A 53,980-nucleotide genomic window follows, 5' to 3' on the forward strand; every position below is an offset into this window, starting at 1 on the left:
CCAATACTTTGGCCATGTCATTATAGGTTAAAATAATTTTCCCAAAATGTTACAAAATAGTGTATGCAACGCATTGTAAGCTTGTAGATCGGTTACTTTTGCGCTACACTGTCATACGATGAAGCCTAGGACATTAAAAAAAATATATAATATATTTAAATATAAAGATACAATGTTTCTGCCAGACAGCGACTTTACTGTTTAAACTAGTCTAAGTTGAACTATGTTGAACACTAAAACTTGACATGTTTTGAACAATATAAAATCAAACCATACAGTCCACTTACACCAGGGTTATTAGTTTTTTACACAAATGTGAAGTTTCCAGTTAAAACCAAGCAAAGTTGTGAATTGTTGAAATACTGTATTTATTGTGGTGTCATGATCAGCACACTGCATTTACTTTTCTCAAGTTCTTGGTCTATAGCAAGATAATGACACTAAGCTCTAGTATCTAAACTTGTGATTTGTGGGTTTAACTTTTTCAATCTCTGTGTAAAGTTATTGCATGATACAACTTAACAGTCAAAAGTTTTTTCGCTTCCTTCTTTTTTGTATAATTATAAATGAGGTCCCAGGTTCATACCAATGAACCATCTGGGTTCAATATCAAAGAGTGGTCATATTATTATTTAAGTGATCAATTTAACTATCAGGATCACACAATGACGACCAGAGATTAACCTAATTTAACAGCAGATAAACGTCCCCAACACAATCAACTACAAAAGCCTTCTGTAAAAAACAAAAACAAAACATGTATAAAATCCTATATTGTAATTATTGTTTTGCAATTCCATTTCCATGTCCATATTAGAGTCTGCCATAGGTCTATGTCCATGCCCTTATTTGGAAAAGAGTTGCAGAGAACAGTCTGTGGTCCCAACCGTCACGATCATTATGGGATGTCTGAACACGGTGACATCATCTGGAGGCTTTGCCATTTTCATGGACATCCATGCTGCAAAGAATAGATAAAATAAATAAATACAAATAATTTGTTCTATATTCTTCTATATTTCGGCTTCTATCGTTTTATGTGTGCAAATAATCTAAACCATGAGCTGATGTTAATCATGAAGAAAATTAAGCAAAGACAGATCTATTGTTGGCATCCAGTGTTTGTGTGAACAGACATACTGTCAAACTTTCATTTAGATTTGTGTCTGACTCTTCATCCATCCAAGTCAATCTCCTCGTCAAAAATACCCCCCCCCCCACACATACACACACAACCCTCATAACCTTTCCACCTGCTCTACACTGACCTAACCATCCTTATCTTACACCTTTATTGTTTCCTGCCACCTCTAGCCACCTGCATGCATCTATGCCATGCCTACATAGAGCATTACATACATTCCATCCAGCAAAGTACACTGAAGTTTGACATAACCACTTAAACCCTTTATACTTGGTTAACAAGGGAGTAAAGGCTGAATAAATAGTATTCAGATATTCACAGCTACTGCCAGTGGTTCACTGTAGTAGGAGGAAGTTAAGGCCCCTATACATGCTCCAAATTAAGCCATCCACTGACCCACGGCGGTGGGTGGATTACTACAAAATGACGTCATGGAGCAGCTGTGAAAATGGTGAGACGGTCACCTCCGCACACCTAGATGTTTTACTCATGCAACTCTCCCAGGTTGGTCGCTAAAGACATTCCTTCATTCAGACCAGAGCGATAGGGAGCAGACTTGGGCTGAGGAATTTCTAGAAATAATTTGGCCCCATCTAGTGACCATGCATAAACACAAACTGTCAAATAATACCAACACATCCTACATCCGTGACAAAATATCAAAATGTCCAATATCCAGGTATTAAAATATCCGCGCTAAATGTAAACAAACTTTCTCCACTCAGCAAGCTACGCAAGCTAATCCCATCAGATGACTGAGTGGATGGGAATTTATGGAAGTCAGTTACCTAAGTTATAGGTCCAAAAAATTAAAAATAAATACCACAATGAAATAAATAAAGCCTTTTTTATTTGTATCATTGTGGTATTTATTATTACATTTTTGGACCAATGGACTTCCATAGGAATCACTGTTTGGTTGGCAGCAATCTGGGATCCCAGGTAAAAAAAAATGCTTTTAGCGCAGCTCTGAATCGGTTCTTGAGAGATTATAGGTAAAATTAGTATTATGGTGTCTTATCAAGGAACTTTAAGTGTATAAGTGATGGGAATAAAGGGTGGGTGGGTGGAGGGGGCCTTTAGAGTAAGAGCTTTTTTTTACTTCAGTAAAAACTGTACTTTAAGTGAAAGGCAAAGCCCCACCCACCCGTTCTCCTCTTTCAAATGCTGGTACAGGTCAGCCTGGTTGTTGACAGAGTTGATTCTCCCAAAGAACTCCTTCCTGGAGTTGGCAGCTGTGATCCTATTGGTCCACAAGCTGAGCAGAGACACTGGCCCTGGAATACAGGGACACACACACATGGATATTACACGTTAGTAGGGTTGCAAATATCAATTATTTTCTTAGCAACTATTAGATTAAATACTTTTTCCAATTAATCGAATAATTGAGAAGCATTTTTGTATACATAAACCATATATCAATGTGAATAAATTCATATATATATATTTTAATCGACCTGTCCGATTACCCACTTAAACCCTATTTTGTTACACAATGGTGTCACGTAAAGAAGAGCTGAGCTACAAGCTCACTGCTCGCAATGTGTTTTGAGCTTGTACATCTACAATTTTTGTTCAATGAACTGTTGCACCGCTACATGTTAGCTTCCTGATCTGAATAAGAGCCAAGCAGTTGAGTGAGTTCTTGTACCTTTAGCTTTCTCTGGGGGCTGGACTTCCTCTGTGATGAGACGAGGCCTCTTGATCTGTGGCTCTGGAGAGTCCGGAGAGTCCTTTATGATCACCTCTGACTCCTCCTCTTTGTCTAGCGCCCCCTTCAGCCTGGACGGGGTGAATACAACAAGGGGTGGATATGACGTTTTACGATCAGGGGTCAGACTACAGTTCAAACTCGTACAGTCTAAGTGCGTTGGATAATGATTTGCTTTTGCAACATGAGTACAAGCGTATTGAGTGCGCGTACTTGTGTAAATGGGAAGAAGGCAGAAAAAAGTACAATCAAAAGCAAAGATTTAAGGGCCAAAACTTTTTCATAATCTGTGTAGGGTCAATCCACATTAAGACAGTTTTTCAGCTGATGAAGTTAGCACAATTCTGTTTAGTGTGTTGTGTACATTTGTTTGTGTAAACCTTAAAATACACACATCACTCTTCTAGACCAGTGGTTCTCAAACATTTTGTCAAGACCCCCAAATGTGAAATATATTTGGCCACGGACTCCCATCTGAAAATATTTTGTGCCAGGGAACCCCATAAGAGAATATTTGTGTGGTTTAAGATTGGATTCCACATTTTTAACAATTTTGCTGGGGACCCCCTGAGAGTCTCAGGGGGGTCTGGGGGTCCTCGGGCCCCAATTTGAGAACCACTGCCATCTCACAATCTTTCTCCTGACCTGTCGGCATCCTGCCAGCTCTTGTCGTCGCCGGTGTCTTTGCTGCCGTTCTTCTCGGCTCTGTCCTCCTTGTCCTCTCTCTTCCTGCCTCTCTTCTTGCGGTCGTCCTCTTCGGGGGGCTTGCTGCGGCACGCCACGATGCACTCCAGCACCCTGTGGTGACGCTCGCTGGCGGCTGAGTGCGTCTTCACCAGCGTCTCCAGCTCATTCCACATTATGCGATACTGCTCGTCTCTGTAGTCACACAAACACACGCTTCCATGTCAGCTCGCACATTTATCGTTGCTGTCGGGCAGAAACCTCTTATCTCTATATCTTTTACTTTTTAAATTTTATTTTGTCATACTAGCGTCACACAAAAGTAGCAAAAATAGCCCTCTGGTAAAGCAATGTACACACACACACACACACACACACACACACACACACACACACACACACACACACACACACACACACACACACACACACACACACACACACACACACACACACACACACACACACACACACACACACACACAAAATAATGTAGTAGTACTAGTGTACCTCTTGGGTCCCTTTCCTCTAGAGCCCACAGTGGAGATGGGCAGAGGGTCATTCTTCCTCTCCATGTCCACCAGGTTGTAGACGGTCTTTTGACAGGTCAGTACGTCCTCCTCTGACAGCGTCTCCTTCACTATTAGGTTAGCAAGAGGTACAACCTGGAGGGAGGACAGACAGACATAGAGGGTTACACATAAGGTGCAAATTGGTAACGCATGGGGAGATCCACATAGCACCAGCCAGGTATAGCGAAAGGTGGGAGCACAACAGCAGTAATTGCCCAGCCCAAAGATAAAGTTTAAGTCCTTACAGCTTGCATGTTGAAGATGGTGGTCTGGGAGATGATCATGGGCCAGTAGCGTGTGTATCGCTCCAGCTGGGCTTTGGCTCTCTCCGCAGGCAGCTTCCCACTGGGGTCGTGGATCAACTCTGACACCGGGGTCAGACGGTTCTCTCTCATGAACTCCCCGAAGTCCTGAGGATGGCAACATGAACACGCAAACACACATGAAGTTGATTCTCTTGAACGTAACTACTGTACATTAACCCTGGTGTCCCTATTTTGGGCAAAATGGAATAACATTTTAAAAAACACAACACATTGTGAGCTTGCAGATCAGTTATTTTCACTATTCACCATATGACTTAAGTGTAAAGGGCTTAACCACTTGAACCCCAGCATCTATATTCTGGAGAGAACATTAGCCAAATATAGCCGATCTACAAGCTCGGAGCTTGTACATCATCGTGTATTACTTTCACACATTCACACACAGGAGGCAGAGGAAACCATGCAAGGCACCAACCTGCTCATCAGGAGCAATTAAGGGTTCAGTGTCTTGCTCAAGGACACTTCGATACGAAGCCAGGAGGAGCCGGGGATCGAACAGAGAACCTTCCGGTTCCTAACTGACCACCCTACCTCCTGAGCAGACTGCTACCCCCTGGACTTATGTGAAAGATTTATATATTAACTGTTTACATCGCAGGTCTTCGAAGTGGGGTCCGGGGGTCTTTGAGGGGGTTCCAGGGGGAATTCCCAGCACCATGAACACTATTTTATTTTTCTTCTATTTTCTAAAAATGTTGACAAATCTTCTCTTTGTGCCTTCCCCGGCACACAATCTTTTCAAATCGGGGTTCGCGGTCAAATACAATTCAACTTGGGGGTCCTCAACATGAAAAGGTTTGAAAAACACTGGTTTAGATGACTATGTATAGCTGTTCAAAGTTATAACTCACAGTGATCCGGTAGTCAGTGACGCGGCCCCCGCAGCCCTCGCTGATAGAGGGCGGGTCCTCCAGGGTGGAGCGGGTCATATTGAGCACGTGCAGGAAGATCTCACCGCCGTGGCTGCTCAGCATGTGGCTGATGACCTTTGAACCCGACTTCCTGGGCTGCTCTAGGAGCACTGACCTTCCTGTCAATCATTTATAAAAGATATATTAAAAACAATATAACGTATTGTAGTGGATGGGAATTTCTGGTAATATCAAAGGGTACTGGAACTAAATCATAGTAGATAATGCTGTAAAAGCACAAACAACACAGTGACATTAAAGAGTCTAATCTCTAATTCATGACAATAATAATACCAACAAGTAGCAACAGTAGAAGGGATGTCCGCACAAAGAATGATAGAACTATAAAGATAACTATGACGATCATGATGTGAAAATCCAAAATGATGAGCGATAAAGTTCTGTAACATGTTGAATGTGAGTGACGTGATGAAACGTGTCATCCTGCAAATTCGGATGAATTTCCATCCAGTGTTTCCATCGTTCATCAAATGACTCTGAATGTGATCTAAATTATATTGTTTGCCGTTGTCGTTGCAGTTGTGGGGTGGACTCCACCGTCCACCTAAGTTAGAATGGATGTAAATGGATTCTTATTTATCGTTCTTGGTGTTGACAGCCCTTACATTTATTATTCATGAAGTGTTCCTTTGCGATAAGACCACTTGAGCTTACCGTTGAGGAGGAAGTTGGTCAAACAGGAAGACGGACGACTGTTCACGTCTGTCGGTGAGATTCTATAAGCTCCTGTACAGTAATGGAGCTCTGGAGGAAATCAACACAGTGGGGGCGGGCACACATACACACACAAAATGGCATTTAGTACTCTTAACTAGGAATGGAATGCTAATTTAGGTAGCTGTATGTTCTTTTTTTGTATTTGTTAAGTTTGTATTGTATTGTTCTTATATGTAGGACTGTGGCTGGAAATGAGCTGCTAACTAAATCCAGTATGTATACATGAGATTATGTTCAGCTGATTGAATTCATGTTCAAGTATGGAATGTCCATTAATGTGCATTGTCCAGTCTAAATAAACAAAGAAGTAACACAGGTAGAACACCTACAGGTTGACAATGTCAATAACTTTTTGAAACATTTGAAACAGGTGGTGCACCGGACTGGCCACTAGATGCGATACCACTATGTTGTAGTTCGGTCATAGTTGCAAATTACCTTAGTCCATTTTAATTGTAGAGATAGCTACAAGGTGCCTACCTATGCTGTTGGTTCTGGGAGTGATACAAGGTGCCTACCTATGCTGTTGGTTCTGGGAGTGATACAAGGTGCCTACCTATGCTGTTGATTCTGGGAGTGATACAAGGTGCCTACCTATACTGTTGGTTCTAGGAGTGCACCACTTCAGTGTAACCGTCTCCTTCAGTCCACTGTCTCTGCTAGTGCTACCTGCCATGTGCAGGTCACCTATGGCAGAGACGAAGAGGGAAAATCAATTAGTAAGACTTTAAGAATCAAGGTCATTTGTGTCACCACTCAGACAGGTACAAGAAGCCAAATGCAACTTTGTGAGGTCCACAAAGTACTGTGTTAATGACGACAATAGTAATAAAAAGAAAAACTAAGATAAGAATAAAATAAAAAAAATAAGCATTCAACAGTATCCACTTCTTCATAACATAACAAAAGTAGGTATATAACTGTGCAATGAGGCATGAGGCACATACATGTGCATTAAGGCATATTGGCATCAAGGCAAACTTGACTAGCACAACTGTCATTGAATATAAGGCAATACTTATTTTGCCTTCTGTGGCAATGTGTTATTTTGAACACATTGACATCAAATGCAATGGCCACAGTTTGAGAACCACCGACTTAAACCCTATACTTAGTTGACCAGGGTCCCCCAGGGCTCTATACTAGGGCCTTGCAGTTCTCTCTCTGTTTTTCCCTAAATATCTCGCCAAAATAGCCAATGTACAAGCTCACAAAGAGTTGCGACGCGTTGCGAGTTTGTAGATTGGCTATTTTTGCAGAATGTTTGCCCCAGAATAGGGACGCTGTTTTTAAGACATACATTTGCGTGCACCCTGTGATTGAACTACCAGGGTTGCTGTTTATATGTACCTCAGGCCGTTACACAGATCTCATGTCACCTCATCTCTCTGCTCTTTCCTTCCTCTATGTCATTCCCGTTGAGGTGCATTGGCGATTTTAGCACTTAGGATGCTCGCCAATATGTATGAGCAGAATGCAAATGATTCTATGGGGAGCACAATACAAAACGCCTAACTTAATCTCTAAATATAAAACCATAGCACAAAACCAGACATAATTCCGGTAGGGGGTGATAAGAGAGAATTGAACTGAATGATGAGTCAACGTATGAGCTGTCAGTTTAAAATAACCACAGCATTGACTTCTTGGTGAATCAGAGAGTCGACTGAGCCAATAATATAAGCCAATTAGCAGGTCTGACATGTGCGCGACTTTAGTACTCTGCCTGAATTAAAGTGGTGGTTAATTTCACAATTTTATAATAATCCTCCAGGGGGTGCCTGGTGGCTCAGCCAGTCAGTGCACAGACCGCATGCTCATTGAGTGGCCATGGCTGACATGTCTCTCCTCTCTGCCCTGAGTTTCATGTCTCTCAAAATTGTATCTAAATCAGTGGTTCTCAAACTGTTACATGTCCCCCAAAAGTATTTGGTCGCAGACCCCCATTTGAAAATATTTTGCAGTTGCACCAGGAATTTGTCAACTTTTTTGAACATAGCAAATGTACAAGTTCCCAACGCGTCACAACAGCTTCTAGTTCTAGATCAGCCATTTTCGAATAGCTGTCAAATTGTCAAATAAAATAGGGCTCAGGTGTTTAAACTGTTCCTCATTTCATCACTGGCTCTCAAAGTGTGGTCTGGGGACCCCCAGTTCCTTGGAGGGGGTTCCAGGGGGTCCCAAGACCACACTTTGAGAGCCAGTGATCTACATAAAGCTTAGAAAAATAAAAAAAAATGCAAAGATGACTCCTCCAAATCCCAGACAGTGAACACACCGCTTTTGAAGAACTCCAGGTGAGCGTCTCTATGATGGAGGAGTTCCACATCATAATTGGCTGACGTGTTGGCGTGCTGTTCCTCCTGTACATCCACACAGTAATAATACATGAATAACACACACACAAACAGAGGTTAGGATGAATTCAACATGCCATACACAATGTATACAGAAATACATGTGCTAAACCACGCACACACAAACGTTATATGTACACACTCTCACACACGCACTGCTGCTTTCATGGCCCAGAAGGGTAAAAAGTGATGGAGAACAGGATGACAGAAAAGTTTGCTGCTGAATGTCACACATGGTTTTCACTAAGGTTTCTAGCTCTGCTGTTAGTGTGTAGAAAACACACTCAAGACATAATCCAATGACCATAATGTCTTTCTTGCCATTAGAGGGCTGTGTCCACCAAGATATATCTTTCCAGCTGAACTCTAGTTCAACTCTGGAAGCCCAGATAAAAAGGACAAACGTGAACGTGCAGTACAGAATAGACGCTCAGTGCCTCGTCATGCTGCTGCCGTTTCCAGCATAGCATAAAAAATACGTGGCACTCCCATTGAAAACTTTTGAAAACATAGAAAGGAAAATAACTAAATACTTTGGTGGACACAGGCCCTTAGAGGCCTGATTTAATGTATGTCTAGGCCTGTCACAATTATTGCATAATCAAAATGATTCAAGATAATCACAATTATTTTTGCATTATCGGCATAATAAACGTTCATACATTTTCAAACATTTAAAGCAAAAGTGGAAATAGCAGATCTACAAACGTATAAAATGTGTAATACGAATCAATTCTTTGTATAATTAAGTTCTTTGTCCCTGTGCAACTTTTGTTTACGAAGCCTAAAAGACTATTTTTGTTTATATTCCAATGTTCAATGACAAAACCACAATTAAAGCATTGTTAATCTTTGTCAAATATTTGTATGACAATTAATTGTCAAGTAAAATGTCATGATCGTGACAGACCTATGTGTGTCAGCCTATGGTATATTAAAACTGTGATATACTGTAGCTTCTACTGTTACTTGGATGTTCGAGTGTGTCTATGGTTTCAAATGTCTGAAGTGGTATCTAGGGATTTCAGCTGCAGAGAGAGAGAGTTAACAAGGACGCTGAAAGTGGCTGGGTGGGGTGGGGGGTCAGATTGTCAGATAGAAGACTATTAATGAAGACAGCACAGAACACCACATCAAGAATATACAGCGGAACAGGAGGAGGGGAGGCTGACTGGGCTACAGAGGCCAGAGAGGAAAGTCTATCCACATCTTATGAAGATGGATGTCGTCACAAACCAAGGAGAGGCAACACTGGTCCAACCAAGTTCACGTCACTGCTGTGAATGGCGTGAAATTAACCCTAACCCTGTTCACTAGTACTAGATGTATCTGCATGTTGTCCTGCTGAATTTGATCTAAAAGTACTGATTTATTAATAGACTCTACAAATGGTTGTTAATAACTGCCAATGTGCCTTGTTAGACAACAAAATGAAATACTAATACACGATTACAGCCTCAAAATCTACAGTTGTACAGATCATATTATTTGTATCAGTATGCTATAATATATAATAGCTTACTGTACACAATTGTTGATAGATGCCATTTCTTTTTTTGCTATTTCACTTTATTCTTCTATTCCTTATTCACTTTTGAATCTTATCGTTTATGTATTTTTTACCTATTTTATCCACAATGTTGAAAAAGCTCAGAGTACAAGCATTTCACTCCTTGCAATGTTGCGACAGTTGTACTGTAAGCAGGATTTCACAATAAATGCCTTGAACAACAAAAATGCAAAATGTGACATAATGCAGATTCTTCGAGGCAGGGACATGCATGCAGAGCTCAAACTAGTTTCAACTCGTCCAGACCACAGTTGCCTGTCCTGTACTGTAACAACACCACCAAGTTGGCTCAAGTCTGGCTGTCCTAATAAAAAATGGCCTGCTGTACAACGGCTGTGCTCCCTCACTTGGGTGTGTGTGTGAGAGAGAACTACTGACCTGGTCGCAAACATTTAATGTGGGCTAGCAAAACAGAAAATACAGCATGAAAACAGCAGCAGCAGCAGCAGCTCCAAAGAGACGTATCAACATGCAGATGAAATCAAATAAAAACATAAGTCTGAATATTATGAGACATTGATGAGTGGTGAACATGGTGCACATGTGGCAGGGAAGAAAGAACAGAGGAAAGAAGGGACAAATTATCAAATAAAAAGTAGTATTAAAGAAACAGAAAGGAAAGAAGGAAGCAAAAACTAAGGAGAACAAAAACAAAGAAAGAATGTCATGAGAGGAGAAAGCTGAGGTGACCAGAAGGCATTTATTTTTAAATGAATAAATCATTGTTCATGCATTAGATAATGTCCATCTACAATACCAAGAGAATGTGTGTGTGGGTTATAAGAAGATGATTTGTTGTGGTTTGTGTTGTCAGGCTGCAGGCAGAACCTGCCTCACCTTCATTGGGATGTTGGTGATGGTAGTAGAAGCCAGGTCAAAGTGCTGCTGGACCAGAACGTTGAGTTTTGTAGCCAGGTGCCTCCCTGCCCGCACGCTATGCACCTCGCTGGTCAGCAGAGGAGAAATCTGGAGGAGGAGAGGGCTTTAAGAACTCAACACTGGAACGCTCTTGAGAGAAGCAGCAATGTTGAAAATTATTGAAAACTTTCATTCTTTCCGTCTTCAATACACCTCCATTTATTTATTTTGTTCAGCACTTGGGAGTTGCATCTGATGTATGACATGCTATATAAATAAACTTTGATAGATTGACATAACGAGGAGGGCATTTTGAAATTAGAAATATCAATATGTTGTCCCCTCTCTCTAACATTAGTGATGGCGTGGGTCCATCTTTTTACACGATTACCAATGTCTCAGTACATGTACCAGGTGTTTGAGCCGGTTAAGGTTGCTCTCCTACCTCCTTCTTTGGTCGGTCAGAGACCAGTGTGTCCTCTCCCTGTGGGTAGATGTGGACCAGCACCAACTCACACTGCTGCAGGGCCATCAGCCTGGAACACACACACATACCTTTCAGCTCCACAATAAGATAAAGTATAACAAACTCACAGTCCTAAATATACTCACTGTGTACACCTCATATTGCACACTGACCTGTCCGATCCCGCTGCCAGTTTGTTCTGGTCTTGAATGGTTTCTTGGATGCAGTCTTCCAACATTCGCACGTGGGTGTCGCTGTGCAACAGATGAACGACAAGATACTCCCGTTAATCTCCTGGCCTCATATCGACGTGTCTTTGAGCAAGACAATGCTCCCCTAACTGTTCCCTGGCACCCATAGCTGGCAGCCTACTGCTCCTAATAGTTAGGATGGGTGGTCAAATGCAGGGAACGAATTTCCCCAGTCCCCACAGGGATCACCGATTCAGGTTACCAAAAGAAAAGAGGTGAAAACTCCCCAAAATCCAGTGGGAGAAGACATCCATTCTATCCTGATGCCACTGCTCACCTTTTAGCGTTGGTCAGGCAGATGATGCGCCCCCTGTTGGCGACCTTCTCCGCCGTGTCCATCAGCGCCGTGCGTTTCTCGTGCTGCAGCTCTGTTATCTTACACAGCTGCTCCACGGCCACAGCCAGGCCATGCAGGATGCTGCAGCACTCTGGGTCCTCGCAGGGGTTAGGTGGCCCCACAGCTGCCAGCGCGGCCATGAGCTAGCATCCAGGAGGAAGAAAAAAGGAGAAGATATAGGCTAATGATGCCATAACGAGATAATAAATCATAATGAGACTTTCTTTTATTAAGCAAAGGTAGGTGTGCAAAACATAGGCGTTGTTTCCAAAATAATGAATATAAATGCATGAATAAAATGTCATGTAAAATACTACGAGAAATAATTGTCATCTGGGCTTAATTCAGAGCAGGTTGGAAAATGATAGAACTAATGTCTAAAATTGTTCCACAAACATCATGATACGACTAAGATCTTCAACCAGCGCCATTTGTTACTTTTAAAAACCTTGAAGTAGTCTACATGGGTTGTGAACAACAGGAAGTGTGGTTTACCTCATGGGTGCTCTGGTCTTCCTGTCTCCAGCTGTTCAGGATGTGGAACTCTGAGTCACTCACTATGTAATTGACCTGAAACATAACAAGATGTTCATCAGTATATACTCTATCACAACGGTGGATCACTCGAACCCTATCGCCCCTATACTGGGGCGAACATTCACCAAAAACGGCAGATATACAAGCTCACAACGCTTTGACGGAACATGACACTAGTCACCATGCCGAAGTGGGGCAAATATACACAAATATACACAACATTTTACCTGCTGTGTACAAAGAGTCCAAAGTGTTGCCCTAGTGCAAACACATACTTTTTACACACACACACACACACACACACACACACACACACACACACACACACACACACACACACACACACACACACACACACACACACCTTCTCCTTCCTGTCTCTCTCTATGCAGTATAGCAGAATGTCCTCAGTTGTTATTGTTTTTTATAACCAAAACAAAGTTACAGGTAATGTGTACAATTCTTTCCTTCCCAATACCTGAACTTGCGTGATTATTTTTTACTACTAAACCTGTATGGATGTGATATGATTGCTACTATTGTAGCTTGCCTTGCATGGCCTTGTGGCTCAGGTTAAACCATTTGTAAAACATATACAACAAATACATACAGAGAATAAATGCCATTTTCTAGCTCGAAATAATTCAGTTTCCACTGGCACAGTAAATGGTTGTTTGCCTGTGTAATGCAAATGAGCTATTGTCACATACATAATATCGGATGGGCTCGCGTAGTCAGAGGCACCTATGATAGGTATCGGAACAACTCTAGTAAGGTGAGGCTAACCAGTTTGTCGGTTGGGTAGACATCGTAGAGGATTCGGCAGTATTCCATGGAGCACTCGACAGCGCAGGTCCACAAGGACTTGGACACGGGGGCGAGGGGGATGACTCCCTGACCGCGGCTCTTGGTCAACACGTCGCACTCCACCTGCTGCCGGCTGGACTCAGCCATGTAGGGACAGTGATCGACCACGAAGGCCGTCTTGTGGGAGACGGCAAACATCTTCATTTTGGGTCAGAGGCGGTCCGCGTGTGCTGGAGAAAGAAAAAAGGAACGGTTTCGTTTCTCTATGTCAGTGGTTCTCAAACCTTTTCGTTTCAAGGACTCCCAGTTTTGTATGCCTTAGGTTACAGATCACCATAACTCTTGAATGTGTATAAATGGAGCCATTTGAGGGTCCATTTGTACACTCTCAGAGTAACAGAACTTTAAGGGTCCATTTCATTCCTACCACAAACAGACAGGATAGTTAGTTTGCTGCCTGTACCTGTAATAGCCGGACATTTTCAACTGCAAATTCTTATTCTGTGACCTAGTTTGATAAGAAATGAGCGCATAAAGGAAGCAATTGCTAGTTAGGGCGGGAGTAGGATCTAGTCCAGTTAGTTTGGTGTCTGAACAGTATCTCAATATTCTATAATCCAGGGGTCTTCAAAAGCGGGTCCGGGACCCCTAGGGGCTCCTCAGATTTACTACAGGGGGCCGCCAAATCTTTGTGTGACAGGATACTTTTTTTTGCATTAACCACTTGAACCTTAGCTTCCCTATCCTGAGGAAAACTACAGCCAAAATTAACAGATCTAAAGGCTCACAACGCCTCACGTTTGCGAGCGGTTGTGAGCTTGTAGATCGGCTATTTACGGCCAAGAGTTGTAAAGACCCCTCCGTATAATCCATAATTGTATAAACTGTAATTATACGTGGTTATGCACATTTATGGAAGTTTTGACAACAACATTCAACATATATACATAATACACAAAAATATTAGTGACCCTTGCAATTAATTGGCTACATTATGATTGGCTGACACACATCATGCTTTGTGTTCATTGGCTGACTGTCTATTTGTCTGTCTGTTTGTTAAACACAATGCTGTTTGTTCAGTAAAATGAGTCTGCCATGTCTCTCCAGCTCTTAATTAAACAGAAAATGTATTTTCAGTCCTCTCTCCTGATTGGCTTAAAATGTGTCACCTACATGAAAACGTACTATATTATGTCTAAATAAGAGCTGGAGAGACCCCTGTGACCAAACAATAGCAATGATTACTATCAGATTATAGTACTTTAACCTTTTTAACAAACCAAAAAAAAATAACCAAAAGATATCACTTACCCTACCTTTAAGTAAAAAAGTAGAGTACTTTTCCCACCACTGTTACTTATATAAATATCAGTTTATGACTTTACCTGATGAAGAAATATCAAACTTTCTCAGACGAATGGAAGCCGGCCTGGGGTTTATAAATATCTATAGGCTGAAGCTGATATGTTTGGTTATATGGCGTCAGTCAGACTCAGTCAGTTTGACAACATGTCAGTCAAACATGTCAATCAAACATCAAATAATGAGCTTCTAAACCACAGACAGGAGCATGACATGCACAGCTAGCCCGTTAGCTAACCACCGCTAGCACCATCGTTTCTTTCCGTTTTCTCACCCAGCTATACAGATACACAAACATAATGGTTCGCATATATATCTATGCTGATAGACGTAGACTGAATAAACATTTGTGTTTCACTTTCTGAATGTTTCGTAACTATCTCCCTAAATGAAAAGAACGGACACCGATTATCACAACAATGGTAAGCTAGTCACTTCCGGTGGGTCCGTCAAATTTGGGGGTCCGGTCGGATCCTCGGGCTACAGTTCACTGGTTCCTAGCAGTGGTGGAGTAACCTCGCATCACGTGGTGGAGAAAGTACCACATTTTTTTTTATCAATACTGAAATGTAGTCCGGAATTCAAAATTGACTTAAGTATAAGTGCAAAAGTATTGAAATCAAAATTTACTTAAAGTACCAAAAGTAGAAAGCACTCATTATGCACAATGTCCCATTTCACAAGTTTTCAAATGTATAAAATGTTTAAAGATGTACAAGCCCACAACACATAGCCGAAGCCGAAGTGTTGAACATGTGAATGTATGTTTTGTAATAATATTTAAAATCTACAAAGTAACAAGTAACTAAAGTTGTCCAATAATTGTAGTGGCGTAAAAGTACTATATTTGCCTCTGAGATGTAATGGACTAAATGGAGTAAAAGTATTGAAAATTGGAAATACTCTAATAAAGTAAAAAAAAAAATACCTCAAAATTGTACCTAAGTACAGTACTTGAGTAAATGTACTTAGTTACTTTACACCACTGCAATTGACAACAAGTTTCATTTACTGTTCTGTTGCAACTCGAATCGGTGTAATATTTTGTACAAGTGTGTCTCACCCTTTCATAACAAGGAGTACTGTCAAAAACTTGTTTTGTAAAAATCGGCCTCCTGGTGGCGCTATAACATGCCCATGTGAAACATTTGGGGCAGAGATTCTGCTGACATCCAGACACACACGCACGCACGCACACACAAACACACACACACACACACACGCACACGCACACACACACACGCGGATGGAAATGGCAATTTTCGCCTCACTTTAAATGTATTTTACCCTACCTCCCGAACACAAAAGGTGCGCAGACTTAGCCAGCGGCAGGCACACTTAAAATTTCTAAGAAATGTTGTTTATAGTTCTTCTTCCCTTCTTCTTTTCCTGAAAAGTAACTTTTTGGGACATATGAGGTCCGTTTCCACCCGACACGACACTGTACAGTATGCCACCACAATTGTGCGTAACGTAACCTGTCCTGAACTAGCCTTAACTCCGCCAAAATTCCCACATACATTACATTATACTGTACATTAATATTATAATGTTGGCTGTATGCCAGTGTAGTTTAAAAAGTATTTATTCTTGACAAGAAATAATAATCAGATTGTATAGCCTATTATTTGTGTCTAGATTCTTCGTTGTACGCGGCTGCCAGACAGTGGGCGTAACAATCTGTCAAAAAATCAGGCTTGCCAACAACGTCTAAAATCCCTCCTCCAGTCCGACCCCACCCGATTCTCTTTGCTTTTCTTTTCAAGTTACAACTTGATCTGGGGTTGGAGTGGATCTAGCCACCGCGAATCCCACCGGATCAGGGAGAGAGGGTTGAGAAATAAAGTTGGAATATGCATAGGACGTAGGCGGGGAGGGAGGGCAGCTCAATCCATTCACTGTACCCTTTTTATTGTCGTGTATTTTGGGGGGATTTTGTCCCATATGGTTAAACATAGGTTTGTCCTCAAATGATGTGAATTAGACCCTTCTCGGACGGCATAATAACAAAAGTACAGAAGATGAGTGACAACGACATCCTAGAAATGGACGGTTTGTCCGACACGGAGGAGCTGGATCTGGATGGAGACACAGAGCTGGGGATCATAGAAGAAGACCTCGGTGAGCCAAGATCACTGATCATGTCGCAAGATACATTTCTTCATGTCGGTTGGTGGTGGTGTGTGTGTGTGTGTGTGTGTGTGTGTGTGTGTGTGTGTGTGTGTGTGTGTGTGTGTGTGTGTGTGTAATAAGTGTATTAACAATTGAACAACAAGTTCCATTTACTTTTGCAACTCAACCTCTGTGCAGTGGTGGAAAAAAAGTGCTGACATTTTTTACTTAAGTAAAAGTATCAATACTGCAATGTAGAAATACTAATACAAGTAAAAGTCCGGAATTCAAAATGTACTTACAGTACAAAAAGTATTGGTATCAAAATGTACTTAAAGTACCAAAAGTAGAAAGTACCCATTAAGCAGAATGGCCCATTTCACAAGTTTTCAAATATATAAAATGTATTAGAATCTTTTGAAAATAGCAGACCTACAAGCTCCATGCCATGCATTGTGAGCTTGTAGATCGGCTATTTTCAAATGGCTGGAATGTATGTAGGTCTGAAGTGGGTAATGTATGTTTTGTTATACTAGTCTAAATATACAAAGTAGTAACTAAAGTTTTCAAATAATTGTAGTGGTGTAAAAGCACAATATTTGCCTCTGAGATGTAGTGGAGTAGTTAAGTAAAAGTACTGAAAACTGGAACTACTCTATTAAAGTAAAAATACCTCAAAATTGTACTGTACTTGAGTAAATGTACATAGTTACTTTACATCACTGCAATTGAATAACAAGTTCCATTTACTGTTGCAACTCAAACACTGTGTAATATTTTGTATAAGTGTGTCTCAAGCTTTCATAACAACATCAAAGGACCTGGGGTAGCATGTGCTTACCATCTAGGTATGCGAGCTGACAGCTGTTATTTCTGTGTGTCCACAATCCAGACTGAGTTTAATACAGACGAGACCTGTAAGGGTCCATTGGGTCCTCACTATCAATCATTTAGCTGGGGACCCCCTGGAACCCCTATACCCCACTTTGAGAACCACTGTACATTTCACGTCCATGGCATCCATGACACACATATAAACATCTTATTTGTTATTACTTACAAAACACAATCATTATGATTTGAAAGTCTAGCTACACCACATTAAATGACTAATTATTAGTTATTATGGTTTGCATGATACATTGATACTAGCACTGGCATTTGGGAAACAAAGTTATTCCAAATAGTTCTTCTTCTTTAACATGAGGAGGGTCATGGGAGAGCAGACAGCTGTGCTTTCTGTGTAGACACAGTTATGGAATAAGAATAGTTTTCCATTCATTCACCCTACACTGAAAGTGGAAAGACATTCCGCTGTCTCTGACTCTGAGTCATTGGCCGCAAGCTTTGTTCCCCAAATTCCATTGCTATCATGCATTATCAACAATAATATCTCATGTTCAGTTGTTGGATCATGCGGTGGGGCTAGACTTTCACAACATAAATGATGGAGTTTTTCATAACAAACAAGCTGTTTATGAATATGGATCTTTGTGTCATTGATTTGAGATGTGTGTTACCACAAACTCCCAAGCAGAGGACAGAGAGTGACTTTACAAAAGCGCATATACTTGTAGGCTATACACCAATGCGCCTTTATTCCATTCATTCCATTCCACAATGACCACAATGGAAATAATATCTCAAGCTTTATTGTGTTTTATCCTTTTGACAGATATAAATATGTTTATGCCTATACGTTTTATTCAATAAAGATGTCAGTCAGTCAGTCAGTCAGTCAGTCAGTCAGTCAGTCAGTCAGTCAGTCAGTCAGTCAATCAATCAATCAATCAATCAATCAATCAATCAATCAATCAATCAATCAATCAATCAATCGACAGACAAGACCCGTTCCTTACAGCTGAAACAGCAATTTAACCTCTTTTACTTTGGATATACTTATTTTGGTCTTATTTTGGACATGTCATTATAGGCAAAACATTTAAAGAAAAAAAAGAAGTAAAGAAAAACACCAAAAATAGCAACGTTGTGAGCTTGTAGACCGTCTATTTCGCTATCTGCCGTGTGACAAAATACTTAAGTGGTTAAGCAACGGTTGGAGACCAGACATACTGTAGCTGTAGTGTCTCATCTTTGAATGAAATGACAACATGACATGACATGAAAATCACCTGTGTTCTAAACCTGTTGTTATTGCAACTCTGCGGTAGCCTGACCATACTTGCCCTTTTCAAGCACTGCATCATACATGCATCAACTTCAACTCAACCTCAGCTTTATTGTCACATCACAGGTTTACAGGTGTAAAGAAGTGGGTGAAATAATTTTTCGTACAAGCTCCCATCATTTGTAGTTTTCAGGAAAGGGAAGAACAAGGAAAACAGGTCAGATATTCAAATATTCCTGATATGAATGGTGAATTTATATAGCGCTTTTATCCAAAGCGCTTTACATAGATTGTGCATTACATTCACCAATTCACACACACATTCATATATATAGCCTGGCATTGGCCAGACTGATAACGTGGATTCACTCACAAGTTCCTCGTCCACGGTAGAGTGAATCCACGTTATCAGTCTGGCCCCATGCATGATGACGCTTACTTTACTTACTCTCTGTTCAATTCTATCCAGGATTTATTATAGTTGGCAGAATCACTTCTGGGTCTGTACTCTTGTGTAATGGAATTGACCGGTGCTTTATTGGTTTGTTCATCATCACAGAGTGGAAGTCTTATGGCTATGAGTTTCCTTGTACTGAATCATTTATGCTCAAAGCCAGTGGTTGCAGCTTGTAGCGCTGCAGTAGCTGAAGAGATGTGTTTACTGGGACAAACCATGGAGGATAAAGTGTTTGCAAATAGTTGTCAGAAAATTATGTTGAATTTTGCTTAATGTTACATGGCTGATAACTTATCAGACAATAACTTATCAGACAGTATCTTTTGTGGTCCTGATGTGGTCCTGATGCTGTAAAAACCTGGTCCTCCAAATGGGTACAAACAAGCATTAAAAGGATAGTTCACCCCAAAACATCAAATGATTGGCTTAGGAATGCGACAAAAACAAAAAAATATCCATGAATTCAGGTCTCCATGGTATGACTAATCGATAGAAAAAAAGTATTTTTTTGGGGTGAACTATCCCTTTAAGTATTACATGGGCCAAATGTACGGCATATAAGTATCATCATTGTTGATATATCTGGTCACACAGTGAGCCCCTTGCCTGTTTTTTTTACTTAGAAATTGACTTAACGGTGAAAATACATTATGTTGGAGTGTGTCACTGTTTCTCAACAGTGGTGGTCCAAATGCCTGAACACTTTTGGGTGTGTAACAGGTCCATTTCGTTCCAGTTGTACACACTCAGGGTTATATAAACACTGAGGATTTTCCTGTGTAAATTGGGGATCCGTTCCTGTCCCCCCTATGCCCTAACTTATTTAACTGTATAGTCGCCTAAACCAGTGGTTCTCAACCTTTTCTGGATCGGGGCCCACTTAAAAATTCGCAAAAGTGTTCGCTGGATGGGCCGAATGCATTTTCAGAGCATGTAATGATCAATCAATCTATTGTGTTCCGGCTTGGATCAATGGAACTACCATTGCATACTAGTTATTTTTATCGGTATCACAATCCTATATTAAAATTGGCTACTGGGAGGGCCGGTGGGCCGGCCAGCGGACCACGTCTTCTTTGGACTTCTAAAAGTGAGAGGGCGCAGGTGGCTCAGCCAGTTTGTGTGCATGCCATGTCGTCACTCGTCGGCATGGAATGTCATGGCATCGTAAATATCTTTACACAAAGGGTGTGAGCACGACTCCAACTCGTTTCAATAGCACGGAGCTTTCTTGCCGGGTGCACAGTCTAGAAGAGTTACTTTACAATGATTATTCTCTATAAGAGAATACCAGCACTCACGGGACTGTCCTTTAACCCATTCAATCCGGGAATGCATCTGTGTTATTTTAGATTTCTTTGACTATTCAAAAATAGCAGATATACAAGCTTTTTTCTTCTTTTTTTTTTGAAAAATCGTGAAAATGTGTGCAATTCTTTTAATATATATATATGTTTTAAAGCGAACATTTTAACTAAAATCTTTGCTTCTGGGGATTCTACAAATATCTTCTAAATCCTAACAGTTTTCTGAAAAAAAAAACATATGTTGCTTGCTATAATATCAGTGGTTCTCAAACGTTTTCATGTCAAAGACCACCCGAAATGATGTATTTGGCCGTGGACCCCCATCTGAAAATATGTAGTTCCAGGGACCCCCCCCCAGAAGTAAAGATTTGATAAATAGATTTGAAAAATAGCAGATCTACAAGCTCATAGCGCGGCACTGAGTGCCGCGCTATGAGCTTGTAGTGGCACTCAGTGGCACTCAGAGCTTGTATATCTGCTATTTTTGAATAGCCCAAAGAAATCTTAAAATGACACAGATGCGTTCCTGGTCTTAATGGGTTAAGGCACTTTTATTTATAATAAGTTGGCATGGTACACTGCAGAGCAGACAACGTACGCGTTTTGGCGTCAAGCCTTAACGCTGATGAAGGCTTGGCACGTTGCTCTGTCCGCTCTGCAGTGTACCATGCCAACTTATCATTAATATCTGTTGATCTGTCTCTCACATCATCTCCTCTCCTTCCTCTGTCTCTCCATTTTGCTACTGTAGCCCATAATAAAGCAGACATGCTTTAACCACTTAGGCCCTATACAGTATGTTTGACCGGAGTTCCTCAGGGCTCTATACTGGTGTCTTTTAGTGTCCTTATTGTGGGAAAAGCTTTCGCCCGAAAATAGCCGATCAATAAGCTCAACTGACTTGTCGATGGGACTGGACTCCCCCCAGGGGTCTTTACTAGGTCCTCTCCTTCTTCCTTCTACACACCAAATATCTAATAATAGCGGATTTACAAGCCCACAACGTGTCGAATTGCTATGTGTTGTGAGCTTGTAGATCGGCTATTTGCTGAACGTTCACCCCAGAATAGGGATGCTAGGGATCATGTAGTTAAAATTAATCATTTGTTTCCCTTACTGATACTGTACAGTGCGGATACTGTATATAGTGTTGCATAATTTGATACAGTATTGTTTTTCTTTCTTCACTTTTTGCATTGGTCTTCATTATTCTTACTTATCTTGTTGCTTCCCTTAGCTGGATGTACTTTTTGGATGGATTTGTTCCACAAAATGTAACAATGACTTTTCAACAAGATTTGTTATAGCCCACATACTTTTCCCTCATTGTACTGTAGGTGAGCATTAATTATTTTCATAAGGGAAGCAGTGGACAGAGAAGGTTTAGTTCAGTTTACCCATTACCCATGATTCCCCACTGCTGCTATGAATTCCAGAGGAAACACACACACACACACACACACACACACACACACACACACACACACACACACACACACACACACACACACACACACACACACACACACACACACACACACACACACACACACACACACACACACACACACACACACACACATCATTGGCACATCATTTACTATCAAAAGCACAGGAAGACATTTGATTTTGGCTGGCACTGAAGAACAGGAAAGCTGTCTAAATGTAACGTCTGATTTTCAACAATGAACTGAAGCAGCTGTGCAGTGTGCATGATACAACAGCTTATGTATACAACAGCTATAGGCTTTTGTACAGAATACAGATATGTAATTTGTCAAACAGGTGTTCCTATCCTACTGATATTTTCCATGGTTATGCCACTGTAATATGGACCTTGTCTATAATCTTTTGTGTCACTGCATGGTTTTCAAAACATTTAATTTCAAGGGCCCCCAGGTATGCAAATAGACCCCCTACTGCAAGCGTCTCTTTGTTTCCTAGCTATCAATAATTTAGCTCTGGACCCCCTGGAACCTCCTCATGGACCCCTGGGGGGGTCCCCAGACCCCACTTTGAGAACCACTGTCCTATGTAACGAATGCCAGTTTAGATAAATTGTAATGGTTATCTAGTGTCTAAATGCCGGTTTAATGTTTGATGCCTAATCACAAGCTTCAATGTGTCATACCGGCTGGAGTAAGCGACAAAGAAGGTACCATATTAATATCAATTAAATGACAAAACAGTAATTTATTTGAAATTGAAATACTTAAAAGTAAACAAAAATGAACAACAACAAAGATGTGTGAATAGGTATCAGTAGTGTCTGTAGTGTATGGATGAGTGGTGTGTACTGTGCAATGCATGTACTGTATGTGAATGTATGAATACAAATAAAGGCAGGAACCCAAACAACACTGCTGCTCACTGAAGGAGAAGAGGAAGAGTGTTAATTTCCTCAGTGCTATATAAGGTTCCCCCAATTCCCCCCAGGTGAGGCCCAGTGGCTGACAACCTGCCCCACGTTGCCAATCACTTCTTCCTCATGGGAAAGTGGCAGCCTCAGACCGGCAGAGTGGGGAGGCCGTCACAAATGTTGTCCGTTTGTGAGTAATGTTCTGCTTCAGTGAACTAAAACAGAAAGAGTCAAACAAACAACTGTTTAATAATGATTACCCTTTTGCAAGCCTTCAGTGACATAGTTTAGTGTCTTTGCTGTTTTCTCTGCTGAGAAGAATGATGCTGCATTCATTGCCTTCTCTTCAGTGTGTTTGAACTTAATTTGTTTTTCTTACAGTTAAAAAAAAGCCTGTTGTTAAGGAAATTCTAGAGGGAGGAAGTGACTGGGTGGGTGGGCGGGTACAGTGGGAAAAGAATGTACAGTAGAGTGTTCCTCCAGGCTGCATACATAAGGATATGTGAATGGATTTAAAGATTTCAGATATATAGCTCTATATGTAAAGTTTCCTATTCTGATTTGGCACTATAAAGCTACAAGTATAGGCCTACAGCCTAGGACAAAATGAACAATTATTCCACAGCTGCCTTTCCAGAGTTGCGTCTCTATGGGCAGTGTTTTCAAAACAACATCTGACTCCAGTTAGGTTTCCCATGATGCACTGCTTGACCGTGGAAACATGGGAACTCTCCGTGTGGAATGATGTGTCTGCTCGTTGCTGTTTGTGTAAAGATTTGATGCAGCGCTCGTAATACAATTATGTCTAAGCCACAGCAGTGTTAAGACTTTACTGTAACGTGTTAACAATAAGCATGTGGGGTTCTTGGTGAGGCGACTTCACCACTGCAAAATGAATATTGAGCAGAATAAGAGGGAGTGATAGCTAGTTGTTATGGCCAAAGAATGTTGACGAAACTGCAACAGCTGGTGAATGATTTGTTCTTTCCTGAAGAACACATGAAAGGAGGGTGGACAACTTTGTCTCTTTGTGGTTGATGTTTAATGAAAGAATTCTGTATAAGGTTGGTGATAGTTGGCTGGGTTGCGCCTGGAAAATCGCCAGTTTGAATCCCCTGGTCCAGCAGGGAAAATCTTGGCAGAGAAAATAAATGAGTAACGCCCCACCACCCCTCAGTAAATGCTAGTGGGGTGCTTTTTAGCAAGGCACTTAAGCCTGAGTTTTCCAGGAACTGTAGCTGCTAGCTGTGAATCAGTGTAGCCTTAGCTTACCTGTGTTTCGTAACCTCATTAACCTGAATGAGGGTGGAGCAGAAAAGGAGCATGTATGCTCAGCTCAGCATAACCCTGTACTGAATAAATAAAGATAAACACAGAATTAATCTGTCAAGAGTTATGCTTGAATATACAGTGTTACTGTTGTCGGTAACACAAAGTCACCTTTTCTTGTTAGAGGAAAAGATCTATGGGGTTACTCATCTGAATTCTGAATTGTACAAAGAATAATTCAGCAAATTAAATCAAAAGGTTCAGATACTACATCTCACTATCCATATTTGAAAACAGAGCAGGTGTTATGGAGAATTCGTAGGTGAGACCTGAAATAATGAGACTTGAAAACCGACTGCAGTTCAAATCTTTTATTCTGTGCAGTGTGCACAGAAGTCCAGTAGTCAGACAGGTTGTCATAGCCAGTCTGCCGGGTAAAGGCAAGATAACATGTAAATGGTGCATTTATATAGCGTTTTTATCCAAAGTGCTTTACATAGATTGTGCATTACATTCACCCATTCACACACACATTCATACACTGATGGCGGAGGAATCCATTCAAGGCACCAATCTGCTCATCGGGAGCAATTAGGGGTTCAGCGTCTTGCTCAAGGACACTTCAACACTATCTCTGGGGGAGCTCAGGATTGAACTGGGAACCTTGCGGCTCCCATCCGGCCGCTCTACCGGCCACTCTGCCCCTGAGCCACTGCCGCACTTCATGCTGCACTTAAATACATTTCAGTAGGGTGTGTCTCTACAGCGTTCACATGGCTAGTGCCAGGCAGGCACAGGCCCTGGCAGGGCATAATTTATGTCAAGTCATTGATCGCATCTTCTGGAAGGTTCTTCAGCTCTTCAGCACAGTTATCACTAAGTCACATCAACACATTTGTTCTCACTTCATCAAACTTCAAGCTTAAACTATGGTCATTCTTTAATTTTCCATTATACAGGAAATTAACAACAGCCACTAGTCAAGCCGTGCTAGATTTTGGCACAACTGACAGAAACGACTCTGCCACCCACGTAACCTGCCATCATTTGGATCTCCTATTCTGTTCCATTCTACCGTATGGCTATGTGATTAAGTCTTTGGTTGTGAATGGTGCATTTGTCTGCTCTGAAGGCCACTTGGCAGGTCACCAAACATCATCTGGCAGTTTTTCCTTTGAAACAAAAGCCGGATTTCCACAGGCATGGCACCACCACACCACACCACACCACACCACACCACACCACACCACAGTAATGTACTGGAAACGGCGTACCGCCGTTTCCATTACAAGGAGTTGTAATACATTATAATAATTTATATTGGATTATAATCACAGTTATGATCCATTATAGTGTATTATAATTGTCATGGTTGTAATACATTATAATAATTTATATTGTATTATAATCACAGTTATAAGGGTCCATTTTGTTCTTACCGATAGCAAGAGAACTCCTGCACAGGTGATTTGCATTTGTACACAGGACAGTTGGCCACTCATCTACATTACATTGTTTGGCAAGAAGCAATGACCTCCACATTTGTCCTTATATTTCAAAAGGAGTGTCAATGACTTGACAATGAGTTTACTAAGCATACCTGTGGATTTGAGAGGGGGTAGCCTTTTGTGTACTGGAAATGGCGGACATTTTGATGCTGTGAGGTGTGGTGTAGTGTGGTGTGGTGCTAAACTTGCTAAAGCATCTAAATCCAGCTTTAAGAGTATAAAAGCCCTGCTAGCGGCCACTAGAGGTTGTGCTGCTCCTTACGCCCACCCAGACCACGGAGATTTGGCTAAAATGTGAAAAACATTCAAACAAACAATGTTTAAATGATAGTAGCAGAATTGACTGGCATACGCACATATTATTCACTGAAGGAGGTAGTACAGAAAAGGCTATGGTCACCAAAATCAGTTGAACTCAAACTGTAATCTGCATTACATTATAATATACAGTATGTTGTGCAAAGTTGTGACATCGTAGCCTAGGGGTGGCGCTAGTGGAAAGGCCATGTGGTCACGCCATAATCATTCGAATTCATCCTCCTTGAAGCATGAATTAAAGCATGAATTAACGTAGCAAGTTTCTCTGCAATCCAGTTAGCAGGCCTAAAATATATATAATTGGCTGGTGAAATTGAAAAAGTGGCTTGTGAATGTTGTACGAGCCACTGTGATGTAGGAAGGTTGTTTCCAGCCCTGCCTGTAACAATGCTTGCACCCTCATTCTCGTTTATAAGATGCATGTCTTTTTTCTGTTTGTCTTATAGTTTACACCCAGGAGTTTTTACCAACATATCATTCTATAAAGGAGGGAGCGGCAGTAGCCAAGGTTCCACAGGTGAGTCAACAGTGTTCATGCACCATATTCATTTCATATTTACTTATTTACATACTGTTGAGGTGGCGTGCGCCTTTAAGTATGACACGCCAACCATTTTCAACCTTACCTTCATATAATTGCTCCTGACTAATGCTCATTACATTACTGTAAGATGGTACCATTTCTGTCTGCTCGCTCTGTGTCTCAGAGGTGGGCTGTGGGCAGTTATGAAACCTGCCTACCCATGACATCAATAGCCTTTCTCTTCCTGGAAAGTTAACATGCTGAAATAGAAGCCATTGTTCTTGCATAAAAAACTCATGACTCAAAATATAATCATCATCATCATCATAATGGAAATAGAATAATGCATTAGAAAGCTTACACACAAAAATCTAGCCGTAAGAACTTGAGTCAATGATTACAAAGCTTACCCCGTGAACAATACTATCATATTGAAAGTTTTGGATATCTATCAGTTGTACTGTGATCTATATGTTATTTTTAAATATACTGTATATAGATTTTCTCCATTTCACATATTATGTATACAAGTATTTTGAATTTTTCAAAATTAACACATGGCATTATGTGTTTAAACATTTAGGAATCCCCCCCTCCAGGATTTACAAATTAAATACATAACATTAGAATTACAAGTGAAGATAAATCATCCAATAAAATAGTAACAAGCCTTTTTCTCAGCCTTGATGTCATTGTTGCAAAGAGCAACACCCACTAAGATGTGTTTTGGTTTACCTACTCCACTGTGGGCTGTATGTCAGCCAACAGTTAATATCCTTGGAGAGCAAGTAGAAGAAGGGCGGGTGACACAGTGTTTGTTGATCCTGCCCTCTTCTCTTCTCTCTGGTGACTTCAATCACGAATGAAACACCCAAGGTCACAATATAACAAACAGCATTACACAGCACAGAGCTTGTCTTTTCTCCGCACACTGAGGGATGTACAACACCATGGACGAAGAGGAATACGAGTTTGAGACCATACCAGACTTACCGGACGAGCTCACTTTCTGTTCCCAGGCCGAGTTCAACGACAAACCCGACTCGCTGTTCTTCAACGACGGCCTGAGGAGGATCGACTTTGTCCTGGTCTACGAGGATGAGGACAAGAAAGACTTTGACAAGCGACACACGTTCCAAAGGAAGAAGGTAAGAGCTTGGGGTAGCACTTTATCTGCCAATGCCACCTAAACTATAAATAAACATTGTTCCAGGTGTTTTTAGGGTGTTCTCTACGGAGGTAGGCAAAGACGGATAATGATTCATGAGTGACCGGAAAACAAAGCCTCAACTTAGCATAACTGCTTTTCAATATTTGTGAAGGGAAGGGAGTTCTTGTTTGCCTCTGTGTCTCAGAGTTGGTATTAAGATTAAATTAATTAAATAAATACTCTAATGTAGTTTTCACAGCTATTTGTAATAGAATTCTTTCAACCAGGACTTACCCAGAAAAAGGGTTTTCTGAACACATACAGGTTTTCAACACACAGTGAAATACACACGCAGGAGCTGGCAACTCAGCTAATGTCTTGTACTCTTTGCTGCAAAGCAGTGCAACTGGGTGTCAAGTGTCTTGCTCAAGGGCAGTAGTACAGTAGTTGCTATGGAATATGAAAGCGATATCGACATCCCCAGTGGGGATTTCCCAGCTGGTCCAGGGATTTCAAACAAGATTTAAAGATATGATAAGAAACGAGTGGAAGAGAAAGAGAGAAGGAGTGAGGGAGAAGGGGAGAGAAGGAACGAACAAAAGAAAGCAGTAGTAGAGAGATGAGAGAGGGTTACAGAGGGAGAGTGTGCGTTTTTCTGAGAGAGAGACAGAGAAGAATTGCTTCAAAAAGGCTTTCAGGACACTTAATATAATAAGCTACTGCACAGAGTATGAAAGATGTGTTGTCAGAGCTCAGCAGTATTTCACTACTCCTTCAACATCTTACAACATAGACCTCAATACAGTCCTCCAGCTCTCCTACTATAGTGCCATTATGATATATGGTTTATATTCATAGAAATACATTTAATGTACTGTATACGCGGCCTTACATTTCTTGTAAGTGGATAAAATGGGTACAGGCTGAGATTCAGACCTGTGTTGTAGCCGTTTTGACAGACTTCGCTCCTAAACGTCACTCATGTGCTCCTGGGTTTTTCAATTTAAGAGTACATGAGAATGATAGAAAATGCTATAGTGAAGACAGCCAGGCTTGAAGCTACAACACTTGAACCAATCTGTACATGGTAAAGTATATTAACACAATATAAGTAGCACATCTGCAGTGGTTGGAGGTGGTCTCCTACTCTTCCATTGAGAAATGTATTTTAAACTTATTTGAAGCACACCAGAATGGACACTTGCAGATGCTCTGCAATCTTTATCGTAGTTCTTAGGACATCAATGCACTTGCCTTTCTGCACCAGAAGTGACTTAAAACGTATGGATTGGAGCTTTAATGTGAATCCTATAAATGTCCTGTTGTAAGGAGGACACACATTTTCATTTGACTTGGCTGGCCTGGAGAAGATTTTCGAACACATGCAGAGCTCCTCACACACAGAACACATTAGGGAGTGTTTCATTATGTCAGACTTTTGGCTGGACCAGCAGGACCAGCCCTTCTCAACATGTGGGCCAGGGCTAGGGTATTGCAAGCAGGCCCTCAAATAATTGGCAAAACACTAAGAGAAGGACAAAATAACATTAATATTAAAAAAAACAATAATGTAAAGAAATGACATGGTATTTTTAATTTTTAATTGGGGTTAAAACCTTGAAAAAATAGTTTTCATTGTGATACCGGTAAATAGGAATACTGTGTTAGTTCCATTGATCCATGCGGAACACAATCGATTGATTGATCATTAAAATAAACATGCTCTGAAAAAGCTTTTGAGATTTTCAAGTGGGCCCTGATCGAGGAAAGGTTGAGAACCACTGCTTTAGACACATTTATCTTTGACTGACTGTGTCACTGAGTGATGAAGTTTACTGAGTATCCAACAGCATAGCAATCACAGAGCAATCGTCCCTCCAGGCTATGTATTCTATCCTCAATCGTCTCTCCAGGCAATGGGATGTAGTGAGAAAGCCTAGTACTTGCTCTGGCTTGTGAACATGCACGTTACTTGCCTTTTCTGGAGTGCAGCTGTGTTTACGTTAGCCATGGTTAGCACTTGCGCGCTGCTGCTCACAACAGAACTTATTGCTAAATCGTTATCGCTAAAACATAAAAGTATGTTAGTCATGTAATTACATTGTAGAGACACATTGCTTGTTAGTAGCTCAGGTTCTCACCAGACAAATGGTTTTGTGTAAAATACAGGCATGGATCGCCACTCAGCAAAGCACTTCAATAATAATACAAAACTAGATATGGTCAGGGAGGAATATTAGTATTTTGATCTGTAATGCAGGCTATAAGCCAATCTTTTGTATAAGTTACCCCATTGCATCTCATCTCTGATATACACAACATATCCACAACTTGCGACAACGGGGCAAAAATATGTTTTTGGTTTAGCAGTGGCTAAATATTGATCAGGACCTCATTACTACGATATCAAATGTTACAGCTTAGATTGCACCACAATTAATACAATACAGCACTGCCTTGAAATCGCAGACCGATGGAAAGTTACTGAACAAGTGTGTTAGACTTGAAAATAACATGTTTTGGCTTTGGGTGATCTGATCGGAGGACATCCCTACTTATTCAACATGTTATGCCCTCCCCTAAAGAGTACTGTCAACACATAGTCTACATAAAAGGTGCCTTGAGATAAGTTCTATTGTTATTTGCCACTTTGACTATACTAAATAATTAATTACCGTTTTACCATAAACCATTTACTATTACTGCATGTCATTTGCTTCATCATAATTACCTGTATGTTTCAAATCAGACATCTGGTTAAGCACGGTAAGAATTCACAAGAGAGCAGAGTAGGAGAGAAAACAGTTCTCCATGTGCTGAGAGGCATGAGGGAGTGATTGTTCTTTGTGTGTCCCAAATAAACCTCAAACCAATCACTGACAGAACACTCAATATAGACTCAAGAAAATCTTAGAAAAACAACAAAGCAAAGAACCAGCCATTATGTGCACATGCATGTGAGTGTGTTTTGTAGTTGTACACATGCATGTCTCTCTCTGCCTCTCTTTTGTTTTGTGTGTGCACAATACTGCACACGCATACACATACTGCACGTACATGCTTGTGTGCTTGCATGCTGCATGTATGTATGTGTCTGTAGGGAATACAATGCTCAGAATGAGGAAACTCCAGACATGAACGCTAGCCGTACACAGATATCCAGGTGTGTCAGTGTGTTGCAAACACTATCTGTCACAACAAACATACGGTACACAGAGAGATATGCAGGGTGATGGTACCTGCAGATTCATGCAGCCAGGATGCATCAATCCTTAGAGATTTACACTAAACTCTTCTACGTGGGTTTTGTAATGTTTACTTCATGCTGTACCAAAAGCAGCTGCCCATCAGCCCCGGTCATGTGGCAATAGAGATCCAATCTAATCTAATGTAATCAAATGAACGAGGCCATGAAGCAGTGATGTGACGCAGCACTGCAGAAAAGGCACATCTCAGTAAGGAATAGTTTTAAGACATGAGAATAATGCTTATTCTAACATTGGTGCCTGTGTACAGTATTTCTAACAGGTTTAATCACATGAACCCTAGTGCCTCTATTCTGGGCATGTCATAATATTTATTTATTTTGAAATGTAACTAGAGGATAAGCCCCTTGAGATGCAGCATCTCGTTTTCAAGGGGGCCCTCAAAATAGTACAAACATTAGCAACAAAAATAGCCGATGTACAAGCTCACAGTGTGCTGCGTTGTGACGCTTTGTGAGCTTTTAGATTTTTGGTGTACAGGGGGGAAAAAGGAGTGGCCCAAGTACAGACCCCTGGGAGACCCTGATCAATAAAGTATATAGGGTTTAAGTGGTTAAAATACAGTACCCAATAGCCATTAGTACTATGTTGTTTTTGAAGACAGCCACAACCTGAAGCATTATGGGTCAAACAAACTATGTTTCTTAGCTAATTCCCAGCTAAGAATCTGGTCAGAGGTCAGTTATGCAACTCCGCCTCTGAGAGCCTTGTGGACAAGGCTGATTGCTAGCCGGCACGCGAGAGCAGCACTACAGCAGAACCTGTTGGAATCCTTCAATCCCACATCTTAATCCCAGATGCAACACCGTCTGCCAGGACACTCCCTGAGTTTGTTTTCCTACACACAGACTTGGGTCAGATGTTAGCTGCAAATGATTTGTAGTGTTTGTTTTAAGTTGCTCAAAGTACCAGTTGGGTGGAGAGCATCAGCCATCATCCTGACAGTTACCAAATTAATTTTAAAATACTCAAATACGAATTCAGTTTCCAGGGTGTTTCAGTTCAGTACATGTATGTCTCTAGTCGCCTGGCATAAAGCGAGAATAAACAAACCATGAAATGTATTTGTAGACAATGTTTGGTACAGATGCTCTTGGCGTTTAAGTGGACTCTGTGACATTGCCATTGTCACATACAGTGCATTTGTTTGGGACTGTTCCAAATATATAGGAAACATTTTAATTATTCAGAATAATTGAAATGTCTTCTTGGGTGATAATGAATCCAACAGGTAGAACCATTATTCTAATAACATATAGATGTATTTGCGGGTCGATATTTGGCTTTGACAACAGCTTTTACATTAACAAAACGTATATGATGTGTTTTCATACATCATGTTACTCGTGTGTTGTGCCAAACCAGACACAGATATGTGTCCCATAACGTCCCATTATTTGTTAGACTGTACATAAAATAGATTCCACAAAGATAACCCAAATTACTTTGCATCACTTTGTATCTTTGACACATTGTTTGTTTACACTGTAAAATCTGTTTGGTTACATTCGTACACTGTTAAATGAAGTCTCACAGACTTTTACTGTGTAGAAAGCAGGTGTTCCGAAACCTTTCCTCCAGCTGCGGCCCCTCTGTTGCATTATAGCTTTAAAAAGAAAAGAAAAGAATATATATAAGATTTTCTTTAAATATATGTTTATCTTTTTTTAATTTCCTCTCCTTTCCAATTGGTTTCTGGCCCCCACTTTGCAAACATGTGTACTAGGGAAGCAAAGAACTGATCCATAGCAGCTCTGCTACAGACAGTAAAACCTGATATACAGTATGAGATTATGATGTCCCAGGAACCTTCCCCATTACAAGCAGGGTGTTCCTCCATTTACAGTGTAAATAGTCTGTGTGATGAGAAATATATTGATCCTTTTTGTTTAGTTTTTTGCTCTCACTATATTTTGCTGTTTTTATTTTTGTCCAAATGTGCAAATAAAGCAGGAGGAGTTTACTTGTTAATTTAGCTTACAGTATGTTTCAAGTTTTTAAGTTGGACAAAGTGCTCATAGCTTCTTCTCACATGATTTCTAACAACTTTCAGAGAGACTTACCTTCCTCATACATAAACATGTTTGGTACAAGAACGTATAAAAACAAAGAAAGATTATTGAATGACGATTGATACAATCATGCAACCTCATGTTTGTCCTATACAGGCCCGTAACTCTGAGAGTGTACAACGGGTCCATTTGGTTCCATTTGTACACTCTCAGGGTTATGGGGGTCCTTGAAATAAAAAAAGGTTTGAAAAGCACTGTCCTATACTGTACATTTAAACAGACAGATGAGAACCTGAAACCATCATATATAAGTACTGACCCCTTGGGGACCCATTGATGATTTTCCATCTATTTATCATACTGTGCATGCTGTATAACCCCAGCACAGCAGTGGCGGTAATTGAATCACAATCACTGGTAGACAAAGTACTCAACTCCAGTACTTGAGTCAAAGTACAGATGCACTTAAGTTGAAGTACTGGAACACTTGCTTCAAAAGAATACTTAAGTATTCAAAAGTACAAATTACAATGTATGTTTTATTTTAATATCAATGCATTGCTGTATTAAAATGTTGACATTTTGTTGACAAAATTCTAACATTTTCAAAACATTAAAAAGAAAAAAGTGAACATAGCGGTTAATTGAGTTAATTCATTCATAATGTGGAAATGTAGTGGAGTCAAAAGTACAATATACAATAAGTATTAAAAAACATAATGCTCAAGTACAGATACTAAAAAAAGAAAGAAGAAAAAAGTACAGCACTCAAAGTAAATGTACTTTGTTACTGTCCACCACTGTTCATAATTATTCAGAGACAACGGCTCATTCAGACCACTTCCTGTGTGCTCTCTCCTCTCCCTCCACAGAGACGGAGAGAATACTTTGAAGCCAGTCTGATGAAGATGGGAATGGAGCTGGAGGCCACCAGATCGGTAAGTTCAAGGCGGCCTGCACAATGCGACTATTTTTCAAGACGGGGGATAAAGATTGTCGAAAGAAGATTACTCTCCTCAAATGTCTGAATCAAAAACCTCCTGTTGTATTCTGGTATACAGTAGTCTTTTTGAGAAACACGTTGAACCACATGAACCCTAGCGTCCCTTTTCTGGGCATGTCATAATAGGCAAACATTCTGGGAAAATATCAGAACAATGCAATGCATTGTGAGAGATTGTTAGATCGGCTGTTTATGGCAAAGAGATTTGGTTTAGAGGGGGGGAAAGTAGGGGAACTGTAGAAAGTAGAGGGAAGTGTAGTCCCCTGCGGGACCCAGTGTAGTCCCCTGGGGGACCCAGTGTAGTCCCCAGTGTAGTCCCCTAGCTGGGGACCCCGGTCAACTAGGGTTTAGGTGGTTAACCCTTCAGGCATTAAAGGGTCTACACCATGAATTTTAACTTTTTCTTCTTTTTTGTGTGTTTTTGGTCTCCCCTACCTCTCTTCTATCCTCAAAAATACCTCAGTTTGAACACTCAGGCTTTCACAGCAAATCTGGGGTTTTCTGTAAATTGGTCTAAAACAGGCCAAACTGATTTGGTCCCCCTGCCTACGTTAGTGGGGTGCCAGGACACTCAGTCATTTCAAATTCATGTGAAAGTTAATTTTTCACTTCTAATGTGTAGATAATGGTCTATAGAACAATTTGGCTCGAAGATATATGAACCAGATTGAAAAAAATATATTGTTTTTGCCCCATTTCCAAAATGGCCAAAATCGGAATTATGATGTTTTGATCAATTTCTTAATTATCCCACAATTGCTGTGTAATGTTTTTTTGTATTGCTATATCACATCAATACTGTGTGTGGAATCAACTGGAGTTAAAATATTGATGTTTTGAATATTCTGGTATGGAAAAAAAATTAAGATGGCTGACATTTACATCAAATTAATTCAAATTACACCTAACTTCTATTAGGCCAGTCAGTCATTTCAAGTTGTTGTGAAAGTTCATTTCTAATTTGAAGATAAGGGTCTATAGAACAATTTTAGTTTGAGTGTCAAGAAACCAGATTGAAATGTTTTTGTTTTTTTTACCCATTTTCCAAAATGGCAACAATCGAAATTAGTCTACATGTAGGTCAGATTCCCAAAAATCTTAACCATGAAGGCAAATTGTGTTAATTTATGGCATACATGGTTGTAGGGGTAATAAGGGGTGCTGGGTCCAAATCTTCTGTATGCCAAGCTCAGAAATCGTTCAGAAATGGCTGACAATGGCTCAAAATGTACCATTTAAAGATGGCGGCAACCACTATGCTGAAATATATTTAAAACAACATATACTTTTGACTAAACCAGGTATAAACTGGATTGCATTTAGCTTTATTGGGTTTTCATATGGGGAATACAATGGCATATTCTGATTAGAGATCAAATATGAATTGTAATTATTGGTGAATAGGTTATCCAACCAACTTTATCCCATGACATATGCTGTGCAATAAGTAGCCTACTTACAATATATGGATTTGAAAAGCTCCCGACCTGGGGATTGAGCTGGGCCATCAGGTGTATAGGGAAGATGGGCTACTCAGTGGGGATACCGTGAAGAGACATGGCCTATTATGGGCCAGGGTGTGAAGGTTGGTGCAAAGCTATCAGAATCCACTGTCTGGATGAGTGTAACAGGGCTATGGAACCCCTCAGGTGGGTAGAGGGGGGTATGGAGTGGGTGGTGGGTTTGGAGGTAATAGGGGGTCTGGTTCATGAGTTTAGTGAGCCTAGGATGCCCCTCAGGTGGGTAAAGGGGAGTATGGGGGTCACTGGATAGATCCCTGGGCACTTGGAGCATGGAAGATCAAAGTTATGGGGACCAAGAAAGCACTCCATCGGCTGATTCCCTTTCCCATCTCATAACAGCTGCCAAAGAAATAATGCTGTAGACTGGGGCACTTGTGAGCCCAGGAGGAGTGCTCAGAGCCGGTTAGAGAGAGTGTTGATATGCGAGTCGGTTGCTGGTGATGGTGGTTCTAAGAACTCCATGTAGTGCATGGCTATGCGTACGGCCGACAGGGGTGTTCCTATGTCGGTCTGTATCACTGGATACGTTCATCCCAAGTGGACCTCCATGAGGATCTGCTGGCTCTTCCTATGCCCAAGATAGGTGCTCGTGGGCAGACATAGGTAGCGATGCAGGTCAGTCCCCAGTGGTGTCAGGCAGACAAGGATATCCCTATGTCAGACTGGCTCACAGGAGAGTCTGGTTGTTTCTAAGTAATATTACCAATGGTCATCAGTGACTTATCATTATGACATGGGCTGTAACAGGTGAATACAGAAAGCAATGCTTGTCTGTCCGATAGCAGCAGGGACATGGCCCCTTGTGGGCCTGGAGGTTGGTTACACTAGGATCATATGGAGGAGAATGGAGCACAGGGCATCATGGACTGTTCACCTTTCCCCTATAGCTGTTAAAAAGCTCCAGATAAAAAGCAACGGTAAACCCTATCCCTGCTACACTCCGTCTCTACCCGTTCGTAGACACCCAGTAGACACTGTATGTTCTGACAGTTGGTTCTGCACTGATCTCCACACCCTCTCCATGCCTCTTCACTGTATCCCCACTGATGAGCCCATCTAACTTATACCCTTAATGGCCCTGCTCAGCCCTCGAATCTGGAGCTTATCAAAACTGTACAGGGGAGAAGGGGGACAACCCAGGACTTCCAGCTGTCACGGGTCCCCTTAGGCCTGATTTGTTCCAATTGTTTGTAATATCCCCTATAAATGACAATTTTCCCAATATATGTTTTAAAGACGTTCCTCACATTTGATCTCAAATCAGAATATGGGATTGGATTCCCCATATATGAAAACCTAAAAAGCTAAATTCAATCAAGTTTCTGCCTTGTGTAGTCAAAAATATGTTTTACGTAATATATTTCAGCCTAGTGGTGGCTGCCATCTTTAAATGATGAATTTTGAGCTGGGCATACAGCAGATTTGGATTCAGTACCACTTAATACCCCCAAAAAACATGTATGCCACAAATTAATAGAAATCCTGCCTATATTGAAAGACATTTAACATGCTGTTCTGGAATGATTTATCTTAAAATGGAAAGTAATACTATTAATTGTAATGTTAGTTATTCAAGTAGATATATGGGTAGTGGAGACAAAAATGGAAATTAATGCTATTCCGACACATAAGTTAGCGCATAGACCTCTTCTGACTATTCTTGTGGAAATGTGCAGATAGCAGAAGAAATATTGCTTCTTTGGGAAATATGTGTTAAGTACCAGTTGCTACTCCTGATCCTGAATCCATAGATACCTCATTATGTTCATATTGGATAATCCAATCAAAAGTTATAACAGTTCCCATATTTTTCTACGGCTGGTGTGGGGTTGGGAACCGCTGACACCCCCTAGAGGCCATTTTCTTTATCTGAGTGCTTGACACTCGAACCAGAAATGTTCTATAGACCCTTAACTTCAATTTAGTATTGAAAACGAAACTTTCACATCAATTTCCCCTACTATATCTATTTTTGTCGATATGCGGCAATACTGGAAAATTAAATTGATTCTATGGGTAATATGCTTGAATTACCAAATGCTACTCCTGATCCTGCATCCATACATATCTCATATGTTCAGATCGGATAATCCAATCAAAAGTTACAACAGTTAACATATTTTGCTAGGGCTGGCAACTGCCGGCGCCCCCTAGAGGCCAATTTTTTATCTGGGTGAAAATATCTTCGACCAGAATTGTTTTATAGACCCTTACCTTCAAATTAGTAGTGAAGACGAAACTTTCACAAGAATCGGAAATGAAAATTAAAAATTGCATTGACACGGAACCCCACTACGTAGGCAGGGGGAACAATTCCTCACGTTTTTCAGTTCCAACCAACTTTTTTTTTTTTTTTTTTTTTTTTACTTTTTCCACACAGAACCAGGAGATAACATGCATACAAACTGGCTCAATAGCGCCCCGTGCCAAACAGGACAATGTGGTATTGCAGGTGAAAGTGCTTTATAAGCCAGAGAGAAGTTAGTTGGAATGAGTATATCTGAGGCTTGATTTAGGCTCAAACCTTTTGAAAAACGTTTGAGGGACATAAAAAATATGATATTAAATATTATTATTATTTTTTAAATTCATGGTGTAGACCCTTTAAGGTTTTTATGTGCTCTCAGCTATCCTGTACAAGTCACTATAGACTGTACACTGCATGTTATGTTGAGATCAATAAGTGGTCTGCTCTCGGCACGAAATGTCTTTTGGTGGTTGGAGACAAATTAGTTGATATTGGGGGAAATACTCTCTGTATTCTCTGTTAAAATGTGAACAGTGGTTATTGCTTAAATAAATCAACATGCATGCATGCATTTCTGATTTTCAGAATAGTATGATTACACCACAAATCAACATAATTTAACGTTAGTCTAAGTCATTTGGACCCTGGTTCTGTCAGATGTTGTGTTAGAAAATTATGTTGTGTTAGAAAATGTGCTATAAACATAACTTGAACAACATCCAAGATTCCACATGCCAATGTGGACAGGGAATGGGGGAGTTGTTCAAAAACAGTAACTGTGCTGCTTGCTGCTAGCCCTGTCATTATACAGCCATTATGTAATCGTTAAAGGTTGCTGTTTTCCGCTCTGTGTTGGTTTCTTTACACATGGATAGATTGTAGTGTCTTATCAGCCAGGTATTCTACCATACTAAAGCAACCACGTTTGGTGGTCATTCAAGTTTCTTCCATGTTTGACATGGTTTGTTTCTTAAGCAGAGATGTTGCTTGCAGCAGAGATAGGGACTCGAGTTTGAGATTCAGACTCAAGTTCAAAGACTTCAGACTCGACTCAGACTCGAGCTCAAAGACTTCAGACTCGACTCAGACTCAAGCTCAAAGACTTCAGACTCGACTCAGACTCAAGCTCAAAGACTTCAGACTCGACTCAGACTCAAGCTCAAAGACTTCAGACTCGACTCAGACTCAAGCTCAAAGACTTCAGACTCGACTCAGACTCAAGCTCAAAGACTTCAGACTCGACTCAGACTCAAGCTCAAAGACTTCAGACTCGACTCGGGAGACTCGACTCGCAGTGCCAGTTCAGACCACCATGCCACTCTAGCTGTGCTGATTCAACAGCTGCCTTATAATCCCTAAGAAAGATGCAACTTTAGCTTGCAGTGATTGGTCAGCTGCTGTGTTATAGCCCTAGAGTAGGTGCTATATAATAAAGGCTGAATATGTGATAAATATACAGTATATAATATTCATGTGTCACACAAAAGTAGCAACAATAGCAGGTCTACAACCTCACAAAGTGACGCGTTGTGAGCTTGTAGACCTGCTATTGTTGCTACTTTGTGACAAAGTGTCACAATGTGACGCGTTGTGAGCTCGTAGATCTGCTATTTTTGCTCTCTTTTTTTCAAGTGAATGTGGTTAAGTGTAACAGTTTTTGACATACAAGGTTTCCACCCGACAGCGACGATATATAATCGTCGCTCGCTTATTAGACATCACTAATAATCATTATCATCCGTTTTCAGGTGATCGACGAGAAGCTGCTGTTTGTGAAGGTCCACATGCCCTGGGAGGTGCTGTGCACCTACGCCGAGGTGCTGCACATCAAGCTGCCTATCCAGCCCAACGACCTGTCCTCCCGGCCCTCCCCGTGGAACTACGTCTCCTGCTTCACCAAGTACTTCTACCCCAGCGAGGACCTCATCCACAAGGAGGCCGACTTCTTCACCGCTCCCTTCGAGAAGGACCGCCTGGAGCACTTCTACATCAAGGACCACGACGCCTTCTTCACACCGTCTATGAGGAGCAGGATGGTGAAGTCCCGTTAATGATCATTTTAGTGGAAAATATCTCAGAATATAGCAAGTATAATGAGAAACAAATATGTACAGTATCTACATTTGCATTGAATCTTTTCAGAATTTGCTGAAACTGGTGCTACTGTATACTTCTTGCTAACAAAAGTTAGCAACATTAGAAAATGGTTCATAATAAACATGAACAGTTTAATTATATAAACATTGCCCAAGTTCAAGTTCATGTTTGCAGTGTCATGTTACAGTATGTTGCTCGGGGGTAGTGCGAGACTACAATACAATGAATTATAATGCAGGGTCATTTAAGCATAAACAACACTGAACAAATGATTAACATGCTAATCTGAATTTGTTTTTGATGTATTGCAGGCTTACTACATCCTCAGCCGTGCCCCTTATGAAATACGAGCTAACATTAAAAAGTTTGGCATCACAAAACTACTGGATGGTGGAGTGTACAAGGCTGCCTATCCTCTTCATGATGTGAGTTAATCTGTGAATCTTACGCTTCAGTCAGTTAGACACGCCACTTCATTGTTATTCATTGTTATAGGGTCCTTGAAGGGTTTCCAGGGGGGTTCCCAGCCGAATGATTTACTATAGCATCAAGATCAGTTTAACCACTTTAACCCTGTATACATCAGCTTTTTGAAAATAGCTGATCTACAAGCTCACAACGCGTCATGACTCGTGATGTGACATGTTGTGAGCTTGTAGATCTGCTATTTTCAAACAAATCTTTAATTATTATATTTTTTTATTTTGAATATTTATGAAACATTTTAACAACACAAATATTGTATAGGCTATAGGGCTTCCTGGCACAAAGTATTTTCAGATGGGGGTCCACAGCCAAATACATATCCATATCCTTGAGAACCACTGAATTACAGTGTTGTTGTTTGTGTCTGTCAAGCGAGTTACCAACCCCGCCACTGGACCGAGCTGCTCTAACTGACCTGAGATCAAACCCCTTGTGATCCTCAGCTACTGTGTATATTGCTGCGTCTCTGAATTTTCGATAGATCGCCTCCATCTTTTTGTCTTTCTTTTTTTTTTAAATATATAAAAATTATAATGTAAAAATAAAACCTTCATGGTATGTTTTCTTTAAAACCTTGAAAGTACCTTGATCCAAGCCGGAACACACAATCGATTGATTAATCATTAAAATAAACATGCTCTGCAAATGCACGCGGCCCTCCATCTGACCACTTAATCACGGCAGCTAATGCACTAGATCACCTACATCTTTAAAAAGAAGCGTTGTTTAATTTTCTTTTTCTTTTGCTTACATGTGGAATATCAATGTGCTGTTTCCCTACTCAGTGTAGCTTCAACGTCAAGTCAAAAGAAGATGGCCAACTCAATGAAAGGTTCCTTCTCTACCAAGAATGGGCTCACCCCAAAAGCTTCTACAAGATGCAACCGCTAGATCTCATAAGGTAGTGGGTCTCTTTTTCCCCATTCTACACACACTGTGGCTCAAACGCTCCCAGTCAAAGCTTTATTTCTTAACTTTTCGACTAAACCAGTCTCCTCCAGAATGTTCTCTTTTTCCGCATTCTCAGAAACTCCATTCACACCAGACACTACCAATGGCATTATGCCAAGCAACTTAATTGGTCAAAGCTGTGGTTGCTATGGCAGCTCTTTCTTGTAGCCAGAAAGCTAGTTTGTGAGCTTTCTAAAGCTTCAACAGACCGCCCCCACTACTTGTTTTGTTGTACAGACGTACTGTATACAAGCCTCATGAATGTACCCCCAGTTAAGCTTTATGGTGAACCTATTCAGTCAGTACACATACTGCTAACATTGGTAACTGTTATATAAAGTCCTCACTGTTTGTACCAACAATAAACAGTGTCTCAGGTATAACAGAGTGTAATGACTGGGCAGATAGGATATACTCTGTACACACATTAGAATAGAACAAAATAGAATAGAAACACTAAAAACAGCTGAATTGTTTACCATGGCAGATTTTAATTAAAAGCAGAAAGACAGCACACATGTTAACAATACACAACTGATAACGCTACAACATACAAACATAACTTGACAGCTTTGAGTGCACATTTGTGTTCATACAGTAGTTATAGTATCTATTTGCCTAACTCCATATTAGCTGACATCTCTGTAAGAGAAATAACTGAATTACCTTCATCTTTCACCCAGTTCCAGCTGCATTAACCCAGCAACATGCTGTTTATTTGCTTTTCTGTGCAGAAATTGGTTCAATTTCTTATTCATGGATTTTTATTTTCAGCGTTATTGCATTGCATGGAGCAAGATGCCATATCCTCAAACCACAAACATGACTTCACAAAAAAATGTTTCAACTGATTCATTTAATGCTGTTCACAGGAAGTACTACGGGGAGAAGATCGGCATATATTTTGCCTGGTTGGGATTCTACACAGCCATGCTGGCCTTTGCTGCCATTGTGGGACTGGGCTGTTTCATTTATGGCTACAAGACTCAGGAAACAAGCACTTGGAGGTACAAAATGGAATCTGTTCATGTGCATATTGCAGTATCTCACATAACCATTTTAGAATTGTGTAAATATAATCCATTACTCTAAAAGGGCGCTCTGTCCTCAGAGCGCAGGTCTTTGCCAGGCTGGGTGGCCTACCCAGGACTGGCCAATTACAGGCAGTATGGAATGTCATACTGATGATCATTGTCACATGACTCACACATTTACCTAATTTTGTTAATGTTGTGGTTCCCCATACTAGTGTAATTGAAATCGCTTTTGGCTCTGTGTTGTTTAGAGGCGGCAGGCAGGCCCCTCAATTTAAATTAAAGGGGACCCTTGTGATGTACACAGATGGACACACAATCACATACATGGACATGGGCGAAAACATAGTCTTTGCGTCCTGGCCTGGGGAAGACTTGACTTCTGGTCTCACTACCACTGACTGCTTTATTTAATTCTGTTCATTGGTTAACCTCTCTCTTGTTACTGGACAGCATGTAACCCTTCTCCTCTCTCATTGGACAGTAAAGAGGTGTGCGATCCAGAGATAGGCGGGACTATAGTGATGTGCCCACAGTGTGACAGGGAGTGTGACTACTGGAGGTTAAACAGCACGTGTGAAGCCTCTAAAGTGAGTGGAGCACTCCTTACCACTATCTTTTTCCCCCCCTTTTTCCCCCTTTTTCTCCCCAATTTAGTTGTTATGCCAATTAATTCCTCCCCACATAAACATTTGTGTGTTGTCAGTATCTTACTGACCTCACCTGCCAGTGAGGAGCCCCCATCGGGAGGATGTGTAGCCTCCGTCCTACTCCTCGCGGTACATTTGGTGGTACATTTCAAGATGTTTGCTTAAAAAAAGTTATTTAGAAAATCACTTGGCCAAATTACACTTACACTTTGTATCATAATATTGTAACACTGTTACTATGCATACTATACTATGCATCCAGTGTGATCATTTTGTTAATTAAGGACTTCACTTTGCTTCCAATGAAATACCTTTAAAATGTATGTAGTGACTAGTGACTGTATCATTTAGGTCTAAAACCATGCAGTTGGAGTTCTTTTTTGCATGGTTATGGTTTCCAACACTGCTGCTTTGAATGGAGTTGTTTTGAAGTGCATTGCATTTAGGGACAGCTGAATTATAAAGATGTATGTAAATACTGTTGTTTTGGTCTTTTTCTTCCAGAAACTATGTATATTTGATAACTACGGGACCCTGGTGTTTGCTGTTTTCATGTCAATCTGGGGTGAGATGCTCAATAACAAAAAATGTCCAAGCTTTCATAATTTCAAAAGGTTTCCATGTCTATATGATGACACAGATCTGCTGATCCATTATAACCGCTGAATCAGCAAATTGGAAAAATCTGCATAAAGAAATGCTCTCAAGTCTTATGACAGCATAACAGCTATGACTCATGGTTTCAGCAGCATGGTTTACGATTTTCCTTCCTTTGCTGACTGTGGATGTATACATTTATGCCTATATCTGACACACAATTAGAACTAACTTATTGGCCTCACAAAACACAGTAACAGTACAACTCACCACTCTTGATACAACCCCACATACTAATAGTCACTGAAGTATACAGATTTGATTTATTTCTTCCTTCCAGGTCGCTCTTCCCAAAATGGCTTTGTCTCATAGACCTCTCATTAACCTCGTCTTTCTTTTTCCTTGCTACAGTGACGTTGTTCCTGGAGTTCTGGAAGCGTTACCAGGCGGAGATAGAATATGAGTGGGACACAGTTGAGTTCCTGGCTCAGGAAGAACAACCTCGTCCAGAATATGAGGCCAAGTGTCTCCACGAGAGGGTCAACCCCACCACACGGGTAGGTCACATGATCAAAATAAATGACACATGATAACAGCGTTAAGGTGTTTGCCGCAGTGTGGTTGCAGCAAGGCGCAAAAATAAATAAAACACAATACAGTACATATATACAAAATATTCAACATACTTTAAGTGACACAAAACGTCAGCCGAAAATGACGATTTTGATGATGATTTGCGGCCCATGGGAACAATTGTGAAAATGTCTGTGTATCAGGTTAGCCTGGCCCTGCAACTTGAAGGGAGTGGGTTTAAACTCTCCTCTCTTCCAGGGCATTCTGTGATTAATTTACTTGATGTCCTGCCAGAATTCTGTATCTCTGTTTGTTCCTGTTTCCTCATTGTAATTAATGGCTAAAATCATATTCTATTGTGTGAAGGATGTTTTAGACTATAAGAAACAATAGATAATAGATTGATCTTCATGTCAAGGGTTAAGTAAAATTTTCTGCTTCTGGACCCTTACACTGCCAGTGTGTTGATACAAAAATATGAATTTAAGGCAATGTTATCAAAGCAGAGAACTTTAATGTATTTCTATTGTGATGTTTCAGGTTAGAGAAAAAGTGCCTTATACAGCCTGTGGAAAATGCATTCGGGTTTCCCTAGGAATATCGACCGTCCTGTTCTGGGTAAGATGTTGATATGCTACTCCTTTTCTATTATATTTATGTTCACATCGCTTGGAAGCGAGCACACACACGCACGCACGCACGCACGCACGCACGCACGCACGCACGCACACACACACACACACACACACACACACACACACACACACATCTTTTTTACATCATCTTTTTTATTATTCTTTTTTAATTTTTTATTATGCCCATGTTTTGTGTATCCGTCTAATTCTACATACTTTGAACTTGAAACTCCCTTCCAACTTTAAATGTTTAGGGTAAGTGATATTTTTTGGTTGTAACGTTTTTGTTAAAAGGCTAAAGCACTATATTCTGATAGTAATCATTGCTATAGAGTGTTGTTCAGTAACAGAGATCTCTCCAAAATGAATTTTCAGGTAGGTGACAAAATTTCAGCCAACCGGGAGAGAGTACCCATTTATCAGCCTAATTTTTCTAGTGTTCCAGTTTCAATTTTGTCTGCTCATTTCTTTGTGTCATCACTTCCAGTTTCACTTGTTTAATCTGTATCCTGACTGAGTTCTCTGTCCGAATTGGATAAAATGCATTTTCAAAGAGCTGGAGAGACCTCATGTTACTGAAGAAAATCACTTACCCCACCTTTAACATGTGCAGCTTTTAACTGTCTACGGTGGATTTATTCAACTTTTTATATTTTATATATGATATTATACTTAAAAAAAATATTTAATATATTATTCATTAGCTATACGTATAATTCTATCTATATTTTGGTCCTGAAACCCAAAACCTAATGTCTCCCCTGGCCAAGTGAGGATTCCCTCTTGGCTTTTTTGGTTTCCCAGGTGGGATACTTGGTGTTCTCTCTGGTGTTACAACAGCCCCACATCACTTCCTCTTCTCTCTTGCCCCCCCCCCACCCCAGGTGCTGTTGATCCTGGCGTCCGTAGTGGCCATCATCGTGTACCGCCTGGCCGTGTTCTTCGCCTTCTCGGCGAGACTTAGGCGCCAGGACCTGAAGGAGTTGGAGCCGTTGAAGGAATACGTGACGCCTCAGATGGCCACCTCCGTCACTGCCTCCATCATCAGCTTCGTGGTCATCATGACCCTCAACATCCTGTACGAGAAGGTGGCCATCTGGATCACTGACTTTGGTGAGGCAGCGCTTTTCCTAGCTCCCCTCCTGAAAAATAAGTAAATAAGTAATAAAACTGGACCTTGATTAATTTTGCACATTTCCCCAAAACTATAAGTTACATCTCTTGCATAATTTCAGCTGTCTTGAGAGGTTGGATGTGAATGGGAGGATGTAGATTTCAAACAGTTACTTCTACAGTAAATGAAAAGAATTATAATAATTTAAGTTTGGGACAAACTGCAGTTGAATTATACTGTGACAGTGATATCTAAGTATGTGGATATACTGTAAGTTACCAGAAAGTATATTTAAGCTACAAAACTGTAGATTGAAGGATTCAAGTTCAAAGCATCGTTGAGGAACATTGGTTTGCAGCACAACATAAAACATAGACGATACCCACAATAAACAACATACATACAAGACACACCAAATGATTAATGTTAAGTGAAACCAGCCAAAGAGGTAAATCTCACACCCTGTTTCACTGATCTGACCCCTGATAACAGAGCTCCCCCGGACCAAGACAGAGTACGAGAACAGTCTGACCCTGAAGATGTTCCTGTTTCAGTTTGTGAACTACTACTCCTCCTGTTTCTACATCGCCTTCGTCAAGGGGAAGGCGGTTGGCTACCCAGGAGACCCTGTTTATCTCCTGGGAAAGTACCGAAATGAAGAGGTACAGTTTTTTTTATTCTGTCCATTTCATTCTGTCCATTAGTCATGTTATTGTCAATGTCATAACACACCCCCAAGTCACGAGTCTTAACACATTCAATCCGGGAACGCATCTGTGTCAGTTTAGTTTGGCTATTCAAAAATAGCAGATATACAAGCTCATAGCGCGGCTATGAGCTTGCAGATCTGCTATTTTTTTAAGAAACTTGAACATTTGTGCAAATCTATGAATATATGTATTTTTAAAGGGAACATTTTTTACTCAAATCTTTGCTTTTGGGGGTCCCTAACAAAAGTTTTCAGATGGGGGTCCGTAGCCAAATACATATAATTTTGGGGGTCCTTGACATGAAAAAGTTTAAGAACCACTCACATTTAAAATCACAAACTTTGATTTTCCTGGTGATACAAGCAATCAGACTTCCTTCAATCAGGAATTTGAATGAGAGCAATCTGACAGACAGATGGAGCCAGTGAATATGTGTATGATAGAGAGAGGGTGGAAGTTGAAGACACTTAGGGGTTGTACAGCTGATAATCACATGCAACAATACAGTTCATAGCTCTAGGTCTTAATTACACTGCATACATCACTATTATTATTAGAGCATACCTCTTAATTGGAGATTTGTTTGTACTCTACTGAGCTTTGTGAGGCTCCTGATGAATGTCTAAGCATGTCTATGAATTAAACCCTGTAACCTTATGGTTTAACGCCTTCTGGTGGACAGACGCAGTAGTACACCCTGAGATAGCGCTTTCTTACTTTCATTCTAAAGGTCCTTACAATTAATTCACATTCATTTAAACCACGTTTTGTGCCATGATAACTTATCCCACAAACACAATTTATTTAATCACCAAATTAGTAGTTTGATGAGGAATATTTGTGGATGCAATTTTGTCGTATTTATTTGCCACGCTCCAGCTGTGGCCTTAAGAAATAACGATATCTAAGTATATAAAGTATTATTGACTGTAACGGTTACTGTGTATCTTGGTGTTTCAGTGTGACCCTGGGGGCTGTCTGACTGAGTTGACCACACAGCTGACTGTCATCATGGGTGGGAAGGCCATCTGGAACAACATCCAGGAGGTCCTGCTACCGTACGTATTGCTGCTTTTGGCCAAGAGATTAATTACCTGATGTACAGTACATGAAGTATTGTGCTTTGTGTTGTCATTAACCAACACTGTAGCCTGGAGGGAGAAACCTTAATCAATACCTTTCCTTTACACAAATTGTTAGTAAAGTAATTATTGCCTTGTGCCTACTATCTCTAGAACTTACACACTATTCTGTGCATTTTCCTTTCTGTCACCTTCTTCTGTAGGTGGGTGAAGAACTTGATATTTCGGTATTGTACCCGTGTGGATTCACAGAAGGTCATTCCACGCTGGGAACAAGACTACCGGCTACAACCAATGGGAAAACTGGGACTGTTCTATGAATACCTGGAGATGGGTACGGTGATAAGTTTTTAAACTAGGTGTTGGAAATGTGAAAATGAATCAATATTGAGGAAATGCATGGCCTACGTCTTGCCTAAATGTGATCAGAAACAGTTTTTTGTTCGACTGTATATGGGAAAAGTGTTGTTTCCAGCACTCTCCTACGCAGAGGGTTGGATTATCTGCAATGGAAAATGAAGTACCTGGTACCAAGAGCGAGTAGAGTCGTGTTAAGTTATGCTGGTACCATGCAGGGGAAAAGTTCCATTAGATAGAGGCAGCAGACTCATCACATCACATCTCGTCCTCTCCTAGTGATCCAGTTTGGCTTTGTGACTCTGTTTGTGGCCTCCTTCCCCTTGGCTCCGGTCCTGGCTCTGGTCAACAACCTGTTTGAGATCCGGGTCGACGCCTGGAAGATCACCACGCAGTTCCGTCGCATGGTGCCAGAGAAGGCCCAAGACATTGGAGCCTGGCAGCCCATCTTGCAGGGTGTCGCCATATTGGCTGTGGCAACAAATGTGAGTCTTGACACTAGTAGGGATTAAAATTCTGATTTTAGTCATTTGGATTCCATAGAGTCCAGCACGCCTTTCTCCTGGCTTTATCCAAGGCCCCTTTCACACCTTTAGTTTTCCACAATTTGGTCCTATTCAAAAACAAGCTCTTACTTCTTACTGTACATTGTTGCATTTTTCATTAGGTCCAGTTAGTGTTTAATGAACCAACATTTGTAAATAAATGACGTGGTCGTACAGGTCGTTCATTTACTGGACAGAACGATTTTCTTGGGGAAATTACTTCCTTGTCAAGGAGAACAATGGAGAAACAGCAGCGTATTGCGATAATACAGTAGGTTTAATTTTTATGATTTGGTGTTCCACTCTTAGCATTTAAAGTTTACCGTCTACGTTTACAGTAGGCTCCTGTTTTCTGTCTCCCTCTCACTCAGGCAATGATCATCGCCTTCACATCAGACATGATCCCTCGACTGGTGTACTACTGGTCTTTCTCCGTCTACCCGTACGGAGACCACAGCGACCACACCATGGCGGGATACATCAATAACACCCTGTCTGTGTTCAACATAGAAGACTTCAAAAATCGGAGCAAACCCATCAACCCACCGCCCTCCTGGTTCAACAACAGCACCACCTGCAGGTACGGGGCAGAATTCTGTCTCATTCAAACTCTGTTAGGTTGAGACGCTTTTCACACGGGGAGCAACACAACGCCTGTGTTCTTGCTTGGATCAGCGGGGTCTCACTGCGCTCATGTAAATACACAAGCAGAGAGACAAATGCTTTGCGAGTAAACGGTATAGGTTAACCATGCACGTCGTGTAGGAAAAAAAAGGTAACCACAATTCAGCTCTTGACGCAGGCAAGCGTGTGCATGAGACGAGCACAAGCGCCATAGGCGCTTGTGCTCAGGCCCACTGTCATTCAAATGTCTCTGTAATGTGATTGTTGTCTCTCTCTCTCTCTCTCTCAAAGCTGTGTTCGAGAGAGAGAGATAGAGAGAGAATTATTGCCTGTTACAAAAGGCCCACATCTTGTCTCTCAGTAAAAACTGTAGCCTACTATTTAATTAAAGGGTTAAAACTTGGTTGACGTGTTGTTTGCGAGGGACCTACCCACTGATTATAGGTCTTTGTATCAGAAGAACGCATTGTGCAACGACTGGTTCCTGAGACAAGTTGGTAGTCAACGGTTTTGATCACCCACCGGCAGAAACGTAAATCGGCGCCCCTGACAAGCAAGACAATTTCATGGGGTCTCACCCACTTGTCCGTATAATGGATCCTGTCAGTTTTCCCATAGCTTCCTACCGGCCCGTTCACCTCACTGAAAGTGAATTACTGTACTAGATGAGTCAGTCAATGACTATGTGAAAAGCCCTTTCGATTCACACTTACTGCTCTTGCTGCTACGACACCTGAATTTCCCCAGATATTGATCTTATCTTATCTTATCTTATCTTATCTTATCTTATCTTATCTTATCTTATCTTATCATTTCCTATCTCTAGCAGCCACTGTTTTCTTCAGCTGGTGTTCCTGGACTCACTTTGGTTTTCATGTAACAAACAATGTTGTCCCCTGTCAGGTACCGAGATTTCCGCTATCCACCAGGACACCACAGAGAATATGAGTACAATACCTACTACTGGCATGTCGTCGCCGCCAAAATGGCTTTTATAATTGTTTTAGAGGTGAGTAACGAACGCCACTGAGTCAATGTCTCTGAGGTAAAAAAAAAAGTAGAAGAAATGGTTAATGCTGTCATCTATAACTTACATTTTGAATTGGGGAAAAGAAAGAAAAGAAAGAAAGAAAGAATTAGTTAATACACAAGTGAAATGCTACAATTAATGAGAGAATGACTTTTATTGCATCGTTGTCTGTCTGTCTGTCTGTCCGTCCGTCCGTCCGTCTGTCTAATGGAACTGTTTATTCCACTCTGTCCCTTTGCAGCACATCGTCTACCTGACAAAGTTTGTCCTGTCCTACGTGATTCCAGATGTACCCGAGGTCGTCAAGGAGCAGATCAAACGAGAGCGCTACCTGACGCAGGTCATCATCCACGAGGCCAACCTCAAGCTGGTCACCAAGCGGCTGAAACCGTCTGCCGACAAGATCCGCAAACAGGCCGAGGAAAATTTGGAGAAGGAAGAGGACGAGTTGGATCTGGACTTTTAGAGACAAAGACATACAGAGATTAACGTTGTCAGATACCTGCGGGGAAGATTGAGGCTGTCAGAACAGCAAGGAATGGAGAACCGGATATTGTTCAGTTGACTTACAGCAACATGTTTTCTTTCAGCTGAAAACCATTTTTTATGGTATGTGTACTGTATAGAGATTCACATTGTTGGGACCTACAGTGTCAACAGTGTTGCTCTGTCTAAAACATTCACACACTACTACGTGGTCGTCCTCAGACCTTCATCGGTGGGCTGTTGCTGTTACGGAAGGTTTGTCTGGAAAAAGGGGTGGAAAATGTGCACTGTAGACATCTTGGAGAGAGGAAGACCCAAGCACATTCAACGATTCTTTCTTGGCTTCCAGATATTTCCAGTGCCATTAAAAAGGAAGGATTTTTTACATTCTATCCGTCCGTTGCCCCTGGTTTCTTCTCAGAAACAGATGCTGATCCCTCCTCCTGGCTTCATCACAATGTTGTATCTTACATTTTAGCCAACACTTTTGACCACAGTGACTGAGATACAGAGACTGAGCAGGCAGACTCTAGTTGCAGGCTGGTTTCTCTAGCCACTTGACCTCTGGACAAGGATGCTCTACTAGGACCTGCCTCTAAGTATAACCAGGCTATAAAAGGTTATAACAGGCGGCGTGAAGGGAATGGTTTAACTTTAGTGCTTTATTGCTATGAAGTAAACAGTTGTCTTGCAGTATCATGAGTGCATACATGGATTTTAGCATGGGTAGCTGTGCCAACCAACCAATAACCGTGGCATCACTATTGCCATTCTCTATCCATTGACCTGATTGGTTTATACTTAACTCACAAAGCGTTGCTCAAACTTAACCATTGGCAGTGTTGGTGAAATTCTCAACCCAAACAAACGGAATGGAACCTGTAACCCGTGCCTTGCTTTACCCTCAGAGCCACACAGGACCAAATCTATAATAATGCACAGTAAACCAAACCTATCACATTTGGGTGCCTATTTGTGTCACATCAAACCATCAAACAGCAGTATTATAGAGGATTATTAAAGATGTGTACAACTTTTGAAGGCAATGTTCTGTGTACACTTTTCTGTACAACTTCATTGTGCGATTGTTACTACAGGTTTATGTGACTAATCTGATAATCTTACAATAGTGATTTAAAGTCTGCATAAGGAGCAGCTGTCACACCTGTCTAGAGCTACACTGTATAAATGTGCCTAAAACTAAATATGCCTGAGCACACATGGGGATTCAGAAAAAAAAAAGATTTATCTGCCCTCCATAATTATTATTACTTTTTTTAATCCTAGGTGTTTGCACATCAAAAACGTTTTGTACATCCACTTTTTTAAGCTGTTGGGGATTTATTATGTTAACACCACTTTGAGTTTACATTTTGATTTATGAGAGTTGACCCTAATCCCATAAACTGTACAACATACAGTATGGAGAATGGGTTTTAGCACTAAAGTTAACCACTATCCTTTAAAGACTAAAATAATGTGTTAAGCTAATTTTATGCCATTAAACATTTTTAAATCACTGTTTCTTTTTTATATATAATGGCATGCATGCATGCATGTATGCATGCCATGTATGTATGCATGCATGCATGCATGCAATACATGCTTAAACAAAAGGTGAATATCCATGCCTTAATGATGCCATGGTCAAATGTAAACATTGCACATTTTGACAGCACAGAACTGCATTCTGTCTGGTATAAGAAATTTACCTGTGTTCACTTAAATCAGTTGTTTTCAAACCTTTTCATATCAAGGTCCATAGCCTCTCAGACCAAAAACTTAGAATATTTTGTTGTCGTTGGATACGATTGTCCACAATTCCATGCTCTATTGATGTGGTACCATAGGAGAGATAACAGGTTGATCAAATGTTGATCAAAATAACAATTCTTTAATGCAGATGTTTAACAATAATTTAACTCTTGAGAGCGTAAAATGAAAACCAAAATGAAACCAAATGGACCCTTACGGGTCCATTTGGCTTCATTTTACACTCTCAAGAGTTAAAGATCTATAAGTGTCCATTTGGTTACCAACTCTCCATCATTTAGCTGGGGAACACCTGGAACCCCCTCAAGGACCACTGGTGGTCTCCGGATCACTGTTTGAGAACCAATGACTTAAATGACAGGAAACTGTGGTCAATGTATATAGGCATACGCTGTATTAATGCCTCACCATACAATTTTAACCAAAGGCAAAGGTACTTTAAAGAACACAAATACATAATATAACAGTGAGATATAGCCAGCTAGCCTATATGATGCATATCTGTTTTTTTTGTTGTCTTACAGTATGTGTTTTATACATATTATGCTATTAAAAAGTTTTCTAAAGACTCAAGTTTAGTTTAGTTTTATTTTGTTACATATTTTTATTGACTTAAAAGTATATAATAAATATATATTTTTTCCATATGATCTGATAGGATTTTATATGGAGGAATTGGCCGCCCTGATTGGGCAGGCCAGCTCTGATTTGCTGTCATTGGTAACCTGTTCACGGTGTGTTTAGATGTATTAGCGGCTTGTGAATTGCAAACTAACTCCCAATTTTTTCCTCAATACTGCTGCTGGAAGAAGTACTCAGAATCAGAAACAACTTTATTGTCACATCACATGTTTATAGGTGTAAAAAAGTGGGTGAAATTCGTAGTATTCAGGGTAAGGGGGGGGGGGGGGGGGTCAGAGACAGGGAGAGCAAGGAGAAAAACATAATAACGCAGTCGGTATGTACATGAGGTTAGACATGGGGTGCAAGAAAGTGGCAATAAAGTAGCAGCAGTTATGTAGTTATAAGGGACAAAAAGTTGCAGTACTATTGTTATATCATTACTGTCAGACAGAAACCTTGTATCTTCAACATTTTATGTTCTTTCCTTAATTAATGCCCGACTTCATCATACAAGAATGTCGCACAAAAGTAGTGAAAATAGCAGATCTACAATCTCACAGCCGTGGCGAGCTTGTAGATCGGCTATTTTCACAATTTTCACATGTTTTTAACAAAAAAAAAGGAACGGTTTTGGACCAGGTTTCCACCCATCAGCGACGATATGTATTCTTGTGCATATTTTTCACTCTTCATACCAGTAACCTGTAAGCTGATTGTATGACGTTCTGTATAGTAGTGTTTATATCTCTCTATCTCTTGTCATCATGATTTGTGTGCGTGGGGATCTCATTT

At 40.7% G+C, this 53,980-nt stretch overlaps 2 protein-coding genes across 4 annotated transcripts; one reads left to right on the forward strand and one right to left on the reverse strand.

Moving 5' to 3' along the window:
- Positions 1-273: 273 nt before the first annotated feature.
- ints13 (integrator complex subunit 13) lies at positions 274-16,078 on the reverse strand. 3 transcript variants are annotated; one of them, XM_084049966.1, is made up of 18 exons: positions 14,760-15,080; positions 14,661-14,719; positions 13,252-13,502; positions 12,424-12,498; positions 11,869-12,071; positions 11,514-11,594; positions 11,320-11,410; positions 10,854-10,982; positions 8,368-8,452; positions 6,684-6,776; positions 6,027-6,116; positions 5,292-5,470; positions 4,360-4,524; positions 4,053-4,207; positions 3,504-3,737; positions 2,799-2,929; positions 2,292-2,421; positions 274-961 (listed from the first exon to the last, which is right to left on the reverse strand). In XM_084049966.1, exons 3-18 carry the CDS (start codon positions 13,474-13,476, stop codon positions 925-927), a joined length of 2,103 nt encoding a protein of 700 aa, XP_083906092.1. In that variant the 5' UTR covers positions 13,477-13,502; positions 14,661-14,719; positions 14,760-15,080; the 3' UTR covers positions 274-924. The 3 variants fall into 3 exon arrangements, with proteins under 3 accessions (XP_083906092.1, XP_083906093.1, XP_083906091.1); XM_084049967.1 differs by lacking the exons at positions 14,661-14,719; positions 14,760-15,080 and adding an exon at positions 15,930-16,078; XM_084049965.1 differs by having other exon boundaries at positions 14,661-15,080.
- Positions 16,079-16,408: 330 nt separating this feature from the next.
- ano6 (anoctamin 6) lies at positions 16,409-53,137 on the forward strand. Its single transcript, XM_084049838.1, has 20 exons — positions 16,409-16,758; positions 26,542-26,612; positions 27,638-27,766; positions 33,919-33,984; positions 39,569-39,856; positions 40,229-40,342; positions 41,189-41,304; positions 42,227-42,361; positions 42,873-42,978; positions 43,543-43,603; positions 44,047-44,192; positions 44,749-44,826; positions 45,728-45,956; positions 46,450-46,619; positions 47,628-47,725; positions 47,953-48,083; positions 48,386-48,591; positions 49,023-49,231; positions 50,179-50,284; positions 50,547-53,137. Exons 1-20 carry the CDS (start codon positions 16,659-16,661, stop codon positions 50,769-50,771), a joined length of 2,784 nt encoding a protein of 927 aa, XP_083905964.1. The 5' UTR covers positions 16,409-16,658; the 3' UTR covers positions 50,772-53,137.
- Positions 53,138-53,980: the final 843 nt, after the last annotated feature.

This window comes from Gymnoscopelus microlampas (assembly GCF_963454915.1).
Source record: "Gymnoscopelus microlampas genome assembly, chromosome: 23".
NCBI classification, from domain to species: domain Eukaryota; kingdom Metazoa; phylum Chordata; class Actinopteri; order Myctophiformes; family Myctophidae; genus Gymnoscopelus; species Gymnoscopelus microlampas.

Excerpts from the sequence above, each read along its gene's own strand:
- ints13 (XM_084049967.1), bottom strand. The coding sequence starts at position 13,476 with ATGAAGATGTTTGCCGTCTCCCACAAGACGGCCTTCGTGGTCGATCAC. Across the intron at positions 11,595-11,868 it reads TGCCTGACCAACGCTAAAAG|CGACACCCACGTGCGAATGT; the intron begins GTGAGCAGTGGC and ends TCTGTTGCACAG. Across the intron at positions 6,777-8,367 it reads CCTGGAGTTCTTCAAAAGCG|GTGACCTGCACATGGCAGGT; the intron begins GTGTGTTCACTG and ends TCTCTGCCATAG.
- ano6 (XM_084049838.1), top strand. The coding sequence starts at position 16,659 with ATGAGTGACAACGACATCCTAGAAATGGACGGTTTGTCCGACACGGAG. Across the intron at positions 40,343-41,188 it reads CTGCCTATCCTCTTCATGAT|TGTAGCTTCAACGTCAAGTC; the intron begins GTGAGTTAATCT and ends TTCCCTACTCAG. Across the intron at positions 42,362-42,872 it reads CAGGAAACAAGCACTTGGAG|TAAAGAGGTGTGCGATCCAG; the intron begins GTACAAAATGGA and ends CTCATTGGACAG.